At 41.4% G+C, this 72,089-nt stretch overlaps 1 protein-coding gene and 1 long non-coding RNA gene across 2 annotated transcripts; both read left to right on the plus strand.

The window, feature by feature from the left end:
• The first annotated feature begins 11,735 nt into the window (after positions 1–11,735).
• Positions 11,736–14,310, plus strand: LOC137097098 (uncharacterized). The gene is made up of 3 exons (XR_010909975.1): positions 11,736–11,793; positions 11,931–11,959; positions 14,176–14,310. It is a non-coding gene; the product is annotated as an uncharacterized lncRNA (long non-coding RNA).
• Positions 14,311–14,692: 382 nt separating this feature from the next.
• PVALB (parvalbumin) lies at positions 14,693–50,375 on the plus strand. Its single transcript, XM_060776984.2, has 5 exons — positions 14,693–14,800; positions 29,343–29,411; positions 40,412–40,544; positions 44,944–45,053; positions 50,158–50,375. The coding sequence occupies exons 2-5, from the start codon at positions 29,351–29,353 to the stop codon at positions 50,184–50,186; spliced, it is 333 nt and encodes a 110-aa protein (XP_060632967.2). The 5' UTR covers positions 14,693–14,800; positions 29,343–29,350; the 3' UTR covers positions 50,187–50,375.
• The last annotated feature ends 21,714 nt before the right edge of the window (positions 50,376–72,089 follow it).

The following is a 72,089-nucleotide window of genomic DNA, read 5'->3' on the forward strand; positions in this document are numbered from 1 at the left end:
TTTTCCTTAAATTCACTTTCCAACTCCTTTTTGAGATTTATGGGGAAATTATTTGTAATCAACACCGGTGTTAATGGGGATATCGATGGTATTAATTTTTCTTCATATTTAAACCATATTCCCAGTATGTTTTTTAGAAAAGGGTTGTCTATTTTGTTATACCATTTCTTGTCTAGATTCCTAGTCTTCCCTATAAAGAAAATATATTCTAGTTTCATATCTATATCTTCACTCTCTTCTTCTAACCATTCTAAATCCTTTTGACCCATAATCCCTTCAACAATATACCTTAACTGGTTTGCTATATAATATAGTTTTAAGTTTGGTATCCCCAGACCTCCCTTCTTTTGTAGTTTATACCATTTTGCTTTGTTAATTCTAACTCTTTTGTTCTCGTTGCAGAAGGTGTTTATCATATTCTGCCACTTTGTAATTTCTCCGGCTGAGATTTTAATAGGTAGCATCCTAAACAAAAAGTTTATTTTAGGTAAAATTTTCATCTTTATTAGAGCTATTCTACCAAACCATGACAATTTGAGCTTAGCAAATTTAGCCAGAGTATCCTTCACATTTTTCCTTAATTTGATTAGATTCTCCTCTTCTAATTTATCAATTTCTTTAGAAATATTAATTCCTAGATACTTTATTGAGTTCTTTATTTTTAACCTGCCCAATCTCCCTTCTCTTAATTTTACTTCCTCATCTTTAGTGTGGTTAAATAATAAGATTTCCGATTTATCCCAATTAACTTTAAGGCCTGTAATTTCTCCAAACTCTGTTAAATGTGCTTCTATTCTTTTTATCTGTTCTAATGGATTTCTAAAGGTTAGTAGTGTATCATCTGCAAATAAACATATCTTGTATCTTCCCTCCTTCCCTATCCCCTTTATATGTTTATCCTCTCGTATCATATTTGCTAACATTTCTATGACTATTGCGAACAGGGTAGGAGAGAGAGGGCATCCTTGCCTTGTTCCTCGAGTCAATCTTATTTTCCCAGTAAGGCCATCGTTTACTTGTATAGTTGCATAGTTGGTTGAATATAGTCTCTCAATCAGTCCTCTAAATCTCTCTCCTAAACCAAATTTTTCTAATATTTTTTTTAATGCCGGCCATGAGACACAATCAAATGCTTTAAATATGTCTAGGGCCAATATCCCTGCTTTAATATTCTTTTTCTTAATTGAATGAATCACATTTAGTACTCTTCCCACTGGGTTTGACATTTGTCTACCAGGAATAAATCCACATTGATCTTTATTAATATAATTATATATAAAGTTATTTAATCTCTTTGCCATTATTGCCGTCAATATTTTAGCATCCTGATTTATAAGGGCAATAGGCCTATATGAACCAGGATCTTTAGGATCCTTATTTGTTTTTAGAATTAATATGATCCTTGATTCCTGCCATGATGAAGGGATCTGTTCTCCTTCCATTATCCTATTATATAGTTCTTTTAATTTTGGTACTAAAATTGATTTAAATTTTTTATAATATTCCGGTCCTAGGCCATCCATTCCAGGAGTCTTCCCTCCTTTCAATTTATCTATAGCGTCTCCTATCTCTTTTTCTGATACTAATTGTTCCATACTCATTTTATCCATCTCCTGTAATTTTATTTTCCAGTATTTATCTATAACCCCTTCTATTTTGTTGTTAGGGCTATCCACTGCTGTATATAATTTTTGATAAAATTCTTGGAAGACAGCTAGCTTTTCTTTCATTGATATAATTTCCCTACCCCACTTATCTTTTATAGTTCCAATTGTGTTCTTATTCTTCTTCTCTTGTGCTGCTTTAGCTAGCATCCTAGAGTTCCGATTGCTATATTCAAAATATTCCCTTTTTGTGTACATTAAATCTCTCTGTACTTTTTCCAAGTCGTGTTTATCCAATTCTTTCCTTTTGGCCATTGCTTTAAGATAACTTTGTTTATCTTTTTCCTTTATGTATCTCTTTTCTAGTTCTTGGATTTCTAATTCTAAATTCTTTCTCTCTGCTTCTTGCTCTCTTCTTAGGTTGCATGCTTCTTTTATGCACAGGCCCCTTGATACTGCTTTCATCGCATCCCACACAGTTGCATAAGAGCATTGATTGTTATCATTAATTTCCCAAATATCTCCTAATTCTTTGGTTATTTTCCCCACTATCTTACTATTCTCTAATACTGCATTTCCTATCTTCCAGTACTTATATGTTTGATAATCCTTCTTTATTTGGAGATCCAAGCTTATTAATGCATGGTCTGAACATCTTATCACCCCTATTCTAGTATCTAGAACTTTAGTTAGTACCTGTTGTGAAACAAAAAAGTAATCAATTCTAGAAAACATTTGATGAGCTGTCGAATGGAATGTAAATCTTTTCTCATTCCCCCTTAACGTTCTCCAAATATCAACCATATTTTTGTTCCTTATTATTCTATTTAGAGTTGTTCTATTTTGCATTTTCCCTTTCTTTGTGTGGTGGGATTTATCCATTTCCTCATCCATTATTCCATTGAAATCCCCTCCTATGATCAAATACCCTTTTTGTATTCCCTCTATTTCTTTAAATATTTTTTCATAAAATTCCGCTTGGTTAGTGTTTGGAGCATATACATTAGCAAAAGTGAAATCCTCATTCCCCATCGTCCCTTGTATGATAATATATCTTCCTTGCTCATCTATCTTTGTTTCCTTTATATTGAAACCACATTGATTTTGGATTATAATTGCCACACCTCTCGATTTAGATGTTCCATATGATTTTATATACGTTACAGATCCCCGCATCTTAAGCTCGTTCACCTTTGGTTTGGATTGGTGTGTCTCTTGTAAGAATACAAGATGAGCTTTAGCTTTATAAATCAAATCTCCAATGGTTTTCCTTTTATAAATCGAGCCCAAACCTTTACAGTTCAAAGATACGATCCTCAGGTGTTCCCCCATTTCTTTACCATTCTACTTATCCTCTTACTTGGCTGGTCCCTAATTCGTGCTCCCCACTGCTTTCCCCCCCTCTTCCTCCCTTCCCTCCCTTCCTTTGTGAAGTGCTCTTCTCCCCCTATTCCTTTCACCCCACGATGTTCAAAGACTACTTGTCTTGAACCTGGTTTACTCCAAACCATTTTGTGGGGTGGGGGGAGAGGACCCATCCTCCATCTGAGTGCACCCATTCCGATATCTCCCAGGGTATTCTTATATTGCCTTAACTAGTAGGATTACATATTTCATACTAATGATTAGTCAGTCCTTCTCACAGTCTTTTTCATTCCTGTCTTGGTCCATATTAGTCTTCTTTTCCAGTCGCCAGATCCGGCTTCCCTTTCTCTTTCTCCCCTCCCTTCTTTTCTATCTATGTTGTATCTGTTGTCCCATTTGTCAAATTCAGTTCATTCAGCAATACTAGACCTTGATCTAGAGACGTAATTTTATAGTTATTATTTCTCCAGCGAAACCTCAAGAAAACCGGGTAACCCCAGTTATACTGAATTTTCTGGCTTTGTAAAATGGTGGTACATTGGCGAATGGATTTCCGCCACTCCAAAGTTTCAGGGCACAGATCTGGAAAAATCTGTATCGGTGTCTCTTGGTATTTTAGTGAGGATGCTTGTCTTCGTAGTGCTTTCATTATCTTGTCTTTGTAGTAATAATTCCCAAATCTGACCAAAATGTCGCGAGGAAAAGAGGTCGTTTTTTTAAATCCCACTCTATGGATTCTCTCAAACCAGGCTTCTTCACAGTCTTTTTCAGAATTCTGTTTAAGCCATGTCATTATTTCTCTTTTTAACATCCCAGGATTTTCTCCATTTATTTCTGGGAAATTCCTTATTCGAATGTTCATTCTTCTATCTCTGTCCATTAAATTTATTACCTTCAAGTCCATTCTTTGAAGGCTTTTTTGAGATTGTTTTATCTCTGCTGTGTTTGCTACCAATTGTACTTCCGCTGCTGTTACTCTTACATCCAAGTCTTGGTTTTTCTTTTCCAGTTTCTGTGAGGTTGCTTGTAAATTTTTTATTTGATTTTCTAGTCCGGTGATCTTAGTTGTAATTTCTTGAGTGCTGTTTAAGATCAAATCTTTGATCCCTTGAATCTGCTGTAGTAGTTCTTTATTTGTGATTTCCTCTGATTCGTCCTTTCCTCCATTTCGTGCTGTCGCCATTGTGGCTGATTTATAGCTCCTTCCCTGGGATGAGCAATCAGCAAGATACTCAGCCGATTCTGTCTCCTGTGCTCTTTCCCAGCTTCTATCGGAGGGGGAGGGTCGGTGTCGTAGGTAATAATTAATTTGTCTTTGCTCAGCCCTTCCTCTCTGTTTGGGCTGGGTTTTCTTCCCTCGTTTCATAAAGCTTTACTTTGCCACTCTTTGCTAAGTTGCTAGTTTGGTCTTTTCACCATTGAGAGACGCTCAGCCTTCCAGCCTTCCAGGAGCAAAACCGAAAGTGATTTATTTTACCTTGTTATCTTCTCTTTCCCGACAACAAAGAAATTTATGGGTGGCTTAACGACTCACCCAGGCAGAAAGTCTCTTTTTACTCACTGTGAGTCCATTCCTAATAGTTAATTTTCTTATTTTCTTTTCCCCTTCATGGGAGCTCCGGGTTTAGCGTCCACTCATCAGGCTGAGGCTCCACCCCTCCCACTGGACAGTTCCTTGTAGATGAAATAGTATCAAGAAAAATTCTCTGCTACCTCCATTGCTGCCAAGTAGGCTTTCAAAAATGCTCTAGCTTGTGCTTGGTCAGATTCATTTCGAGTTCTCCATCAACATACTCTAGTCTCCGTCTCACTTGCTTCATCATCTCCAACTGCTTGGAAAACTAAGGGGCTGGTTTGGCTCTGCTCCATTCAGGAGCAATTGTGTCCACCACCCTGGCCATTCCAGAGGTCAGCCAGAGCTTCAATAGAATTGCCTGCCAAGGTGACAGGAAAATCCCCAAGAGCCATCAGGAATCTATCTGGATCCATAAGCCTCTTAGGGTGGACCATCTTAATCAGTCTCCCACCCCTGCTGAGATTTGAAGTTCCAGCAAATTCTGTTCAGATTTCAAAGCCAGGACAATTGATGCTTTTTATGATGATCTCTTTGCTGCTGTTTTTAAAAAAGAGCTATGAGTGGTCCATGCCTATTCATGTGTATGTGCCTTCAAGTCATCTCTTGACATATGGCAATGCCATGAATTTCATAGGGTATTCTTAGACAAGGAATACTCAAGGTTGACCTTGCTTAGTTTCCAAAATTGGACAGGTTCTGGTACCTTTGCAATATTAGATGGAATGAATTGTCGAAGGCTTTCATGGCTGGAATCACTAGGTTCTTGTGGGTTTTTTCGGGCTTTAGAGCCATGTTCTAGAGGCATTTCTCCTGACGTTTCACCTGCATCTATGGCAAGCATCCTCAGAGGTAGAGGTCTGTTGGAATTAGGACAATGGGTTTATGTATATCTGTGGAATGGCTGGGGTGGGGCAAGGAGCTCTTCCCTGCTGCAGTTAGGTGTGAATGTTCAGCTGATCACCTTCATTAGCATTTGAAGGCCTGCCTGCACCTGGGAAAATCTGTTGCTGGGAGGTGTTAATCTGTGCCTGGTTTTTTCCTCTCTGTTGTTTAGCTGTTATAATTTTAGAGTTTTTTAATACTGGTAGCCAGATTTTGTTCATTTTCATGGTCTCTTCCTTTCTGTTGAAATTGTCCACATGCTTGTGGATTTCAATGGCTTCTCTGTGTAGTCTGACATGGTGGTTGTTGGTGTGGTCCAGCATTTCTGTGTTCTCAAATAATATGCTGTGTCCAGGCTGGTTCATCAGGTGCTCTGCTATGGCTGACTTCTCTGGTTGAAGGAGTCTGCAGTGCCTTTCATGTTCCTTGATGCGTGTCTGGGCGCTGCGTTTGGTGGTCCCTATGTAGACTTGTCCACAGCTGCATGGTATACGGTAGACTCCTGCAGAGGTGAGAGGATCCCTCTTGTCCTTTGCTGAATGTAGCATTTGTTGGATTTTCTTGGTGGGTTTGTAGATTGTTTGTATGTTATGTTTCCTCATCAGCTTCCCTATGCTTCCTCATCAGCTTCCCTATTAGATGGAATGATTAAGCCATGTGTTGGCTAAAATTTGGAATGATAAAGGAGTAGGGACAAGGAACTTTCTTTAGCTTTTATCTCATAATTTGAGCCCTGTCTTGTTTACAAAAATGCTTGCTTCTCACAAAAACATATATTCATTCACTTGTGTGCACCAATTGCTAAGAGAATAAAAAATACCTATATTTGCATTGTGATGCAGATTTGTATCAGTCACCTCAGAGCCAGTAGAGACTGGATGTGACCATAAAATGGGAATGGTGCATTTTGGTTTCAATCCAAAGTTTAATGGAACTATCCAAGGTGCTCATTCCTGTGTCCAAAATAGATTCAGTACCTTTATCATTTAAACTAAAATTCAGCACAGATTTCCCCTCTCTCTGACATGGGAACCACCTTAGTTTCCCAAGAGCTTCTTCACACACCAAAGTGAACAGAAGAGTGGCACCATCTTGACTTGACTTCACTCCTGCTTCCATATAGTTTAATACAGCGTATAAACTGGTTCATATTGAAGTAAAGATTTTGTCAGTATGAACCTGTTAGCTGCCCATTAAAATCTTTAGGAAAGGCTCTCCTCAATCTTCTAGTTCCACCAACATCTAAAGGATCAAGTGAATGAGGTAATTTTAAAACAAATGAACAAAATATGTCTTAAAATGAGACATATAGAGGTAACGGGAGACTTCAAGCACCCTGATATTTATTGGATGACAATCTATTCTGAGAACGTAAGGCCAACTAATTCCTCCCTTGGCTTGCAGATAATTTCATAACAATGAGATTAAATATTTTGGATATGTTAATAACCAACAGGGATGAACTAGTCAGTGGAATGGAAGCAATGGCATCCTTGGGGAGAAACAATAGAAACAGTAGTATCCCTGAAGAAAGCCAAATGTCATGGGATGCACACGATGGACTTTTAGAAAGCTGACTTCAGAAAGCTTTGAGAAATACTGGATGGGATTCCATGGACAGAAAGATTCAAAGTGAAGGGAGTTTTCAGACATTTCTTAAAGATGAGACATTGAAGGTTGCAGTGAATTGGACCTCTGCCACCAGGCAGATGGGTTTTAGAAGCTTTGTTAATGTTGTGGCTAAACATTGACATCTGTCCTGTGGTACAGGCAGAATAAATTTATACTTAATGGCTTTGTATGTTATCTTTCTGCATTATCCCAACCATTTGAGCCTGGAAAAAGATAAAGAAGCTGAGAATTTTCTTCAGTTAATAAACTGCTCGTATGAGACAAGAGGAAATATAGTCATGTTTGCACACTTTGTCTTTGTTTGCATCAGCACCCTTGGGAATCCATCCTCCATTTGCCTTGCTTGGGGGCAAGAGTGCCCCAGGACAAGTGTTTCTTGTTTAGCCAATGATGGAGAATTGAATCATCCAAGAATAGTCAGAGTGGAATCCATTTTTAGGTGAACAGTTATCGTTGTGTGGGGATGCTGTATTTCATCAGTGAGGAGGCTACAGGGCCTTGCTCCTGTGTACCATCTATTGCACCATTTGCCATCAAGTTTGAGATCCAGAAGAAGGCAACCACAATAGTAGATAGTAGGGAAGCCATCTAGTACAGGCCAGCACAACCTGTGGCCCTCCAGGTATTTGAGACAGACTCCAAGAAGTCCTGACCTGCTTGTCCAAAGGACAGGAATTCTGAGTGCTGAAGTCCAAAATACCTGAAGTGCATGTGCTGGTAATCTCATGACTGGGCTTCTGCAATCCACTATATATTGGGCTGCCTCTGTACCATGTTCAGAAACTCCAGTTAGTTCAAAACATGGCATCCAGATTAGTTACAGGAACATGAAGGAATTGGCATATTATCCCCACATTAAAGTCACTCCATTGATTGCCAATTAGTTTCTGGGCAAATTACAAAGTGTTCGTTTTGACCTTTTACTCCAGCCTGCCAGAACCAGACTGGCAACCATCACCCAGAAGACCCTTTCATCAGCTCCCCCGAGACTATGGAATAACATGGCAGAAGAGCTCTGACAGCTAAATGAATTGTCGGGATTTAAAATACAACTGAAGACCTATCTCTTCTGGCAGGCCTACCCAATCAGTTTTAAATATAAAATTTAAAATCACATTCTATTTTTATTGTGTCATGCATTTTAATATGTGTATGTTTTAATATGTGCATTTTTATAGATGCCTTTGACTTTGTTGTTCCCCACCTTGGGTCAAAAGGAGGGCCTGTTAATAAATAAAAATATTAATATCAATAATACTCATAATAATAGGCTTCCTGGTGGCGCAGTGGGTTAAACCGCTGAGCTGCTGAACTTGCTGACTGAAAGGTTGGCAATTCTAATCCAGTGAGAGGGGGTGAGCTCCCGCTGTTAGCCCCAGCTTCTGCCAACCTAGCAGTTCGAAAACATGCAAATGTGAATAGGTCAATAGGTACCGCTCTGGTGGGAAGGTAACAGCACTCCATGCAGTCATGCTGGCCACATGACCTTGCTCCTGTGTACCATCTATTGCACCATTTGCCATCTATGGACAATGCCAGCTCTTCGGCTTAGAAATGGAGATGAGCACCACCACCACCACCACCCAGAGTAGGACACGACTAGATTTAATGTCAGGGGAACCTTTGCCTTTTTAATAATAATAATAATAATAATAATAATAATAATATTTCCTGGTGTAGAACTCTTGTCAGCCCTAGCCATTATAGAAAGCAATAAAGAATATCAGGGAATGCTATTCAAGAACATCTTTAGGACCAAACACTTCTCAGCCTCAGGACTTGAAAAATAACTTTTGAGAACTACAGCCCTGAGAGTAGCCCAACCACTATGGCTACTGGAGGATTTTGAAAGTTACAGTACAAAAATTTGCTTTTTTAAGACCTATATAAGCCTTGATGGATCACTAGATTATCAAACTCTAAACTGATTATCAAACTCTAGTCTTCCTGTGTTTTAACATTAGTTCCCAAAAGCCTCGGGTGCTTTGGCCAAAGATCAGGGATTCTTGAAGTTGACGTCCAAAACATCTGGAAAGCCAGAGATGATCACTAGTTCCTGTGCAATGTTGTGATATGTCTTTAGTGGCCTAAGTAAAGCGAATTGTTAGTCTCAGCTAGGGCAGACCACTGATGGAATGTAAATTCGAACGAAATTTCCATTGATTCAGTGGTTCTATCCTATTAACGATTAAGAATTAGATTTAGGTCTATGAGTAACAGGGCAAGGCAAACAACAACTGCAGAGGCTACTTGCTGGCAGTAAATGGAAGTCATGCTGGCTTCCAGAACAATTGAGAAAACAAAAGTAAGAGAGGGCAGAACTGAATAAAAGTGTACATGACTCCACATCAAAATTTCAAATATTTTAATTATATATTTTTTGCAAACACAATGTTTTTCATCCTCTTCTTCTAAGTCAGATGCTGAATATTCACAAGATATTTTCTGGTGTTCCCTTTGTGTGCACCAAATCTCTTGTGTCAGCATTTGGACAGCTGACAATGCTTGATTTTAATATTTGACTTTGCCGTTTGATTGTATTATTTGATATCTGACAGCATGTGAAGGCCGGATGTGATTGATAATTCATGACAAATGAAGGTTAGATCTATATCAAAACATGGTTTATATACAGTAGTATTGCATGCAAGGTCACTGAAGTAAAATCAATGGTTGTTGATAGTGTTACTACAATCACTCAGCATGGCTGTAGAATATTAAAGTACACTGGATGTAGTTCAATCCTAGCCTTTCTCAGAATCAGGGCTATCTACCCATTTGATATGCAATATTTCCATGATTTAAGATATTCCGAGGAGGGTAAAGTTTACCTATATTTGAGTGCTGAAAGCCAGAGACCCTCCAGCACAGAGAAATGCACATCAGATGGTTTAAAACAATGGTTCTCAACCTGGGGTCCCCAGATGTTTTTGGCCTTCAACTCCCAGAAATCCTAACAGCTGGTAAACTGGCTGAGATTTCTGGAGTTGTAGGTCAAAAACATCTGGGAACCCCAGGTTAAGAACCACTGGTTTTAAAAAAACATTACCCTTTCCATTTGAACAAAAAGTATTTCAAATCCCTTTGCACAATGGGGATGATCAAGTACGGGGACACATTGGGACTGATCCAACTAGCCGCACCATCCCAATACTCTTGTGAGTTGATCTTATTGCTAGATAGCCATCTAACAGAGACTCACCAGCATGGTGCAGTGGTTTGAGCATTGGACTATACTTCTCGAGACCTGGGCTCAAATCTCCACTCAACTGCAGAAATCCACTGGGGGATCTTGGACATGCCCCATTCTCCCAGCCTCAGAGGAAAGTAGAGGCAATCCCACTCTGAACAAATCTTTCCAAGAAATCCCCATGATAGCATCACTTTAGGATTACTATGTCACAAATGACTCAAAGGCTCACACATGCAAATGTGAGTAACAATGTCAATGCATCCAACATGGATCATTACTGGTGGATGCATCAGCATTTTCGGACAGTGCTAGCAGGCACAATCCTCTCATTTATTCAGCCATATATGTTGGATGAGGCTACAAAGAAGGCAGAACACATTTGCACAAGCAAATTCTTTCCTAAACCATTTCAAGATATTGACTGAGGCTAAGCTTCTTGCTTGACCTGGTAACTCTATCAATTAAAACATACCTTGAATACCTTGAACACCACTGACTTTCTTGGTTACAGCCCTAGTTGCAGTCAGCATGGGTAACTTTTGCTTCTCTATGTGGATGCCTGGTGTTCCATGGTGGTCTTCCATACAAGCATAAACTAGACCAGAACATGATTTGCTGCTTAAATCAGAGGAGATCAGGTACATCCAGGTAAATATGGTGATAATAATTATGAACACCCCCCCCCCCCACCACCACCACCACCACCACCCACCACCGCCACTACAGGGCACTTGGGCCAAACGTTGGCCCTAGCATGCCCTGAGGGCCATTTCTGTGTCTGGACTTTGCTCATCTCTGCCCTAGACCAGCTACTTCTTTGGATCCTTAAGGTAAAATACAGTAAGGATTTCTCCCCTTCTTTTTCAATTAAAACATGACCACAAATTCAATACATAATGATAATAATACATTTAATGAGTAATGATCTCCTTGCATGTTCATGATACCCTCTGCCTGATTGCTCTTGGGGCTCCCGTTCACTTCAGGCAGACTTAAGAAAAGATAATACTTTTTGAGAGGACAACCAGCTGGAATTCTGCAGCCAGCATAGGCAATGGCAATATTTGGCTGTGGAATTATAAGAGGCATCATTTTTTTAAGAAACACTCATTTCCAAGATCAAAATAAAGGATCTACTGGGTTTAGGAATCTCAAGTTATTCATGGGGCTCATTGGAGGTGAATGGTTTTGAGACCACCAGGTTATCAATCACCATACAGTGAACCCTTTCCGGTCTTCCTCATGTCATCCACTAATTTCATTTTCCACAGTTGTCAATGGCAATTTCCAGTGGCTCCTAACTACAACTGAATTCATTAGGTTGACCTAGAGATGTCAAACTCTGCATTGCATTCTCAATACAACCAGGTAAAAAAAGTGCTTACTGGCTCATGAAATATTGCCATGTAAATTAGCATTTGATTGAACCCTTTTTCTTCTCTGCTGATGAGAGATTTATAGATTTTCTTTCTTTCACATATGGCTGCTTTCCCATTGAGCACTGCTGAATGACTGCTCTGAAAGTTCTAAAATCGTCAATGGTAAGAAACTATTTCAGTATTTTCCTGCTTCTTGGCAGAGGGTTGGACTGGATGGCCCATGGGGTCTCTTCCAACTGTATGATCCTATGATTTCTCTCCAACATCCATTAATTTTGCTCTGTTTTCCTTCTTTTCAGTATTTATGGCATGCTTCTTCAAACTACCAGTGAGTAACATTACATTGTGTTCAGGGCTGGGAATGCATCTATTTTTTGAACTACAACTCCCTGAACCCTCCAGTCAGAATGTCCAGTTGGGAATTCTGCCAATCAGAATGCAACAGTTTCAGCTTGGAATCTTCCAGATATGCCAGGACTTGGCCTTTTGGAACAGCAATAACTTGAAGCAATAAGAAATTGTACTCTAAATCTGTCCTTTAATACTGACGTATCCTGCATCCGTTTATAAAGACTGGGTATCCCTTATTCAGAATTCTGAAATCCAAACTACTCTCTAATCCAAAATTGTCCACTTGGGTAGAACAGATTGCCTTATTTTAATGAGAGCCTTCATCCAAATTGTGATTAGCTCTGATTGGATGGTTATATTTTAGCAGAGGACGGACAACCACTTCTGAGAGATGCTCTAGTTAGTGTCTTGCAAAGAGATCCAGCATTGAATTAGATGACCTTCCAAGGTTTCTTCAAACATTGTGTTTTAATAGTAGAGTCAAAATGAAGAGAACGAGAACTGGATAAAAAAGCATAACAACTCCACTAATTTTTAGAGGTCTGTATAATAATCCAGAAGACACCCCCCTCACCTGTGGCAAAGCAGGTTACACCACTGAGCTGCTGAACTTGCTGACCAATAGGTCAGTGGTTTGAATCCGGGGAGCGGGGTGAGTTCCCCGGCTTCTGCCAACCTAGCAGTTCAAAAACATGCAAATGTGAGTAGATCAATAGGTACTGCTCCGGCAGGAAGGTAACGGCACTCCATGCAGCCATGCTGACCACAGAGGTGTCTATGGACAATGCCGACTCTTCAGCTCAGAAATTGAGATGAGCACCACCCCTCAGAATCAGACATGGCATTGGCTAGACTTAATGTCAAGGGGAAACCTTTACCTTTACCTTTCTATAATAATCCAGAAACTGCCAGTTATTTGAAGGTATGTGTAGGTATTTTTCATGCTTTGCATTCACAATTTACTAGCAGCTGTAGTTTACATTCTGGGATCAATGATGTCTAAAGACACAGTATGGACATGAGCAGTAGTTTCCTGATCACACAATGCTGAACAGAAGTACATTTTCTGCCTGACAGGTTGACACGTTATTGCACTTATAATGTCACCCAGCAAATGCCAATGAACTGCAAGCCTTCAGCCTTTACCCAAGCCTGTAGAATATATTGAAGTCTGTTTATAGGAGGGTCTAAGACTGTCCAGAGGACACCAAAAACATAGTGCAAAACCCCCACACCCCATAGAAAGCACTTGGAATGAGTGGAGAGGAAATATATTTTCATTTATTCATAGGGGAAGTGCATGAAACCTCTTTACCTCCTAACCCATGTTTTAAGGATAACTTCTCTGAACTGGATTCAAGGCAGTGCTGGTTAGAATCCAAAGTGCTGGGACCATTGTCAGAGATGTGGAGCCAGAAGTTTGTTAAAACTTGGTGTCTTATTAAAGCCTTCGGATCATGCTGATTTTATGGTTAACATCAAAAGCAGACTCCACCACAGCCCAAGGCAGCACATTCCACCATCAAACTATGGAAGACTTGGGTTGTTGTAGGTTTTTTTTTGGGCTATATGGCCATGGTCTATAGAAGACTTCTTTATTATTTATTTGAAACATTTATATTCTGCCTTTCTCACCCCACAGGGGACTCAGGGCAGAGCACAACAGATATATGGCAACCATTCAGTTCCAGGACATAACACCATAAATATACACAAACATTAAAATAATGTTGACCCTGAAGGAGCTGGGGGAGGTGACGGCTGACAGGGAACTCTGGTGTGGGCTGGTCCATGAGGTTATGAAGAGTTGGAAGCGACTGAACGAATAAACAACAACAACAAAACCTATGTACAAGAATATTCACAGAATATTCCCTCCTTCAGAAGGATGGTGAAGACCTGGCTGTGGGACCAAGCCTTTGGGGCAGTGCAGTGTGTCAATAATAGAATGGTGTCCTGATATGATTTTTAAGCAACTGATTTTAAAGTGGATATAAGTGGTTTTAATGTATTATTATTATTATTATTATTATTTCTTTATTTTTAAAAAAAAAATACCTTTAACTCTGTCTCAATCAAAAATAGATGAAAGGAAGGGGCCTGAGGCTGTTATGAATTGTGGGAGTTGAAGTCCAAAACACCTGGAGGGCCCAAGTTTGTCCATGCCTGGTATAACACTTCTTTTCCCCAAAGGGCACGTGTTTTTCCTTTTCCTGACCATGGCTGTAGCCTTTGGAGTTCAGATGGTGCCCGCCGCCTTCCTGGAGTGCAACAAGAGGAGCCTGCGTGGGCCATCCTGCTACCCACCCATCCGCCAGGTGTGCCCCTGGGTCCAGGTGAGCCTGGCTGCTCCGTTCCCCCCGCCCTCCTTCTGCCTGGCCCAGGGTTTAAATAGACCCTCCTCCGCCTGGAGGGGATGTCATTTCGACGAAGGTGTGTGCGGGGGAGGGGTGACCCCAATCCTCGCCCGTGTCCCCTTCCTCCTCCTCCTCCTCCTCCTCCCCGCGTCCCGCCAGATTGCCGAGCTCACAGGTTTCGGGAGCGAGCGGGAAGGTGGGTGCCAGGATTATTAATAGTGCCGCTGGATTCGTTCGGGAAAGGTAAATGTGATACCGCCGCCCTCCCCGAGTATCTGACACCGGCGAGGAGGGGTGGGGGGGGGGGTGGGGGAGGCGGCCAGCCTCGCCTTCCCGAAATAGAAAAGGCGAGGAACCTATATAAGTGGGGTGCCCACCCGACGGGGCACTTTCTGGCGCGAGCACTTGCCCAAACCCGCCGCCCGCCTTCTCCCCGGCCCGCCTTTGGAACACTTGGACAGGTAAGCTCTGGAGGCGGGAGGAGAAGCCCGCTCTCAGGCCCAGCCGACTTTGGATTTGGGGCTGCCGCTCTCCCATGCAGAAGTCGGGTGCCCAACACGCTGGGAAAGGGACTCGACTCCAGAGATAGATAGAGATACCCTCAAGAGCAGGGCTTCCCAATCTTGGCTCTTCCAGGACTTTTGGACTTTACCTTCCAGAATCCTCCATCATTGGTCAAGGCAGCTGAAACTTCTGGGAGCTGAAGTCCAAAACTCCTGGAAGAGAAGGGTTTAGGAATCACTGCCCCAGGACCTTCCAATCCCAGGACTCTGGGACTCCCTGGGCATCCTTTCTCCACCAACACCAGGCATGGGCAAACATGGACCATCCCTCCAGGTGTTTTGGACTTCAACTCCCACAATTCCTAACAGCCTCAGGCCCTTTCCTTTTCAATTTTCCTTTCAAGGTTTAGTTGGCCACCTTGATTAGCATTGAATGGCCTTGCAGCTTCAAGCTCTGGCTGCTTACTGCCTAGGGAGATCCTTTGTTGGGAGGTGATTATTTATTTATTTATTTGTTATTTGAGACATTTCTACCCCACCTTTCTCCAACTGGAAGGGAACTCAAGACAGCTTTAGAGCTAGGCAGCCATTCGCTTCCTTCAGAACAAAGTGTTACTAAAACAAACATTTAAAATAGAAATATAAAATGCATACATTAAAACATTTGAAACACATAAAAACAATACCATCACTGTTAGCCTTAATTAATAATAAATTAATTAATGATAATGTTCTTACAAAGCTGATTTTTTGGGGGAGTGCAGGGAATATTTTTCTGCGTAAGAAGGGGCCTGGGCTATTAGGAATTGTGGGAGTTGAAGTCCAAAGAACCTGGAGGGTCCAACTTTGCCCATGCCTGGCCTAGACAGGGCAACACATCTAATCAAGATGAGGAAAGCTATTTAAGGTAATGAGAGTACAAGGCCCATCATTCCCCAGTTAGCATGGCCAGGAGCTGTGAGTTACATTTGTCCATCCCTGCCTCCCCCCCCCCCCCAAACCAGGAACTTTAATCTATGCTGCCCTCTACTTTCCCCCCTCCTAAAATAAACCCAAATTGTACCATCAAAAAGCTAAGAGCTCTCCCAGTCCTCTTTGGGAAGGGGGTCTCAAAGAAGGGCGTTGATAGAGGGATGGACCGTCCCAAATGAAGAAAAATGGGACTGGTGGACTGCTGGGAAGTGAGAAAGAAAAGTGATATGAATCATAGAGGTGCATTCAAAGAAAACTTTCCTAAACCAAAAGGGGAAAGGGATGGAGATTGGGCAGGAAGGCAAGGCCATGCCTGATGAAGCTGAGAGCAAAGGGTGTTCCGGTGCTGAAAAATCAAAGGAAGGTGATGGACAATCCCTTGCAAGGTGGACCTTCTTCCCCTCTTACTCCAGCCATCATCCTCTGTGAGATCCATATAAAAGTTGATTTTTTGGACTATGCTCCCCAATGTGCCCCAGTCAGCATGTCAGCTGGAGGATTTGGAGAGACATAGTCTAAGGGCCCTTCCACACAGCCCTATTCTCAGAATATGAAGGTAGGAAATCCCACATTATCTGAGTGTGAACTCAGATAACCCAGTTCAAAGCAGATATTGTGGGATTTTCTGCCTTGATCCTCTGAGATATAGGGCTGTGTGAAAAGGCCCTCAACCTGCTCTAGCAGTACTTGTTCTTTAAGTGATTGGCTTTGCCAGTCCCAGGACTACTTGTGCTTCTGAGGCCACTTCCACATAGCTGAATGAAATCCCACATTACCAGCTTTGAAGTGGAAGTGTGGACTCAGATAACCCAATTCAAAACAGATCTTGTGGGATTTTCTGCCTTGACACTGATATTCTATAGAAGGGCCCTAAGACCTTTATAATATCAGTCATAGGAGATATGAATCTATGCGCTTGCATTGTTGACTTGTTTAATCTGATAGTGAAGTGGGAAGGGAAGGGGCATCCAATGTAGTCTGCAATGTGCCGTTTATTTCACAAACACAGGTAGGGAATATTATTAGCTCTCAAGACCCTTCCACACAGCCCTAAATCCCAGAGTAGCAAGGCTGAAAATCCCACAATATCTGCTTTGAACTGGGATATCTGAGTTCACACTCAGATAATGTGGGATTTCCTGCCTTGATATTCTGGGATATAGGGCTGTGTGGAAGGGCCCTTAGAGTTAATGAAGTTTAACACCACTTTAGCTGCCATGACTCAATACTATGGAATACTAGGAGCTGTAGTTTCTGCCAAGAGGAAAGACACCTCATCAAACTGCACATCCCAGGTTTCCATAGTATTGACCCATGGCAGTTAAAGTTCTGTCAAACCGCATTAATTCTAATGTGTCGATGCACCTTAATACTGAACAAGAGAAAAAGGAATATGAAGTCCAGCTAAGTTTAACAATACTTAACATTTTACTAGTAGAAAGAGGCCTGTCTTTTTTCAAGTAATAATTAGGGGGAAGAAAGGGGGACGATCATGTCAAATCAAAATAGTTTTGGCATTATAAGTAAAGGTAAAGGTTTCCCCAGACATTAAGTCTAGTTGTGTCCAATTCTGAAGGGTGGTGCTCATCTCCATTTCTAAGCTGAAGAGCCGGCATTAACCGTAGACACCTCTAAGGTCACGTGGCCGGCATGACTGCATGGAGCATTGTTACCTTCCCGCTGGAACGGTACCTATTGATCTACTCACATTTGCATGTTTTCTAAGTGCTAGGTTGACAGAAGCTGGGGCTAACAGCGGGAGCTCACCCCAAGGCTCTAAATTTTACTGTTCTAATCTGACTAAAAAGGGTGGTTCATTCAATCAGCTACAGTATTGGAGATTTCTTCAAAAAAGATTATCTCAGCATTCTTATAGCTTTTTTTCCTTCCCCATTACTGTTTCTCTTTCTAATCTCCAACCGCAGTTTTTATTCTGGCTCCTTCATAATCCAAGGATGGAAATGGGATTGTGTGGGAGAACCAGGCATCTATCCCTCTTGATCATCTCTCCTCCTCATATTTTTTGTTAGGTAGAACTTGTGAATTATGAACAGGTTGTCTAGGTAGTTCATAGTAGTGGCACACTAAAGCCCTTTTGAAATCTGCATAAAATGATCTCATGGGATCCTTCCAAACTCAATGCTTTTTACGGGAAGCCTCCTTTAAAATACCAATGTGGATTCCTTCTCTTTAAAAGGTGCACACACATTGCTTCATATGCTAATTTCAAAACAGGGCATCTTTGCTTCAGTGGGGACATCTCCCCATCTTTCTACTGGCCTTCTGCCCCAAAGCTTACCTTGTGGAAGCTGTGGTGAGTTTGGGAGGGAAGGCATTGGCCTTTTCACTCCAGGATAGATGAAGGAAGCATAATCCAAGTTGCATCTTCAGCAAAGTGGGGAGCCAACAAGAGCCAACAAGAGTTGGGATGTCAGCAGCAGCAGGAACCGGAGCATCTTTACTTCTGGCGGCCAGTCAAGGAAAGATTTGATGCACTGTGACCTGAGAGGTCTCAAGTCCAGGGGGTTGCTGAGTAAGGCCTGAGCAAGGAGGGGTAGCAAGTATCGGGTGTGTGGAAGAGGAGAACAGGTGCTACTGCAGAGACAGGCTGATTTCTCTCCTGGTGGTCTCTCTTACATAAATTTTCTAAGTGGAGGTGCACAGTTTTAGATAATGAACATAGGCAGATCTCCACACTTGAGGTGCTTTTGAGAAGATCTTGGGAAAGTCACTCTTCTTGGCAATATCTCCCAGGATCTCCAAGTCAGTATCTAACCAAAGGAAGTAACTTGCTCAACCTCTGAGGGAGATACTGCAATCCCAAATCCATGTGTATGAGCTGTGATCCCAAATCCATGTGTATGAGCTGTGATCGCATCAGTAGAGTAGAAATACCACTACAGTACACAGTACACATTTCAGCATTGAAAAAGATGTATGGATTCCAGCATGGATTGTAGCCCATGGGCCACATCTGGCTCCAGGACTCATGAGTGTAAATTCCCCAAGACCCAAGTGTAGAATCTACAGAGTTAACGCAGTATTGATACAAAAAAAAACGTTTTCTTGTCAACACTAAACCTCAAATCTGTACTGCATTTCGGGCACGAGAGACTTTTTTATGGGCAGGAAAAGTCTGCTACTCCTTTTCCTGCCCATATAAGCTTAAATCTTATTGCTAGTGTCAACAACAGCAGACTTAAGGGAGACATGATAGTTGCTCAAGGGTGCAGAAGCTGTTCTTTCATGAGAACAGCTTCTTATGAATGCATTTATTGAGGCCACAGAGTTGGAAACCCAACAGACCTATTGTGATGTTCACTTGGTGTTCCTCAACCACCAGTAAGACTCATTCATCATCACTATTTATTTATTTTTATTTATTTATTTACTATATTTATATCCTGCCTGAAGGGGACTCAAGGTGGCTTACACTACTCTTTTCCAAGTAGACCAAGGTGATGTGCAACATCTGCATGAAGATGTAAAGGCGGTAAAACATTTGTGAACCACAGTGTGACATAATCCAATGCTCAAACCCTGTTGTTTCTCCCTCAGATTTTCAGTAGAACTTATTGTGAGATAGATAGATAGATAGATAGATATCTGTTAGAATAGAATTAGACAAGTATAGTAAAGTCTTGCTTATCCAACCTTCGCTCATCCAACATTCTGTATTACCCAACACAGTATGCCTCCCGCCCGGATCCACAGCTGTTTCAATACATTATGATGTTTTGGTGCTAAATTAGTAAATACAGTAATCGCTACATAACGTTACTGTGTATTGAACTCCTTTTTCTGTTGATTTGTTGATGTTTTGCTGCTTAAATTGTAAAAATCATAACGTAAATTGATGTTTAATAGGTTTTTCCTTAATCCCTCCTTATTATCCAATATTTTTGCTTATCCAATGTTCTGCCAGCCCATTTATGTTGGATAAGCAAGACTATACTGGATATGCCTGTCCCTTCTGCTGAGAGGACCCACTTCCCCACATTTAATCACTAGCTCATTATACTGCCTTACTTCTAGGATGGCGTCCAAGGTGACTCAGGCCCCTTCCACACAGTTGAATAAAATCCTACATTTTCTGATTTGAACTGGAATATATGGCAGTGTGGACTCAGATAACCCAGTTCAAAGCAGATATTGTGGGATTTTCTGCCTTGATATTCTGGGTTATATGGCTTTGTGGAGGGGCCCTTACATCAAGTTAAGACCAAAGTAGTCTAAAAAACCATAATACAAAGCATTAAATAAACAAACAAATTAGCTAATGAGCAGCCAAATCATAACTGGGCAATACTTCTGACATCTATCTATCTATCTATATAAATTTTTAGAACTGGGAATGTGTTAAAATTATTTACCAGTTGCTTTTGATTACATTTAGGATATCTTTAGCCTATCCCGCTGACTCAAAGCTGTGAGGACTGTGAGTATTAAGAGAACACAGCAGGCAGCTATAGAAATGCACAGGTGGCTGGATGTGCCCCACAGGCTTTGGTTTTCCCAAACCTGTATTAGAGCACACCATTTTGAATTATTTTTATTGATCTTCTCAAACTTTACATCTTTTAGTACCTCTACATGTATTAATTCCATGTTACATGTGCATAATATGTACTATGTCTGGTTTTAAAGCAACTGCTCTCAGGATCTCATCAGAATTTGAAAACCAAGTAGGGGCAGCCCTGGATAGTACTTGGATAAGAATTGTCAATAAATGCCAGGTGCTGTGGCCTCGAGCCACAGGGAGAGGCTATTATTATTATTATTATTATTATTATTATTATTATTCAGAAGATGAAACTAACAAAACCTTCTCCTCGCCTATGAAATTCATTGGGTCACCATAAGTCAACAGGCAAGTTGCAATTACACATATAAACACACACAGTGTAAAAACAGCTTGATCCAACCGGGTCAAGCACTAATTGTAGAGATGCCTCCATCTTCAGATAACTGATTGAAGGCAGAAATTAAACTGGAGCATTTGGCCTTGAGTGACCCGACTCCCTTGGTGTAAGGCTAAATTAGCACAAATCAGTACAAGGAGTTCTGCTTCCATTTAGGATGCAAACAGGGCTGTCATTGCAGACTGCAGCTGAGTAAGACTGTTTAAGGAGGAACTGTAAAATAAGTGCAGTAGAGGGGATTTCACCCTTTCTTCAGGAATGAGTATCTGGTGGTTAATATGTCAGCATAGTAACAGACCCATGTTTTCATACAAATTGCAAAAGGAACTCTCCAAGGAGCTGAAAACTATTCCTGAAATAATTCTTCTCCCTTGGATAATTCCTTTAAAGTTCAGACTAAACCATAGAGAAGATTAGCCATTCTGCTGAAATGGGAGCCACTCCCTGCCACTGTCTATAATATGTCTCCTTCTTTTGGCACATATTCTTTTTCTTGTATTCCTCCTTTCCCCATTATTACTTTTGGAATGCTTGTCCAGCTGATAATTGGTAAGAAACAACAAATAGTAATGCAGACTACTGGCAAATCCATATGCAGACTGCTTCTTAAGACTCACTGCCATCCTACGTCACCCAAGCTTTCTCTGAGGCCCCTTCTACACTGCCCTTATATCCTAGGATCTGATCCTAAATTATCTGTGTATCCCAGATTATATGGCAGTGGAAACTCATATAATCCAGTTCAAAGCAGATAACCTGGAATCAGATCTTGGGATATAGGGCAGTGTGGAAGCGGCCTGAGAGGTCTTCATAATAATCAGGCCTCTTATTATTACTTAACATTCATTTTAAGATTTCAAAGAAGTAGCCATATCAATATATTGCAACATAAAAAGAAGGAAAGGAATCGGGGGGGGGGGGGGATTGAAATATGTCAGCAGCTTTAAAACTAACTGGTTTTTAATTTAGCAGGAACTTCCATACATTTATATTTATTTATTGACTTGCTTATTTTGTTTTTATCCCACCTTTCTCCCGATAGGGACTCAAGGTAGCTAACTTTTTTTTTGTCATGTCAGGAGCAACTTGAGAAACCGCAAGTTGCTCCTGGTGTTAGAGAATTGGTCATCTGCAAGGACATTGCCCAGGGGATGCTCGGATGTTTTATCATCCTGTGAGAGGCTTCTCTCATGTTCCCACATGGGGAACTGAAGCTGATAGAGGGAGCTCAACCCACTCTCCCTGTCGGTCAGCAGTCCTGCTGGCACAAAGGTTTAACACGGGGGTCCTCAAACTAAGGCTCGAGGGCCGGATATAGCCCTCCAAGGTGATTTATCCGGTCCTCGCTCAGGGTCAACCTAAGTCTGAAACGACTTGAAAGCACACAACAACAACAACAACAACAACAACAACAACAATCTTATCTCATCAGTCAAAAGCAGGCCTACATTTCCCATTGAAACACTAATAAGTTTATATTTGTTTAAATTGTTCTTCATTTTAATTATTGTATTGTTTTAAAGTGTTTTTTTGCATTACAAATAAGATATGTGCAGTGTGCATAGGAATTCATTCATGGTTTTGGGGGTTTTTTTTTTTCAAATAATAATCTGGCCCTCCAACAGTTTGAGGGACTGTGACCTGGCCCTCTTTTTAAAAAGTGGAGGGTGCTTGGTTTAACCCATTGCGCCACTGGGGGCTCCTTGTAACTATGATACAAACCCATTTCTTTAGATGCAGTACAGCATGATATTAAAGCCTTGGGTTATAAACCATATTTATATATAGAATGTAATAGGATACAGAAAGATGCAAATATGTCTCTTGGCCTAAATTTTCAAAGAACTGGTTGAGATGATATAGATCTTTCAGATTTTTATAGTGGTCAAAAGGAAGCAAGGTGGGGGCCGGAGGGGAGGAACATGGTTGCACTAACTGGTTTTTGATTTTAGCATGAGTGCTTGTGGATATAAACCCACTTCTTCAGATGCAGTGCTGCAAGAGACTAACACAACTGCTTCTTTTAAAACTCTTACAGTGATCAGTGCTGATGCGTGAAGGCAATTAATCTGCTTCCTAAAAGTTTGAACCCTGAGTTCAAAACTATCTGAGAACATGATTTTTATTATATGTGCAATAGTGAGGATACAGAATCATAAAGTTGGAAGAGACCTCGTGGGCCATCCAGTCCAATCCCCTGCCAAGAAGCAGGAAAATTGCATTCAAAGCACTCCCGACAGATGGCCATTTAGCCTCTGTTTAAAAGCCTCCAAAGAAGGAGCCTTCACGACTCCATTTATTGACTTCTATATCAATAAATGTATTGTGCCGTGCAGCACATTTATTCTTTGTTCATACCTCTGCAAATGGATTGGCATTTTTCAATATAATTCAATCGAGCCATTTCTCTTTTTAGTCTTCTTTTGCAATTTCCTTGTTCAAGGACTATGACCTATAAATCCCTTACTGTGTGTCTAGCAAGATTGAAATGTTCTTGGGTTTTGGGGAATGGCTGTTTCAAATGTCAGATTTGTGTCTATTTAGAGACTATTCTGTTTTAAGCTTTCTAACTCTCTATCTCATCTTTTTCCATGTACATCGGCATAAGCATGTCTTTGAATAGCCCTTTGTATTTTCTCTCCAATTTCATCATGCTTAGCAGGCCTGCTGCTGATAAGCATCAAAAGAGAAAGCTTCATTATAATGAACTGACCAACTACCCTCACATTAACTATTTGTAAAAGACATGTTTGTAAAAGACATGGAATATTTAGCTCTAGTAAGCCTGGCTTTAGCCTGGTTTTTGCCTCCTCTGAGGGACTGGAATGAAATAATCGCAAGGACCATTTGCGTGACTAGAGATAAACTGCATCCACTCCTGTTGCCCTTTTAGCTATTTTAAGAGCCGGTCTTGCATATTTTAACATTTAAAAGCGTTTTCCAGGCCCACAGTGTTTTTTTATTTACTAAATTGTGTTTTCTATCACAGTTGGGTTTTTTTTTCTGGTTTGAGGGCATTTCTCGGGAGTAGGGGACATGTAAAAGATAAAGATAAATGTTTCCCTGACATTAAGTCTAATGGAGACCAACTCTGTGGGGTGATAATCATCTCCCTTTCTAAACCAAAGAGCTGGCATTGTCCATAGGCACCTCCAAGGTCATGTGGCCAGTATGACTCATGGAGCACCGCTACCTTCCCTCCAAAGCAGTACCTATTGATCTAAGTACCTATTGGGCTAACAAAGGGAGCTCACCTCATCCCACGGATTCGAACTATTGACCTTCCGGTCAGCAAGTTGTGCAGCTTAGCATTTTAACCCGCTGCTGCACCACCGCAGCCCCCTTGGGGACACATATATCCTTACAAATAACTGAGTAAGAGGACATATCCTATTATAGATTATTAGTCGATGCTCGGTGGTGCAACGGGTTAAACCTTTGTGCTGGCAGGACTAAAGACAGACAGGTCGGAGGTTCGAATTTGGGGAGAGTACGGATGAGCTCCCTCTGACAGCTCTGGCTCCCCATGCAGGGACATGAGAGAAGCCTCCCACAGGATGGTAAAACATCAAAACATCTGGCGTCCCCTGGGCAATGTCCTTGCAGACGGCCAATTCTCTCACACCAGAAGCAACTTGGAGTTTCTCAAGTTGCTCCTGACATGAAAAAAAGTCAATTAAATGGCAGAAAACAAAGGATAAATGTACATATGCTGTTCTTAACAGGAGGAGAAAAGCATCCCTCAAGATTTTAAGAGAGACCAGTGCTTTTCAATCTATACACAGAATTTATAACTTAGATGAGCAGTAAAAGTGCTATTTATGGGATGCTAGAAACAGTTCAAAAAGAACTGAAGAAAGATCTCAAACAGGATGAATGGGAGAAAAGAAAATGTGAAGACGTGTCAACTGGGCAATTCCCTCACCTCCTTCTAAACCTTAAACCAGTGGTTCCCAACGTGTGGTCCATGGTCCACAAGAACTAAAATATGGTCTGCAGCTTCATCATTACTACACTGCTGCAACAAGAGTGACTGGTCTCACAAAACCCTCATATAGTGCTGAAGCTTATTAAATATAGTTTTCTGTGGGCCAGCAGATGGCAACTACTGGATGGCATATGTTCTGTATCAGAAACTAGAGCTGATGTGGTATATCCAATGCCATTTTCTGAATCAGCACCCCAAATAACTGAATCTAAAGTTGACCAGAAATGGATTCGTAACTCTTTTGATACTAATGTTGGAGAGTGATCCCTGGTTAAAGTGATCCCTAGTCAAAAAAAAAGATCGGGAACCACTGCCTTAAACACATATGAACGCAGATGGACTCTGAAGCGGCTGTCATTGATCAGGGAAGTGATCTTGGGGTTTGCAATGGATACGTGGGTGGAAGTATCAGCCCAGTGTAGAACAGCTATAAATAAAATATTAGAAAGGGGTTGAAAAATCAAATAAATAGTATCATAGAGCATCTTTCTAAAAATACATTTTGCAGACAGGGTGTTTTATGGGATGTTGGGCAAGAAATATCAAAGAGAAGTTCAGAGCAATGGGAAAAAACCTGATGCACTTCAGCTGTTTTACACTACAACCTCCATCAGCTTCAGTCAGCAGTGGCCAGGGCTTATGGGAATTCATTTTCCTAAATATCTAGAATCCTTCAAGTTGGCCTTCCACACTTGCCTTGAAACCATGGAAAAGGTAGACCATATTCCAAATCTATTCCCATTAAGAAAAGTCAAAGTAATTGGAGTTTTTCATTTGGGGGGAATGTTCAAAAACTGTGCATTTAAGACTGAGGGAAGAAAGCAGACAGAGGGACAGCTTTCTTTAGTGAACTCAGTAAAATTGCATGGTGATGATGTGCATTGAAGTGAGGTATCTGATTATATTGTCAATACAGTTAACACTGGTTGTACATTACACAACTATTGAAAGTTGATACTTTGTCAGCTGCCATGGGTCCATCTTGGGGAATACTAGGAACTGTAATATAGGGAGAAATTTGGAATTATTCAATACAGGGCTCTGATTCAGGGGAATAGACTGGAGCAGTTCGGGTCTCAGACTCCATAGGATGTAGCAATGACAGTTAAAATGGTATCAGATTGGTATAACTATCTGGTATAAATCCACCCTGGGATGTATAAATTAGAGAAGGAGTGGAGAAGTTCTGACTCTTTAGATATTGCTATACTACAGGTCCCATCATACCCGATGATTGGCCATAATGGATAAACTGGTCACAACTAATAGTTCAGCAGCAACTGGAAGAAGACTCCTGGTTTGTTGTTGAAGGCTTTCATGGCCAAAATCACTTGGTTGCTGTGAGCTTTCTGGGCATTATGGCCATGTTCCAGAAAAAATCTCTCCTAACATTTCACCCACATCTATGGCAGGCGTCCCATCCTGGACCTTCCACAGATATATAAACCTCCCTTGCCTAGATTCCAATATACCTCACAGCCTCTGAGGATGCCTGCCATATATGTGGGTGAAATGGCAGGAGGGAATGCTTCTGGAACATGGCTATACGGCCCGGAAAACTCACAGCAACCCAGACTCTTGGTTCTTCTCCCTTGCAATAAGGTGTGCCCACAAAGCAGCAGTTACACTGGGTACAAAGGCTATTTCCATAGCCAAAAGGGTCTTAGGTTTCAATCTTACCTAAGTAGATTCGTTAACATAAAAGGACTGTCACTTTGATCATAATGTTTGTAGGGATTGCCTTGCTTTCCTTCTCTTTCTCTTCCTTTGTTTTTAAAACTATGGTTGGTTTAACAGCCACTAATCAGAACATTAATCAGTGGGGTGGAGGTGGGCTAGGGACATACCAATATGGGCAATCAAATGATTGCAAAGAAATAGTTCAAATAATTGCACAGAAATAAAGTGTGGGAGGCGGAAATTAGCAGAGACAAAAAAGCTCTACCTGCAGAAATAAGTCTCATCCAGTTCAGTCCAGTAGGAGGTCTGATTTCCTCTCTGGGTGATTTCTAGCCATTTGCTAGATCCAGGAGCAACCTTGCTCACAGCATGGCTATGGGGATCAAACTTTGGCTTTAGTTCCCCAGAACTCTTGGGATGAAGGACAGAAGGGGTACAAGTATATTAAATAAATAAATAAATAAATAAATAAATAAATAAACCTATGCATTTTATTGGAAACATGCTCAGTCAGAAGACAGGAGCAGAATTCAAAATCATCTTAACAGATTAGAGAGATGGGCCAAAACTAACAAAATGAAGTTCCACAGTGACAATTGCAAGATACTCCACTTTGGCCAAAAAAATGAAATGCAAAGATAAAGAATGAAGGATGTCTAGCTCGGCAGAAGTCTGTGTGGAAAAGATCTTGGAGTCCTCATAGACAGGAAGATAAACATGAGCCAACAATGTCATTTGGCAGCTTAAAAAGCCAATGGGATTTTGGTCTGCATAAATAGGAGTATAGTGTCTAGATTCAGGGAAGTCATACTACCCCTCTGTTGTGCCTTGGTCAGACCACACCTGGAATCACACTCTGTCAAATTCTGGGTACCACAATTGAAGGGAGATGTTGACAAGCTGGAATGTATCTAGAGGAGGGTGAATAAAATTATCAAGGGTCTGGAGAACAAGCCCTGTGAGGAGCAGCTTAAATTGCTGGGCATGTTTAGCTTGCAGAAGAGAAGGTTGAGAGGAGACATGGTGGCCAAGTCATAGGAAGACAGAGCAAGCTTGTTTTCTGCTGCCCTGGAGACTAGGATGCGGAATAATGGCTTCAAACTACAGGAAAGGAGATTCCACCTGAACATTAGGAAGAACTTCCTAACTGTGAGAGCTATTCAGTAGTGGAACTCTCTGCCCCGGAGTGTGGTGGAGGCTTCTTCCTTGGAGGCTTTTAAACAGAGGCTGGATGGCCATCTGTCAGGGGTGCTTTGAATCCGATTTTCCTGCTTCTTGGCAGGGGGTTGGACTGAATGGCATACAAGGCCTCTTCCAACTGTATGATTCTATGATTCAGTGTTGCAGAAGAACCCACCTTGTCCTACCCATTATAATTTGTCCTTTGAAACGCATCCCTCCAGAATCTGTTGTGTTTTATTGTAATTTTTGGGCTAGTCCCTTGTAAGCCGCCCCAAGTTCCCTTGGGGAGATGGTTGGCAGGATATAAAAATAAAGTTATTCTTATTCTTCTTATTATTATTTCATTCCCACCAGACTACTAGCTTGACCTTGGCATGACCCCATTCTCTGCTATTCCCCCTGACTTTGCAAGATCCCCTGCCTATGCATCAGGCACTTTACATATGCACTCCAATACTATTAATTCCTACCTTTCCTCCAATGCATTCATGGCAGTGTCAGGCCCTTAGCCAGAATTTTGAGTTATTTGGGGGGGGGGGGAGGCTGAGGATCTACCCTAGCAAACCTTTTGTATCGTTATCCCAATAGCCCCATGCATATGGGATATATTGAGCATGGTGATCAGATCATGATATGAATAAACATAACAGTTTAAATAGTGTATTGTCGAAGGCTTTCATGGCTGGAATCATTGGGTTGTTGTAGGTTTTTTCGGGGTGTATGGCCATGGTCTAGAGGCATTCTCTCCTGACGTTTCTTCTGCATCTATGGCAAGCATCCTCAGAGGTAGTGAGGTCTGTTGGAACTAGGAAAAAGAGTTTATATATCTGTGGAATGACCAGGAGCTGGAGCTAGGTGTGAATGTTTCAACTGACCACCTCTCAACAAAAGTTTGCTCCAGGCACAGTCAGCCCATTGTATGCTAATCAAGGTGGTCAGTTGAAACATTCACACCTAGCTCCAGCAAACAAGAGTCCTTTGTCTCACCCTGGTCATTCCATAGATATATAAACCCTTTTTCCTAGTTCCAACAGACCTCACTACCTCTGAGGATGCTTGTCATAGATGCAGAAGGAACGTCAGGAGAGAATGCCTCTAAACCATGGCCATATAGCCTGACAAAACCTACAACAACCCAGTTTAAATAATGTACTAGTAAGGCCTTCTTGCGGACCACCCTGAGAATTTCGGGGAGGGGGGGGCTGAAGCCCCCCAAGCCCCCCCCCCCCACATGCCTGGGCAGTGTACAACCCACTGAAATTATTTTCACAACAACTCTGTGATGTAGATCAGCCAGAGAGTGGGAAAAGAGTGGGAGAAAGGGGGAGGGAGAGAAAGAGTGAGAAGGGGATTGGCTCAAGGTCACTCAGTGAGTTTCGCGCCTCCATGAGGACTGGAACTTGGCTCTCCCAAGTCCCAGGGCTGTATATATAGATGGCCCCTAGCCCTGCCTGCCCCTCTCTCCAGCTCTCTCCTTCCTGCGGGGCCCTTGTGCGGCTGCTGGGCTGGCAGGGCTCCAGCCGCCCTCCCTCCCTCCTTCCTTCCCCCAGTGTGCCATCCCGTCCCCGCCCGGCACTGCAGTTTGGGTCATATGAGCAGAAATGAGGAGAAGGGCACACTTGTCCCCCTCCTTCCCTCCCTCTCTGCCTCCTTCTCTCCGCCGGCACCTCCTCCTCTTCCTCCTCCTTCAGCACCTTCCCTCTTTGGGCCACTTTTCCTCCCGTTCCATTTCTTTCCTTTCCTTCCCTCCCCACAGTTGCAAGGATGTCGATGACCGATGTGCTCAGCGCGGACGACATCAAGAAGGCGGTGGGAGCCTTTGCAGGTGAGACCCTTGGGCACTGGGGTGGGTGGAGGGGATGAGGGGTCTGGATGAAGCCCAGCTCAGGATGGAGCGGGTGAAGTGTGCGTGCGTGGGAAAGTCTCAGGGTGTGTCCCCCCACCGTCTTTTGGAGCTGCTGAGTTTTCCGACCCCGAACCACTGCAGGCGGATTATGCTCTCCAGGAAGAAACAGCGCTAGAAGGGTTCCCAAAAGCCATCTAGTCGAGCCTCCTGCCCCGAAAAGAAGTTCTCCCATTAGGCATCATCCTTCGAGTCTTTCTGACTCATCACACTAAAGAATGAATACACTTTAAATCCTTTTTTTCTGCCTTCTGCAGAATTCTGGCGTTTGTAGTTTAGTGAGGTTGTTGAAGGCTCCTCCGGAAACTACAAACCCCCAAATTTTGCAGGAGGCAGAGACTAGATTTAAAGTTGATTCATTCTCTAGTGTAAGGAAATAGTTTAGAAACATTTCCACCCCCTACAAGGACCTTCCTTCCCATCTTACCCATCCCAGCAATAGCCTTCCCTCTTTTCTCCAGCTTTCCAAGAACTCTGCTCTCCTTGGTTCTCTCTTCCTGAGCCCTTTAGCTGTTCCTCGCCCTTTCTCCTCATTGCAGATGCAAAAGTAGGTGTGGGTCCAAAGTGCATCAGTGCTTCTCTGCCTTCCTAATGGCGTGACCCCTTAATACAGTTCCTCATGTTGTGTTGACCCCAACCATAAAATTATTTCTGTTGCTACTTCATAACTAATTTTGCTACCCTTATGAATTGTAATGTAAATATCCGATATGCAGGATGTGTTTACATTCACAGAACCAAAATTGGCACAAATACCCGATAACACCCAAATTTGAATACTGGTGGAGTTGGGGGGGGGGGGTGATTTTGTCATTTGAGAGTTGTAGTTGCTTGTTCACCTACAATCAAGGAGCAGTCTGAATTCCACCAATGATGGATTTGAACCAATCTTGGCACACAAAACTCCCAACAGAAAATACTGGAAGGGTTTGGTGGGCATTGACCTTGAGTTTTGGAGTTGTAGTTCACTTATATCTAGGAAGCACTGTGTGGACTCAAACAATGATGGATCTGGACCAAACTTGGCACAAATACTCAATATGCCCAAATGTGAACACTGGTGGAGTTTGGGGGGAAATAGACCTTGAAATTTGGAATTTATAGCTCACCTACAATCAAAGAGCATTCTGAACCCCACCAACGATAGAATTGGACCAATCTTCCCACACAGAACCCCCATGACCAACAGAAAATACTGCTTTGGCAACCCCTCTGACACCCACTTGCAACCCCCAGGAGTTGAGAAACACTGATATAGGCATATTTTTTTTTCTTTTGCAATCTCCACAATGACATTCTTCTGCAATCTCCAAGTTATCTAGCATTACAGAGAGTGAGACCTCCAAAAACCTTCACCCTTAGACCTCTTCTGTGAGGATTTTTGCAACAGATTTGGTACATTGGGAGGAGGGATTCATGACTATCTGGATGGCGCATACAACCTCATACTTTTGGGTAGGCTAGGCACCCAAGGTAGCAGGGTTGGGGATCAAGAGCTGGGCTTCTGACCCCTTTCATAGCTGCCAGGGATGTGACTATATTGTTGTTGTTGTTGTTGTTGTTATTGGGTTGCTGTGAATTTTCCAGGCTATATGACCATGTTCCAGAAGCATTCTCTCTTGACATTTCACCCACATCTATGGCAGGCATCCTCAGAGGTTGTGAGGCTTATTAGAAACTAAGTAAGTGATGTTTTTATATCTGTGGAATGTCCAAGGTAGGAGAAAGAACTCCTGTGTAAGTGTAAATGTTGCAATTAATCACTTTGATTACAATTGAAAAGCCTTGCAGCTTTAAAGTCTGGGTGATTCCTGCCTGAGGGAATCCTTTGTTGGGAGGTGTTAACTGGCCCTGTTTCAACAGAAAGGAAGAAACAATGAAAATGAATAAAATCTGGCTAGCAGTATTTTAAAAAAACTCTAAAATCAGGACAGTAAATAAAGAACAACACTCTGAAAACAAGGGAATTCCAGACATGAAACAATCAGGGCCAGCGAACACCTCTCAACAAAGGATTCCCTCAGGTAGAAATCAGCCAGACTTTAAGCTGCAAGGTTTTTCAATGCTAATCAAGGTGATTAGTTGCAACATTCACACTTCCAGCAGACAAGAGTTCTTTCTCCCACCCTCTACCTTCCAGAGATATATAAACCTCACTTGCTTAGTTTCCAACAAACCTCACATCCTCCAAGGATGCCTGCCATAGATATGGGTGAACTACCAGAAGAGAATGCTTCTGGAATATGGCCATACAGCCCACAAAACTCACAGCAACCCAATGATTCTAGCCCTGAAAGACTTCAACAACACATTATTATCATTATTATTATCATTATTATCATTATTTGTATCTCACTTTTATCTCTGTGATTGAGTCACAAAGCAGCTTTGTCACCTTGAAGAAGCCAGGAGTGTCCCTGGGAAGGGACCCATGAGGATTCCGCCCCACAATGACATTCTTCTGCAATCTCCAAGTTATCTAGCATTGCAGAGAGTGAGACCTCCGAAAACCTTCACCCCTAGACCTCTTCTATTTGCAGTGCTATCATCCTCTTGGGAAACTTTGCCTGCCCCCTTTCTTTGAGTGCCCGTCACGTATTCCAAGTGAAGTTTGAGTTACTGCAACACTAGATATTTGGGGATTGCAGCAATACGTCAATTTGCCCCCTGTAGAGGCACATCCCTCAAATTATCTGATTTCAGAAGCTAAGCCATGTCAGGCCTGGTTAGTACTTGGAGGAGTGACCAGCAGCAAAAGACAGGATCTCAATGACCTAACTGGGAAAGACTGTGTTAACTGAAACCTTGGGGAAATGCTGCCAGTCAGAGTGACAATAGTGGACCAGTTCAGTATTATAATGGCTTGGTTCATTATAATAAGGCAGCTTCCTGTGCTCGTCAGTGTAACCTGAAATTTTTAATACTCTGCTAAGCAATTAGCAAACAGCAGGACAATGGGTTTTCAATGGGGTTTTTAATGGGGAAATGGCAGGCGTTGCCTCTGCCGTGGCCTCCAATGCAATGCTGTGATGGATTACAACACCCATCACCTCACAAAGGTTATAAGGATAGGAGCCTGAAACTCAGGCATGAGCCAACTTGGACCCTCCAGGTGTTTTGGACTTAAGCGGCTGAGGGGAAAAGGAAAGGGTCCGAGGCTGTTAGGAATGGTGGGAGTTGAAGTCCAAAACACCTGGAGGGTCCCTGTTAGCCCATGCCTGCTGTAACCTAACATATCTTAAGGAACACCGAGTTGGGGAAGATTACAGAGACAGCTTCTTTCTTCCTCTCTGTGAAGAACCTACTTTTCCTGCACCTATTTTCTGGGGGCATAATACTTTATTTCTTTAGCATGTCAAGGTTGCGGTGGGACCTCTTTGGATTGAACTGACAGCTCAAATTCTCTAGCCTCCAAAGTACCCCACCATCCACTGCTTTCTACAATAATCTAATCTTAGAGTTATAAGGAACCACAAAGGCCATTTAATTCATTCCCTCTGGCATGCAAGAGCAGAAAACCAAAGTACTCACAACAAGAAATGCTTCTTAAAGGCCTTTGGATAGGTCTGCAACTCTCCAAGACAGTCCATTCCACTGTGCAACTCATTAAACTTTTTGCCTTGTCTTGAATCCAGTGCTTCATGTTCTGGTCTTTGGAACAAGACAATCCAAGCCCGTCTCATCTTCTTGAATGGCATCCCAGTGGCGCAATGGGTTAAATCCTTGTGCTGGCAGGGCTGAAGACCGACCTGTCGGAGGTTCAAATCCGGGAAGAGCGCGGATGAGCTCCCTCTGTCAGTTCCAGCTTCCCATGTGAGGACATGAGAAAAGCCTTCCACAAGGATGGTAAAACATCAAAACATCCGGGCATCCCCTGAACAACGTCCTTGCAGATGGCCTATTTTCTCACACCAGAAGCCATTTGCAGTTGCTCCTGACATGGAAAAAAAAAACCCTTCGGGTAGTTAAAAATAACTGTATATAAGATTTAATTTCCAGACCTTTGGTCATCTTGGTCGCCCTTCTCTAGACATGTTTCAGCTTGTCACTTGTCCATATGCCTCTTGAATTTAGGTGCCCAGAACTGGACAGTAAGCCAGCATAGTGTAATAGTTTGAGAGCTGGACTGTGCAACTCTGGAGAGGGGAGCTTGAATCCCTAACCAGCCAGGAAAACCACTGTGTAACTCTGGAGAGAGGAGTTTGACTCCCGAATCAGCCCGGAAAGCCACTGGGTGACTCTGGAGAGGGGAGTTTGAATCCCTACTCAACCAGGAAAGCCACTGGCTGACCTTGAGCAAGGCATTGGAGGGAGGAAACGTCTTCTGAACAAATCTCCACATTAGGGGCCCATAGGTTAAAAATGACTTGAAGACACACAACAATGACAAAGTCCTGGTGAGGTTTAGCCAAAGCGAAACAGAGTGGCACTGCTACTCTCCTCCGTTTGGACATTATACTCCTCTTGAGGCAGCCCATGATTGCATCTATTCAGAACTGCAGCTTGTTATTTGTTGTCTGTGAGATGGATGTTTTAGTAAGACTTAGGTATCCTCTCCCTTGAGAACACGAATTCAACTTCCCACCTTAACTCCCAAACCAGCCAGCTCTCCTTTCCTTGAAAACTTCAAGGAACAACAAAAGACAATTCCTTGATCTATCTATATTTCTGAAACATATATGTATATGATGTATCTTTGGAGCCCGCCTGGTGTAGTGAGCTTTGAACTATAATGTGATAGACCTGGGTCGAACCATGGGAAGCTGCTGAGTTGACCTTGGCCAAGTCTTACTTTCTCAGCCTCAGAGGAAGGCACAGGCAAACGCCTTCAGGATAAATCTCTGCAAGAAAACCGCATGACAGGGTCACCTAGGGTTGCCATCAGTCTGAAACTACTTAAAGGTACAGAGGAACCACCACAACTCATGGTCAAAGCAACCTCTAGTGATGTCCACCTTCCTTCCTTTGGATGCTCCAGCAAATACGTTAAACTGGGCTCACCCCTCCACCCTCTAAAATCCACTGCACTCCCTCCTATCTTCCCTGTGGTGACCTTGCCATGCAGCTTGGAAGGAAACTTTGCTCCAGAGCCGCAGCCCAAAAATATCAGAGGCGAGACCAACCTGGCTGAAATAACTTTATTTATGGAAGCAACTCTCTCAGGTTGCTGTAAGTTTTCCAGGCTGTATGGCCATGTACCAGTAGCATTCTCTCCTGACATTTCACCCACATCTATGGCAGGCATTCTCAGAGGTTGTGAGGTTTGTTGGAAACAAGGCACGTATATATCTGTGGAATGTCCAGGGTGGGAGAAAGAACTCTTGCCTGTTTGAGGGAAGTGTGGATGTTGCAGTTGGCCAGCTTGATTAGCATTGAATAGCTTTGCAGCATCAAGGCTTGGCTGCTTCCTGCCTGAGGGAATCTTCTCTTTTTCTCAGTCCATATCTCGCTAGCTGCCCTTGTTGGTTCTACTGCTACTCTAGCAACGAAGATGGGGGGAAGTGAAGGAAGGAAGGAAGGAAAGGGAGAGTAGATTTTCTAGGAATGGGTTGCTTCCCCATCACCTCCTCCTCCTCCTTTTCTCCTTTCCTCCCTCCTCCATTCATTGATTCCTTCTTGCTCTGCCTGCGGTGCCAACTGGGGCGGTGCAGCTGAATCAGGACACTTCTTAGAGGTCACTCACTGCCTCCAATTTCCCTTGTGCCTCCCCCCAGATTATTAATAAGGAAAAATAGTAATTGACGAAAATGATTTCTATAGTCATTTATTGGAAACAAGGGGAATGGGGAAGCCTGGGTTTTGAAAGAGGAGGCTTTAGTTTTTATGGCTGTAAACCGGGCTGAGTCCCTCAACGAGGTTGAGAAGCTCGGTATACAAAACTGTGAAATAAATAAATAAATAAATAAATAATAGTCTGCAGTATAGCCATCTCTGAGCAATTGTCCCAAATAGTGATGCAAGCTTCTCATCAAACACATAGGGAAGAAAAACACCCTCCAACTCAGGCATGGGCAAACTTTGGTTCTCCAGGTGTTTTGGACTTCAACTCCCACCATTCCTAACAGCCTCAGCCCCCTTCCATTTCCCCCTCAGCCACAGATGGGGGGGGAAGGAAGGGGCCTGAGGCTGATAGGAATGGTGGGAGTTGAAGTCCAAAACACCTGGAGAACCAAAGTTTGCCCATGCCCCCTCCAGCTGCTAGGTAAGTTTGCCATGTGCCCCTCTCAGTAAGGGATGGTCTTTCTTTGAGGGCTGGAAAGATTGGCAAAACTGATAAAAGAGCCTTATTATATGAGATGTCATCAATCTGAGGGAAGATGGGAAAAGATGCCAACAAATCCTGTATTTTTGGGTGTCTGTCCTTCACGAAGACAGAAATGCCTGCATTGTGGAATTTATGGATGGGTATAATAGGCTCATTTTATGGAGAAATGACTCAGTGAAATAAAATCAGAACTTTCAATTGCTATATGTATAATGCAAACTTGTTAATAGTTACCTCCTGGTTTCTTTTTCAAATCAGAAGCAACTTGAGAAACTGCAAGTTGCTTCTGGTGTGAGAGAATTGGCTGTCTGCAAGGACATAACACAGGGGACTCCTGGATGATTGATGTTTTACCATCCTGTGGGAGGCTTCTCTCATGTCCCACATGGGGAGCTGGAGCTGACAAAGGGAGCTCATCTGTGCTCTCCCTGGATTCAAACCTCTGACCTGTCGGTCTTCAGTCCTGCCATCACAAGAGTTTAACCCATTGTGCCATCCTTTATTGTTATTTTCAAAACCTGATGACAATAAATGCTTTTGCCCTTACATCCTGGGGCAGTGTAGTATCCTTATTTTATCCTACTCTGTTCTGTTTTCAGTAGCCCTCCAAGCAGTTGACAGTTGTGGCTCTCCAGATGTTTTTAGACTGCAGATCCCATGATCCCTTAGCATCAGCCATGCAAACCTCTAAGTCAAATGGAAGTTGCATCAAATATATCTGTAGGGCCACGATTGCCCATTCTGAGATAGAGGACGTGTCCGCAATCTAGTACTCTCCAGATGTGTTGCACTGCAACTCCCATCATCTCAAACAGCCACACCTTGGTGAGCATGTTGATGGGAGTTGTTGTCTGGCATACCTTGCAGAAGCCTTTAAGAATACAGCATACACCATTTTGAAACAGGAATATTAAGACAACTCGCATAACAAGAGCTGTACCTCTTCTTCTTTCCACCATGTCATTACCTTGCTTTATGTCTAAATTATCCTCGTCTCATGCAGACTCCCAATTTTAGCTGGTCCGAACCTTTGGGAAAGGCAGCCCAGAAAACTTCTAATCATAAATCATTTAATTTCATTGTGTCACATCGAGTTTGGCCATCAGTCAACCAAAATGAAATAGCTCACAACTACTTATTTCCCAACTCTGGTTTACAGAAACCAACATTAAGCACCTGAAGTACATGAACAATCTGAAAGGAAAGGGGAAGAAGACATTATTACATTCTAGCTCCTTGGTTGGCAATTTAGGCACTGTACCAGGACTGTGATTAAAGATGGAAAAGATTTTTTTTGTAATTATTTATTCCCTGGTTGAGAAACAGATTTGCTAACAATTGGTAAGACAGATATGAGAGAATTTTGTACCATTTTCTCCTGGTATTCTAAGCGCAGTAGAGGAATTATTTTGTGGAGAAAATATATATATGAGTTCTTGGAGAGGTGTGATTTACTGAGCAGAAAATAGAATTATTGCACACACTAAAATGGAATTTCCTGGTCTGGGCATTTATTTATTTTTTTTGGTTGTGTCAGGAGCGACTTGAGAGACTGCAAGTCGCTTCTGGTGTGAGAGAATTGGCTGTCTGCAAGGGGATGCCCGGGGATGCCCGGATGATTTGATGTTTTTATCATCCTTGTGGAAGGCTTCTCTCATGTTCCCGCATGAGGAGCTGGAGCTGATAGAGGGAGCTCATCCGCCTCTCCCCGGATTCGAACCTGCGACCTGTCGGTCTTCAGTCCTGCTGGCACACGGGTTTAACCCACTGCGCCACCGGGCTCTGGGCATAAAATGATGGCCATGTTCCTGCATCAAACCCATAGCCACCATGTTGTATTTATGCTGTATCTTCCCACCGGACAACTGAAACCCATCTTAAAAGCCAGTGAGCTGCCCAAAGCAATGGGGATCTATCCGTTGGTGAACAGGGCACTGCAAATGATGTGACCAGGTCTACTTCTGCCAGCAAGTGACACTGCAATGAAGAGCTGTGATAGGACCTCACTGGGGGCCCTGCTTTTGCTTCTCGCAGTTTTGTTCCCTGGTGGGAGGGGACTGGTTGCATCATCCTGCAGCGTTCTGCTTGCCAGCAGCACAAACCTCTGTCACGTCAGATGAATGACTGGCTTTTAAGGTGTGTTTCAGGGTCATTTGTGGTTGTGGCAATGCTGCTACGATCCCAAATGCCAAGATGAAACAGTTCTGAAGTTTTAAATGTAATGGATCATTAATAATTGGATGCCAGCCACAGTAAACTTTGTTGTTGTGTGTGCAGAAAACACAACACCCCCTTCCTATTGCATGCTTTTCTCTGCAGAATATTTCCTCTTCAACATTTTGGGACACTGGGCTATGAGGAGAGTACAGTGGTGCAAAATTCATTTTTGTTCACTTTTTCCTGAAGCCAAGACAAAACAATAGTAATGATTTGTCTTTGCATGTGGGGATAAAATAATCAAGGATTTGCATTCCTTCTCCATTGGTTGCTGAACCATAGCTCCCATTATACCTCACGATTTCCTATGTCGGCTAGGTTTGATGGAATCTGTAGTTCACCATCTTCTAAAGCAGTGTTTCTCAAACTTCCTAATGCCACGACCCCTTAATGCAGTTCCTCATGGTGTAGTGACCCCCAATCATAATATTATTTTTACTGCTACTTTGTAACTGTAATTTTGCTACTGTTGTGAATCGTAATGTAAATATCTGACATGCAGGATGTGTTTTCATTCACTGGACCACATTTGGTACAAATACCCAGCTTGCCTAAATAGGAATACTGGTGGGATTGGCGGGGTGGGGTTGATTTTGCCATTTGGGAGTTGTAGTTGCTGAGATTTATAGTTTGCTTAAAATCAAAGAGCATTCTGAACTCCACCAACAATAGAATTGGGCCAAACTTCCCACACAGAACCCCTATGACCAACAGAAAATATTGTGTTTTCTGATGGTCTTTGGTGATCCCTCTGACACCCCTCACAACCCCCCAGGGATCCCAACCCCCAGGTTGAGAAACATTGTTCTGAAGGGTCACATGTTTCCCAAAGCTGATCTACAGTATAATGCAACCTGCAGCACACACTATAGCAGCTTCAGCAAAAGTAGATTTGGGCAACTTCTGGACCTTCAGCTCCTAGCATCCTTTACCATTACCTATACAAACCAGGGGTTTTAAGATTTGCAGTACATATGATGCCTACCCTGGCCTAAACTAAGCAGCTCTATCTATCTGCTTGTATGAGGAACCAACTGAGATTTCTAAATCTACGGGCTTGAAGTCTATAAATGAGAACAGGTCAGGGGTTGGTTCTAAATCATTTTGAATAGGAACTTTATTTTGTAAAATGTCATGCTTAGTCATTGAACATATAAATCAGAATGTTAATAAATAAGTTCTTGGTCAGTTCTGATCACATCAAAGCAGACAAATGCTCATAATTTGCATCTCAGTTTCCAAGTTTATTAGTTCTTCCTTACTATGTATTAGGTTTTGTCCCTTTGTGAATTAAACAAAACATCCATATTCCCTTGCATTCCTATGATCCCCAGTCTCTCCTTCTTGCTACCTCTGACACACTGAATGTTTTGGTTATATACACTTTGCAAAAATATAGTTTTACCAATACCAACACAAAAGAAATGAATATATTGTTTGTTCCAGAATTACAGGTAAATTGATACATTTTTCTGGATTTGATTACTAACAGCTCCCAGACTCCACATACAGCACGATCAGTGACTGAAACCTGAACTGGTGAGATGGATCCATTTAAAGCATAGAATCGGAGAGGATTTGTCATGCTACATCCACTGCAGAGCTTGGGGAATTTTGTTTTTGGACTACAGTTCCTAGCCAGGGCTAAGATGGGTATTCAGGAGCTGTTGTCCAAAGGTATTTTTTCCAAGCACTGATGGCCCATTTACACACAAGCAACTCATCCTATAATGTTACTGTGATATCTATTGGACAGGCAGGACTAGCCTTAGCAATACCATAAGACAGAGTGAGGTACAGATTCAAAAAGCAGAAACTGGGTAGTGAGGAAGTAGCAGCCAAAACTGGGATATTGAAGCTGTTTGTTCCACTGACTTGATCTTGTGAGTTCTTTCCTGAGATGTAGTAGAAGATATGCACCATTGCCAATGCTCAAGTAAGATCTTACTCAGTTCATTTTTTAAAGAAAATTTGAAAGAATTGTCTAAATGGCCTTCTGCAGCATTGGGAAAGAATCTTAAATGAGAATCTTCACAGTTCAGGACTTCTGTTCTATAAAAAAATGAACTTTGTTTTTCACCCAGAAAACCATGTTTTCTGATCAAAAGTGTAGTTTTGTCCCAACTATGAATAGATTTTTCAAAACAATGTAATTGTCAATGGATTTCTTGTAACAAGAAAAAGAATAGTAAAATTATTTGTTCTTTCCATCATAATTTAAATATTATAGCCTGATCAGTTTTGGGGAGAGATGCAGAAGCATGATGGCCTTCATCTCAGGCTGTCAAATGTCTTGGCTCAATCTTGTGATCAGAGACATATATGTCAGTCCTTGTGTCATGAAGGCCAATGGATCCGGTGCCATTCACAAGGGCAGAGAGTTACCAGTGTGTCAAAGCCAATAGATCAATAACCTGCTAAACCCTTCATCTTCCTACAGCTGCTGATTCTTTTAACCACAAGAAGTTCTTTGAAATGGTGGGGTTGAAAAAGAAGAGCCATGACGAGGTGAAGAAAGTTTTCCACATTCTGGACAAAGATCAAAGTGGCTACATTGAGGAGGATGAACTGAAGTAAGCAATAAGATAAAATAAAATACCTTATGAAATAAAGACTTCATTAGAAATAATTATTTTTTTTAAAAAAATATCATCAGAAATTATGTCTCTCAGTTGCCAGGAATCTCTAATGATGAGTCTCTTGGTCTGACAACAATTTTCGTAGTTCAATACTTACTCTACACAAAATTCACATTTTCTTTGCACAGAAAATGCTGTTTTCTTCAGGGAGGGGGGGGATCTATATGTGAACTAAAATACATTATGAGCAACCCACACTCCAAAAGATATTTCCCCCAGAAGTGTTTGTGGGCCTCTTTAGTTCACCCAGTACTCTATAGTATGCCCAAAGTATAGTCAAAATATAATGTTTGTTATTATCCATGGTTTCAAGAGTTGGGTCTGGGATTGTATCCCTGCAGATATGGGGATTGTACTGTAATCTTCAAAAACTCTTCAAAATAGAAAGAAAACTGCTGAAATTACTGTTTCCTTCAGGAATTATACTACTCAAGAATTACATCCTGAGGCAATAGTAATGTGACAACAAAACTTGGTAATGTTGCATTTTGGAATTCAGTCACTAGGATCACACAGTTTTGGTGGCTTTTGGGCACTCTAGTCTAATAATTCTATAATACTTATGGATTAATATGGCTCATGGACTGGAGAAAGCCTTAGAGTCATTTATGCAGATCCAGGCCCCTTCCACACAGCTGAATAAAAACCCATATTATCTACTTTGAACTGGAATATATGGTAGTGTGGACACAGATAACCAAGTTCAAAGCAGATATTGTGGGATTTTCTGCTTTGATATTCTGGGATAAAGGGCTGTGTGGAAGGGCCTTAGAATAAGAATTGTTGTGCTAGATTGCCTGTCATTCTGTCCTAGAACAATGTGTGGCCTCTCTTATGTAAGAAGAAAATCCATTCCTTAGAACCAGAAGTATTTTTCCCACTGAATCCTTCTGTCACTATTGGGATTTTGTGAAGTGATTAGTGTCTAAAGAAGCTTTACTAATTGATGGGTAAAAAGAAAGTCTGGAGGTAGGAGTGGGGAAAAACCAGAGTGGAAAAGATGCCAGATCTCAGGATATATCAGGCTAAAAATAGAATGACACATTGGCAGAGTGGGCAGTTTAATGCTATGCAGCCATAGTAAATTTTCATCCATCTCTGCCAAATGTTCCTGGTACTTCACAAAACTGCATCTCCCATTGTAGTTAGCCATGGCAGTTGGTGGTATAAAACTGTGTTAATTCTACAATGTACACCCGGTGCTGTAGCCAGAGGGGGGAGGGGTTAAGGGTTCAACAACCCCCCCCCCCCCCAAATATGTCAGGTTAAAAAAACCTGGTTTACTCATAAATTTTAACTGGTTAACCAATGTATGAGTAAATCAAGTTTTTTTAACCTGACATATAGTGGGGAGGGGGGTTGAACTTTTACCCCCCCCCCCCCCCCCCCCGCAAGCCATGGCCTTGGATGCAACCCCTTGAATCAGGAGAACAGAATTTGAATCCTCACCCAATCATGGAAACTTGGGTGAATCACACACTCTCAGGGCGGTTCCACATATACATTAAACCCACTTCAGAGCAGGTTTAAGAAACCTGTTCCAAAAGGGGTCTAAATCCACACAGGCTAGGGGAAAATGGACTTTCCCCTCTGGCTGTCCACATGTTATCCTGAATACAGGATAGCAGGTTGTCTGGGTGCACCCTTAGTCTCCGAGAATGGAAAACACAAATTCTCTTTGAACAAATCTTGCTAAGAAAACTCTGTGGTGGTGTCTCCTTTGGGCCATCAAGGGTCAGAAATGGTTTGGAGACAGACAGCAGCAGCAACAGTAACAGCCCTTGAAGCACTGAAGGCAGCTTGGCTTTTGAACAAGCAATGATCCATCTATGGACCAGTATCTCAGTGTAGAGAAAGGTCTAAATTTCCTATAATCCCTGAAGTACTCCCCCAGACATCATAGGATTGCAGCCTGAATCATCTGAGAAAAAAATCAATTCTAATTTCAGGTGGATATGCAAATAACCACAGTGTTCCTCTTATTGAGTCACTGGGTTGGATAGTGCCAGCATATTAGTTTTAACTTGGGGGGAAAAAACAAGGAAAGGGTCCGGACTTAAGGAACATGATCCCTAGCTCTTCCTTTGTGCCTTCCCTCCCTATTTCCATGAGTTGAGCACAGAACAAAACATTTTAAAAGGAGAAGAATTCTCATAAGGGAGAAATGGATAGAAGGAATCCGTAACATGTCTTGAAATAACTGCTGAAGCATCTGAAACTGAGCATTCCCCAGTGAGCCTCTCTCCTACCTGAAGCAGCTTCATGTGACAATTTTCACTCTTTCAGTGACATTAGAAGGTCACCCTTACCAGAAAGAACAGGAACCAAATCTTTCTTTCCATGATAGCCTGTGCTCTGCATTGGGCTAGATGAGAGTCAATAAAAAGAACTTCAGTGAAAGCACGATGGAGCTCCAAATGAAATAATCAGATCACCAAGATTCCTGTGTGGTCGAACGGATTATGTCATATATAATCCCTCTGCTATCTCAAATAGACAATCTCCAAGGGCCCTTCCACACAGCCCTATAACCCAGAATATCAAGGCAGAAAATCCCAGAATATTTGTTTTGAACTGGGTTATCTGAGTCCACACTCAGATAATGTGGAATTTTCTGCCTTGATATTCTGGGATATAGGGTTGTGTGGAAGGGCCCTGAGCTCCCTGAGAAACTATCAGCGATAAGTGTCCTCATTTATGGCCATCTTCTGTTACTGTTGTTGTGTGACTTCAAGCCATTCCACCTTATTTCAGCCCAAAGGCAGCACTCTCATATTGTTTTCTTAACAGGATTTTTTCAGAGGTGAGCTTGCCACTGCCTTCTCTTTTGACTGAGAAAGGATGGCTTGCCCAAAGTCATCCATTGGATTTCCAATGGGGATTCAAGCCATGCTCTCCCAGTTCTAGACCAATACTCAGATCACTGGACCTTTGAGTCCTCTGCTGTTTAATTGGTTTGATGTTAGATTTGTTAGAAGGGTTAGAGTCATATGCAAATTGGGCCTGAACACCTTAAGAACTACATTGTCCCAGAGGTAAACTACTCCAAGGTTTTGAAATGCTTCTTTTGATAATTATAACCTCCAGAATCCCAAAGCCAGTACAGTCAATGGCTATATTGTTTGGAAGATTCTGGGAATGATGCTTCCAAGCTATGCTTCCCTCTCTTTACAAAAACTGAATCATAGAATCAAAGAGTTGGAAGAGACCTCATGGGCCATCCAGTCCATCCCTCTGCCAAGAAGCAGGAATATTGCATTCAAATCACAACTGAGGGCCCTTCAACACAGCCCTATATTCCAGAATATCAAGGCAGAAAATTCCATATTATCTGAGTGTGGACTCAGATAACCCAGTTCAAAGCAGATATAGTAGGATTTTCTGCCTTGATATTCTGGGTTATAGGGCCCTTCCACACAGCCCTATATCCCAGAATATCAAGGCAGAAAATCCCACATTATCTGAGTGTGGAAAATTCCATATTATCTGAGTGTGGACTCAGATAACCCAGTTCAAAGCAGATATAGTAGGATTTTCTGCCTTGATATTCTGGGATACAGGGCTGTGTGGAAGGACCCTGAGAACTGCAATATAGGTGTTGCAGTTCTCTTGCCAGCACTTGCCAGCACCATCAAAAGTGAAGCTATCTGCCATCAGAAATGTGATTATGTCTTATATATAATCCCTCTGCTATCTCAAATAGACAATCTCCAAGGGCCCTTCCACACAGCCCTATATCCCAGAATATCAAGGCAGAAAATCCCACATTATCTGAGTGTGGACCCAGATAACCTAGTTCAGAGCAGACATTGTGGGATTTTCTGCCTTGATATTCTGGGTTATAGGGGTGTGTGAAAGGCCCCCTAGATACACTGTTCCAAGCCTTCGGAGTGTGTTGTAAATGTGTTTTTGCCCCAGCAGACACTAATCCAAGACTTGAAAAAGCAACACTAAAAACTCGAAAGAGCAACACATTTTTAAAACAAAGAGCATTTTAACCAACATAAACATGCCAGTATTTCAATGCGAAGTGTGGACCTGCTTTTGGCTGATGAGATAGTTAATTAGAATTGTTGTTGTGTGCCGTCAAGACATTTCAGTCCTGGGGTGACCCTAAGTCTAACATTAAGATCAGGGGGCAGGTAAATGACTTTAGAGGGCTGTATCTGGCATGTGGACCTTACTTTGGGGATACCTGCTCTAACCACTCTACCGGTACCATAGCAAATGCTTTTGATGCAATTCTTTATTTATTTATTTTTCATTTTTAAAGCTGAATAGCATTATGGTTTGTAGTGTTTTAAGTGCAGTTTACCTATCTCTCTCTTCACAGGTTCGTATTGAAGGGTTTTACCGCTGAAGGCAGGGACCTCTCTGATAAAGAAACTAAGGCATTCTTGAATGCTGCAGATAAAGATGGAGATGGCAAAATTGGTGTTGATGGTGAGTGCTCTGTCTTGAAGGGTTCAAACATGGTTCAAAGAACAGTATACCATAGAAAGTATGACTATGCGTTTAAATGTGATGTTCCCCTGAAATGTACTGGCACATATTAGGAACTATAGAGTGAGCCGTGGTGGTATAATGAGTGAAATCCTTGTGCCAGCCAAACTGCTGACCTGAAGGTTGGCAGTCTGAATCCGTGAGATGGGGTGAGCTCCGTCTGTCAGCTCCAGCTTCCCATGTCCCGTGTGGGGACATGGGAGAAGCCTCCCATGGGATGGTAACACATGGAATGGTAACACATTTGGGTGTTCCCCTGTCCCCTGGGCAACATCTCTGCAGACGGCCAATTCTCTCACATCAGAAACAGCTTGCAGTTTCTCAAGTTGCTTCTGACATGATAAAAAAATGTACTATAGAAGAAGAGTGTGTGCTTATGTGAGGGCATTCAAAGGATCAATGGAGTATTTTAAAAATATTCAGAAAAAGCAGTTGAAATTATTGATAAGAATATTGGATTGATCAGCAGCTTCACAGCTCAAAACTTATTCTGCACAACATTTTATGGGGCTGCTTTTCAGAGGAAGCAATCTTTTCTGCACATAGAACAACATTTTCTGCACATAAAAATAATAAATTTTACACATAAATATTATTTCATGCACTGAAAAAAGCTGTATCCTGCACCAAAATTGTAATAGGGACCTTTTCTGCACAAAATCTAAACATCATTGATTAGCACAGAAAACAGCATTTTCTTTGCAGACAAAGTCTTTTCTGCACAGAAAATAATATTTCTTTGTTGACTTACTGGCCAGAATCAGTCATAAGACACTTTATTAAATACACTTATTATAGCTAGTGTAGGATTCTGGGCACCATCTACTTTGCAGATAATGCAAAGCAAACATGAGTGAATTTTTCATGGAATAAGACTCAATTTGTGAACAGACATCAAAATCAGTATCATTTCCAAAAAATTCTTGAAGTTGAAGGGAAATTGCTAAAAATACTTTTGACTCTTTCAAAATGAAATATCATGAAGAAATTATATCCCTGGGGACTTGTGGTGGCCCCATCCACTTCATAGTGTTTTCTTAGGCAAGGAGTACTCCAGATGGTTGGCCATTGCTTTCCTCTGAATTTTTAATCTACAATACTTGATATTCTTTGGTGGTTTCCCTTCCAAATACAAACAAGATCTGATCCTGCTTAGCTTCCATAATTAGATGGGATCTTATTTTTAGACACAGGATAGAATATACATATTTAATAAGTCATTAAACAAACAAACAAACATGCACAGGCTTTAGTAAGACCAAGGCATTCAGTCCCAGAGTAGGCTGCTTGTTGTATATCTCAGCATCAGCTTCCAGGGGGCCTTTGACAAGAGGAAAGTCATTCTGGCTGTCACTGGATGTGACTAAAAGTCAGGTGTTCTCCCTGCAAAGAATGGCCCGTCTTCAAAAGAAGCTATATTTCTGCAACAGACTTTGAGCCAGCATCAATTTCAGTCAGATGTTTTATTCTTTCTCTGGAAAGATGTCCCCCTTTCATGATTCATGCATGCAGGCCACCATGCCATACTAGAAATAGGAGTTACTGGCATATGCTTTTGCTCATGGGGACCAGGAGATGCTTGCCATGAATTGATTGGGGAACTTTTGAAGACACAAAGAGACTGAAACTAGTCAAAGAAGAGGTCTAGCATCCACCAAAGTGTCTCTTCAAAAGAAATATGAATTAAGTCCATAGAAGTCTAGATGGCTTGTAGATTTACAGTGTAAGCTGCATTCTGTTTACTTACATAGTGCCACCAAATAAAACAATAAATAAAACAATAAAGCAGACAACCTTGTCATAGTGTACTAAAAATTAACAGTAAGAGCTTTTATTAAATACATCTGTTGGCAATCAACATTTTTTTTACCTATTTATACCCCAGCTTTCTTTACCCCAAAGGGGACTCAAGGCGGCTTACATATGGCAATTATTCAGTGCCATAAACACATACAACATTAAGCTTAAAATTCATTGAATTAAAATTAATACATATTTTAAAAATTTAAATTACATTCAATATTAAAATCACACCATCCAAAAATTGTAGTCTGAGGCCATTCCATAGTCATTGCACATATTCCAATTATATTATATTACATTATTGCACTGCTTCTCCAAAGGCCTGGTCCTAGAGCCAGGTTTTTACTCTCCTTCTGAAGACTAGGAGGGAGGAGACTGATCTAAGGTCACTAAGGAGGGAGTTCCACAGCCAAGAGGCCACCACTGAGAAGCCCCTGTCTCCAGGCATGTAGCGAAATTCTCAAGGTGGTTCACGAAAAGGCCTTACTGGTCCATTATTTAAACTGTTATGTTTATTCATATAATGATCTGATCACTATACTCAATATATCCCATATGCATGGGGGTATTGGGGTAATGATACAAAAGGTTTGCCAGGGTAGACCCTCTTCCACTCAGACTCAGTCCCCCCCCAAAACTCAGCCCCCCCGAACCCCCCCTGAAAAAAACTCAGCCCCCCCCCCCCCCGAATCGAAATCCTGGCTACGGGCCTGCCTGTCTCTCATCCCAACCAGTCGCATTTGTGAAGAAGGTGGGACCAAGAGCAGGGCCTCCCCAGAAGATCCTAATCTCCAAAGGGGTTCATGGAGGAGATATGTTTGGACAGATAAACTAGGCCGGAACCATTTAGGGCTTTATAGGTTAAAGCTATCACTTTGCATTGTGCTTGGTAGCAGACTGGCAGCTAGTGGAGCTGACTTAATAGATGGTTTGTATGCTCCCTGTACGTTGCTGTAACCGTTCTCAAATTACTTAGACACTGAGATACCAAAGATCTATGTAAGTGGGAAAAAAGCTAAAGTCCCATGCACTACTTTCTTGTGAAAATTGCTCTAGCAACTAAATCCAATAAACTTCAAACAGATGTTTCTTGAACAAGAAACAAATGTCACTTTTAACAATATAGTCTCATGTTTCTACTGGATTTCTATTAACACATGCAATATTATATGAGGCTAATTCTTTCAAGTGTTTCTTTCTAAGCAGATTATGTGACTTTTCTAAAAATCCCATTTGCGTTCAAAACCTTTCTGGTGTTTTACACGTTCCTTTAAAAAGTCTTGTGGTCAGATCATCTTGCTTCACATATAACAAAATCCAAAACTGACAACAGGGTGATACCTTTATTAACCAATTAAAATGCAAGCATGTAAGCTTTTGAAGCTTCACTGGCTTCCTCATCAGGCAAAGAAATTGAAAATCATACAGGAGACGAAATGTGACGATATTAGAGTCACAGGTCTACATTTTATCTCAGGCATTTCTTTGGTTGTCAGTTAAGATGGTCTCGAGAGATATCAATGTAGGCAGAGGTTTCATATTTATGTCACTGAGTGTTATATCAAAGTGGACAAAGTGCATCCCATGGGTCAGACCTTCATAACCCCACTCACCCATCCCACTTCCAGTCCTTCCATACACCAAAACCAATACCTGGCCCCAAAAAAGTGATTTTCTATTCCTTTAAGCTTCCAGGAGTACCAATTTTCTAGTAAAACAAGGCATGACATAAAATCTTTGACTGCAGACTGGAGTATATGAGATTTGTAGACCCAAACTTGGGGTGGGGGGAAGAGAGAGATGGCTTACTCTTGTGCAGATTGGGTGATCTCAGGATACCAACTCTTCCTTTACTCATTTTTAAAAACAGCTTCTGTGGTGTCAGCCATAAAGTATCAACTAGTGCAGGGTAGGAAACTGACCACATTAATGTTTTGTATTGCAACTCCTATATCAGTTGATTGAAGTTTATAGATATTATAGAACCATTTTTTAAAAATCTGCATGTTCTCAGCTGTCCACTTCTAGTGTTCTGCTGACTCCAGTGAATCAATGAGCTGAGACTGGATTTCATGAAACATAAGTAGTGAGGATAATACCGGAAAAGCTACACAACGCACGGCTCTATCTTTCAGCCTTTGATTCACACGCTTTCTCCCTTAGCAACTGCTGCAGAACTTGGAAAGCTTCCCCCCGCTTTGGATTACAACTCCCAGTGGCCATGCTGGCTGGAGGATTCTGGAAATTATTGTCCAGTAAATAACATTTCTCCTGTCTGATATGTCACCCAACAGTTTGGCCTGCTCTGCACACAGTGCACATGGTTTCTTCACTGATCTTTACTCTCATTATATTTCTCATTATATTCACAAATTCCAATTTATTGACAAAGAAATAAACAAAGACATGACTTTGCAGTGGATTGTTGTTGTTGTTCATTCGTTCAGTCGTCTCCGACTCTTCGTGACCTCATGGACCAGCCCACGCCAGAGCTCCCTGTCGGCCATCACCACCCCCAGCTCTTATTAATAAAAGAGTTCTTGCTCCTGCAGTCATATGCAGTCTCCTCAGTGAGTTTTGAAATTAGGGAAATTGACTTTTGTTAAGGAGATGTATTGCTTTCACATATCAACAGTAACTGACCATTGTAAAGATTTGAAAGAAAAATATCACCATGGTCAGCCCTTTGAAAATTGAGGTCAAGGGACACAATTTCCATCTTTTTGGATCCTATTACAGTTGTCCCTCCACATTTCTGGATGAAGCATTTGCAGATTTAATAATTCATTGATTGCTGCATTTACTGTAATCTCCAGTGCCGCCCTACACATTACTGAAAAAAATATGTTCTCTGTAGACATTTGTAAGTCCTTCAGTGTGATTCTATCATGAGCTTCTGCAGAAGTGGACCATGGGATCACACTGGAAGATTTACAAATGCCTAAAGAAGTGTTCTTAAAGTTTGTGATTTTTATGTTTGTTTGTTTTTCACTTTCATGGGACCCTGTGGCCCTGACCTCCATAGATGTGGAAATACCACTGTACACTCTATCCCACTTCACCAAATGTAGAAATATGATTTGTACATGAAGCTGTAATAACAGTCAGTACTGCTTCTGAAGGAGGGTTGTTTTCAACCAACTCTCATGCTAAAATAAAAACCAGTTAGCGTTGCCTTGTTCCTATTTTTCTCCCTTATCTCTTCCTGCTTTTTATTCCCATCTTTCTACTTCTTCTCCAGAATTCACAACCTTGGTGGCTGAATCATAAAGGCGTCGACCAATCCAAACCCTTCGTTCACCCTTCACCGCCTGATTCCAACTGTTCTCTGCTGACCTCCTTGGTTTCTCTTCTATTTATTTATGTTGTTTTATACTCCAACTCTGTTCTCTGCAGCTCTGCAACTCTGTAATTGCGCTGAAAGATGCTGTTAAAATAATAAAGGTCACATCAATCTGGGCTCCACTCTTTCTGGCTTCCATGTATGGCTCATTTGATTTGGAAAGGAAGGGAAAGCCAGGGTGGGGCTGGGGGTCTATTCCTTTGGCCTGTTTGGTTCCCTCTCCGGCTGCAGCACAGGTCATTTTAAGGACAGAAGCATTTAACAAAATGACTTCAACAGGAATATGTGAATGGTAAATAATTTAATCTCATCTTGCTGCTTTGTGGCAAGACTGATTTCGTTGTCCTAAAAGTCTTCTGGATTAATGGAAACGTATGCGCAAACACTCACACACAGAGACATGCAATACATCTCTCGGTTGCACAACTTCATTTAGCAGTCCTTTGACGTAACTGTTATATGGAGCTTCATAGCATCTTAACATCTAACCCCACATTTGTTTTCTGCTGAAATATTTTTGGAAAATCTTTCTCTCTATAAATTACTGAGTTACATTTTCCAAATGCAGGGAGTTATTTGATCAAATGCTTGTATAACAACATTACTCCCATGTTAAAGATTCGTTTAGAACTAGCTGTAATGCAGTCAGATCTCAGGTGGACAATATCTCATGCCCAGTGCTTGCCAGTAGTTTAGGAGAGGCAATGAACTGACGTGCATTAGCTTGAAGAAATGATTAGAAAAGAAATAGCTTCATAGACTCTGGTGCAATTTTTATGCCCCTGCCTTGTGGAAAGCATCACAATTTTCTTTTAATATTTGACAACAGGCTGAGTTTGTATTTTTGATCTGAACCAATAGAGGGGTTATATTCCAAATTTCAAAGTCACCTCATAGATTCCTGGTGGAAGTTTGATACTATTCTGCAGTGCAAAAGATGTCAAAACAAATAAAAGTTCAAATTGCACAAATGCTCTATCAAACATGACACTATCGAAGTGAAACACAAAGCATACTTTGCTCATGGCTTATGTCCTATATCAATGGCAATTTCTTCATAGGAGAGACAAGTTTTTACTGATTATACAATTCATTTATTACACATTATTTTACTAACTATGGGATTTATCTGCATTCCTATTGTTTCATCAGACTTACTGTGGTGATTGAAGAAGAAGAAGAACTTTATTTTTCTAGGCAACATACAATTAAACACAGAACAATAACATATTAAAATAGCATAAAACAGCATAAACAATAATAAACAAGCACCATAAGCAACCACAGATTCATTGGGGGGGGGGGGGGCAATATGCGAAACTAGTTAAAGGATAGGCTGGTCAATAAGGTGGATAGATTGGTGGCTTCCTGATCTAACATATGTATAAATCCACTCCAAATTTTTATCTAAACCCTAATGGAGCAATACGTGGTATTAAGCCATAGAGCTTCAGTACCTTGGATAGTTCATCTAAAATCTGGACAAAAACTCAGAGAATATTCTCCACCCTTGGGATGTGAACACCACTAGTTGTAAATATAGAGCTATGCAATTGGTACATTTCAGACAATGAATGATTTGTAAATATAGATAATCCCTGGATGCTTTAAAATTTTCAACATGGATTCCTGCTGCTTCGAAAACCAAATATTGGGGTGGGAGACCCCAGGCTCCATGCTGTTTGGGCATTTTAGCCCCCCCCCCCCCAAAAAAGGAACCTTTGAAGGTTTTTAATGAGATAGGACATACAAAGTAGGAGAGGCTGCAGCAATTTGCTTTTGCCTGAATCTATAGCAAAGAATAGGATTTTGCCCCTGCTGACCTATTTCCCATAGAGTTATGAGAGTGCAAACTATTTTTTTGCACTTTAAACCCATTTTGCATCCATGGTAATACTGAAAATATGCTGGTCCCTTTTTATCATAAGATGACATTGCAATAAAAGGCTTTCAAGGTAGTTCGTGATGCTGGCAGTCTGGCCAGTGCAAAAAGCAGGTCATTGTATATATTCTGCAGAAGATTTCAAGGACAAAACAGGACGGAGTTGCCTCCTGTGCAGAAGGCTGCATTTGTATCTATCAGTCTTGGAATATACACGTGCATCCAAGAACAGGCAGCACCCATGCCCAGTTGTATGTTGTTGTTTTTTAATCTCCATGGACCATGGTTTTCTTTCCTAATAATTCCTAATAATTTCTTTCCATCCATCCTCAATTTTTGGATTTGGGTGCATCAACACTTGTTTTAGCAAAATTTAATCTCTCAATGGTTTAAAGAGTTACAGTTGACTACCCCAAAAGGCTCTCTCAATTCACACTTGTTTGGCAGCAGGAGACTGCTATGAGATACCAGATAAGCTTCTATGGAGAAAGCCTCCCACCCATTTTTGAGACTCCCCGGCAGGGTCCCAGGAAGATCTGGTTTCTCACAGATGAACAGGAGCACAATGTTGTGTAACAAGAACTGAATCCATAATCCCATCTACACTAATCACTGAATGCAGTTCAAAGCTAGGTTCAAACTGCAGCAGACAAACAACAAACTCCCACAAAAGCATGCAAAAGAAAGCCCTGAATACACATCAGTATCCTGTGGTTGGGATCCAAACTTCAAATTGGTTCCAGGATTTGCCGTGCAATCATCTGCACAGCAAAACCCACTTTCTTCAATGCTGGTTTTAAACTGCATCAAATGGTCTGTGTAGATGGGCCCCATGTCCCAGAATTTTTAAAAGAGATTATGGGTATATCCATGATGTTCAGTTATAGCTATGTGATATCACTCCAAATGTTGAGGATCATTTCCTATGGATCATGGGATTTGTAGTTTGGGTGAGACAGTTAAAATCCTCTGTCAGAGAGCTTTTGTGTACTCCTTTGGACCTTTAGAACTCAATCTCAGATAATTCTAAGTATACTATCCTCAACTGCAAAAAAGGAGAAAGGGAAAGGCATGGGGGGGGGGGGGAACCAAATAAATGTGGCAACACCTTTAAGATCAACTGGTTTTTACTTCTTTAGATGCAGTGGGGTAATATCCATCAAAGCTCATGAGAAAGTAAAAACCAGTTAATCTTAAAGGGTATTGCCACATTACTTTTTCTTTCCTCCCCTTCTCTTTTTATGCTGCAACAGATTAATAGGATTTTTTTGAAAATTACCCTAAACTACAAGTCCCAGGACTCCATAAAATGGAGTCATCACAGCTAAAGTGGATCAAGTGTTATAACTATGTAGTTACAGCACTTGATATGTAGTTATAGCACTTGATATTCACCTACTGTGACATCATCTATCATCCTCATTTCAAGTCTTGTGCCTTCTGGGTTTAACTGTGTTAACAGAAGGAGTAATGGATTTGCCAGAAATAATATATTGTTATGAGCTATGGATTTTGCCATCAATAATGTATTATGAGCTATTGCTCTTGTGATTGGAAGTATATGAAGATGGCTTGGCCTTGACCTATTAGTTTCATAAAAGACCGGCTCCTGGTACATTTTTGGACTCACATTGAGAAGGTTGCTGTGTTGCATTAGAAATTACCATTATAAGGGCCGACATCTTAAATTTTACTTCTACACATTGGACAGATGGGAGTCTCACAGGAAGACCTCCAAAGATGATATCATCCTGTTTCAACAAAAACCCTTGTATGTTATCATGTTCTTATTTTAGAGAAAGAATATGTCATCTTACGACTAACCCAAGGCACATTACTCCTGATTCTGATGCAAACACAAGCAGAATGCCTTTGTAATGCTGATTACACATTTCCAAGAGGAAATGACTCTCAGACTTCTGCTATTGCAGATTCATCCTGAGCAAGTATCTGGATGGGCTGCCTCACTATTACTTTATGGGCAAATTGTTTTTGAAATAATCTCAGCATACAAAGTGATCTTGTGATAAATTTGAAAGTGCAGCTACTTCTTTTGGCAATCTTTATCCGCCAATCCACAAGGAAATGGGGATAGAGAACCTTTAGTTTTTTCACCTCCACATTCAAGAAGAACTAATTTGGCAGATTGTTATAAGCATTGTTGAAATTTTAAAAAATTAGTTGTTTCACACCTACAACAGTCTTCCTGTCATGTGAGTGAGGTTGACAACACTGGCTCTACAAGACCGGTCCTTCATTTGGGAAAGTGAGGCAACTGCTTCAGGCAGTAGATCCCCTGGAACAATTATTTTTCTCCCTGAGACTCTCAATCATCTGCATTTCAGTCTTCTCATGACCTGTTCTGACCTCCAAAACTGGTCTACTGTCTTCAGTTGTGGAGAGTGATGTGATATCATTGTCTGAATTAAAACAAAATACAACTTGAAGTCCAGTCAGTCTGAGTGAGGGAAGCTGTTCCAACTTGATTTTTGCTTCAGACAGCCCCATAGCCTTGGGCACACAACAAAGGGTCCTAGCACATGGTGATTACCCCATCCTGTCGATAATCCATCAAAATCCGTCTGCAAAACGTCACAGAGTGTATTTCTAGACGATATCCTAATCATAGTATTTTAAATGCTACATGGTTTTCTATTACTGAAACACTGTTTTTGCATGTGGTCCGGAAATTAATACGCATCCCAGCAGCAATGATATGACTTGTCAACAGGGAGCATGTCTGGTGGGCGAAGTCTTGTAACCCTGGACTGTTCATGACAGAAACATGTGTCATGAAGAATGTCAAAGAAGAATAATCTCAGAGAATAAGGAAATCGGGAATTGCTACTTTACCTCATTATATATTTTAAAAATTTTAACCAAAATATATGGGAATCTTCAGGAATAAGGAAATTGGGAATTGCCACTTTGCCTCATTTTTTTTTCTGAAACGCACAGAATTTCTTCCTCTGTTGTATCTTTATTGAAGCAATCGATTTTTACTTTTAACTATTATGCCTCCTCAAAAGGAGCAGCAGCATTGTCAGACGCTGTTGCTGCCTCTGTATTACCTCAAGTTCAGCCTCATAGATCCAAAGTAGTAACCACAGCAGCATCAGTAGATGAAGCAAAGAAACCATATCTAATGAATCAATCATCTATTGTTGAGAAATCTGATAAGATTAGATTCCTCAGAACTCCATATTATAGATCTCCCTGTTTCACACCAAAAGGAAGTGATCAGCAAATGCATTTACTGTGCAGACGTGAATACGTGTTCAAATCTCACAAGGCTGCGTCACTGCGCAGATTTAGAAAAGAAAAAAAAAAGGTAATGGAGTAACGTAGGATGTCTTGCAAATTGAGTCTTGCAAATCACACCATGGAAGCCAGCTGATTATGTACTGGTGTATGACACCCCCGGTGGCGCAATGGGGGGACTGCTGACCGAAAGGTTGGTGGTTCAAATCCAAGGAGCAGGGTGAGCTCCTATCTGTCAGTTCCAGCCTTCCATGCGAGGACATGAGAGAAGCCTGCCACAGTATGGTAAAACATCCAGGCATCCCCTGGGCAATGTCCTTGCAGACGGTCAATCCTCTCACACCAGAAGCTACTTCAAGTTTCTCAAGTTGCTTCTGACACAGAAAAAAATACTAATGTGATGAGGCCCTCAAGCAGTACAAGCAGAAGATAAATGTGCATCAATCCCACCCACTGATATTTGGTTATTGCTTTCATCGTGTGCTTTCAAGTCATTTCTACCTTATGGCAATCTTAAGGTGAAATTGTTATGATCGTAATTGAGAATTACGGAGTTGATCTAAAATTCAAAAAGAAGGGGCCGTACTTATTAGGTGAGTTCAGAAAGAGAAGGGGCCTTCTTATAGCAACACCAGAGGCACTCAGTTAAGAACAATACTTGCCAGCAATAACAATTAGGCCCTTTTCACTTTGAATAAGATAGCAAGATTTTTAACTGGGTATTTAGGAGGTGACAAAAAGTTAAGTCTTTTACAGTGGAATTTCTGTTTTGCATTTGCACCTTTGCTGCATGGTTTATTGAGGGTTTTAAGATTGTACCCAAATATTGCAAAACTGCTGTGCAGCACAGGCAGAAAAGTCTCGCAATCAAGTCTTGCAATGACACCTCATTGAATGCATGCAGCTTTGGGGACAGTACACACACACACTTAGTTGTTACTCTTGTGAACTTCAAATCATGCCCAACCTTTGGCAAATCTATCACAGTATCATTTGGGGATGAGAGAGTGTGGCTTGCCAAATAGATTTTCATAGCTGAATAGGGATTCAAACCCTGGTCTCCAGAGTTGTAGTCCAACACCTAAACCACTACAATATGTTTTGATTTAAATTGTGACTGAGTTTGCAATATCCAATTATAGTTGGCTTTCTGAAACCAATATGTATTTATTGTATCAGGAGCGGACCAAACAATTGTATTGTATTTTAAACAAACAAGGTTTGCAAACTTGGCATTTTATTAAATGTCCTTTGACCAGTAGCTGGCCACTTGGAGTGCCCCTGGTGTTGCTATAAGAAGGTCCTCCATTGTGCATGTCAGGGCTCAGGTTGCATTGTAGTAAGTGGTCTGTTGTTTGCTCTTCTCCACACTCACATGTCGTGGACTCCACTTGTAGCCCCATTTCCTAAGGTTGGTTCTGCATCTCGTCATGCCAGAGCACAGTCTGTACAGCGCCTTCCAAGTTGCCCAGTTTTCTGTGTGCCCAGGAGGGAATCTCTGATTTGATATTAACCACTGATTGAGGTTCTGGGTTTTAGTCTGCCACTTTTGGACTCTCAATTGCTGGGGTGTTCCAATAAAGAGGCACACTGTTACAGAGTTTTCTTGGCATGATTTGTTCAGAGTAAGCTTGTCTTTTCCTTTTTCTAAATGTGACTTGCCTAAAATCACCCAGGGGATTTCCATTGATGAGCAGGTATTGAACCATAGTTCATGCACTAGTAACTGTCAAAGAAGAAATATGGTGGTATTGAATCGCACCTATACCTGTATGGAAACAAGTCCCATGAAACTTGATGGACCTCACTCCTCTTGATTGTGAATAGGAGCATAGTCTCAAATAGTATTTCCTAGCAACACTTTTTCCTCAGCAGCCACTGACCTCCTGTGGCAACAAGGCATAATTACACTTTTTATAACCAGACCTATAGGAAGACAGGCAACTTCTTTCTTTTTAGATAAGGTGTTGCTGCTGTTTCTTTTTTATTTAACCAGCTTCCCACAGTTCTGTACACAACCATCCTCGCTCTCTTCTTCACAGAAATAAAGAGCTTCTTTCTGAGCGAAGCCCAGCTGAGCAGCCTGCCTCCAGCTCCACAACAGCACACAGCTTACCTTTGTCTTTCCTCTTCTGCCCTGAAGGTATTGAAAAGAGCTGACTTCTACTGAGTCATCATATCAATGTTTGTTCTAAGTCCAGCTTCATCAATCAGAACAAGCAGTGAGTTTTGAGCAGGGGCGGAAAGGAGGAGGATGCTTTCCCTGTTTTGCTACCTGTGACTAAAATGCAATAGTGTTGTTGTTATTGTGTGCCTTCAGGCTGTTTGTGGCTTACGGCAACCCTAAGGCAAACCAATCCTGGTGATTTCTTGGCAAAATTTGTTCAGAGTGTTTGCCTTTGCCTTTCTCTGAGGCTGAAAGTCCAAGATCACCCAGTGGGTTTCCATAACCAAGCAGGGATTTGAACCCAGGATTCTGGAGTTGTAGTCTAATGATAAAGCTATTACACCATGATAGCTATGTGCAACAAATGGGGCACTGATGGAAATTGTGCTCCCCTCCACATAGTGTTAGGCTGCAACTCCCATCAGCCCTATCCAGAATAGGCAATCATGAAGGATGCTGAGATCTGTCATCCAACACCATCTGCACAGTTCTCAACCCTGCCCCCAAACACACAAACACACACTTTTAAAAAAGAAAACAAAACATCAAAACAAATATTTAATTTTGGTGTAGCTCATTATTTAGATTGACATTGATTCTTTCTCTTACCTCTCATAAAATCATAGGATTGAAAGATACCCCATGGGCCATCCAGTCCAACCTCCTGCCATGTAGGAACAGCACAATCAAAGTAGCCCAACAGATGGCCACCATGCCTCTGTTTCAAAGCCTCCAAAGAAGGAGCTTCCACCAGACTCTGAGGCAGTGAGTTCCATCGTTGAACTGCTCTTACAGTTAGGTTCCAGGTTCATTAGAACAGCAGGATGGTCCAGAGACATTGGCTGCGGGGAATTTTTTCATGATCCCTGCATGCTGTCTTTTAATCTTTATTATTTTCTGTCAATGATTTTACACTTTCTAAAATGAATGACATCATAATATAATAATTTGATTGTATTTTACCTTTTTATCATCTGGTTCTTAGCTTCTTTTTGTTTTCATTTTGTTGTAAGCTGCCTTGGATCCTACATCTCAGGGAAAATGTGGCAAATAAACAAAAGTATTGTTATAAAGCAGAGGTTCTTAAAGTGTTCTCTGCGGAGCCTTTGGGGCTCAGCGAAGCATACTGAAGGGCTCCGCATTTTCCTCCTCCTCCCACTTCCAAGCTTTCCTTCATCTTTCCTGCCCCTCCCCACCCCATCCCACCCACCAGCCTCCCTTGTCATCAATAGCATTTTCCTTGCCATCCAGATCCTTTCCTCCTCGCTTGCTTGCTTCCAAAACCCTATTTCCCTCCCACCACTCAGGGGATGCTTTGATTGTCCTTTTCCTGCATGATAGAAAGGAGTTGACTAGGTGGTTCCTGGGGTTTCTGTTGTTGTTGTTATTGTTGTTATTGTTGTTATTGTTGTTGTTGTTGTAACAAAGGCTGGGTGGCCATCTGTTAGGGGTGCTTTGATCATGCTTTTCCTGCATGGCAGAAGAGGGTTGGGCTGGATGGCCCCTGGGGGTTTCCACTGAAGTACTGTTAACTTTATGTTGGTTAAAATTGTTTTTCATTGAAAATATTTTATTGTTCTTTCTTTCTTTTTTTCACTACAGACAAGATATGTGTAGTGTACATAGGCATTTGTCCATATGTTTTCTATTCGTTCACACAGATATTCTCCATCTATCTGCAACTGGCCCAGCCCGTCTGTCAAATTTTAAAACACTATGAGTCAAAACGTTTGCCTATGCCTAATATATATACATTATCTATAATACTAGCCATCCCCTTCCACACGTTGTATATGTGTTTTGTATGTGTATATGTGGAGCCCCCAGTGGCACAGTGGGTTAAAGCCCTGTGCCGGCAGGACTGAAGACCGACAGGTCGCAGGTTCAAATCCGGGGAGAGGCGGATGAGCTCCCTCTATCAGCTCCAGCTCCTCATGCGGGGACATGAGAGAAGGCTCCCACAAGGATGATAAAACATCAAATCATCCTGGCGTCCCCTGGGCAATGTCCTTGCAGACGGTCAATTCTCTCACAACAGGAGCGGTCGCTCCTGACACGACAATAAAAAATGTGTATATGTGTGTGTATGTGTGTGTGTGTATATATATGTGGTTTTGCACATGGGTTGTAATGTTGTTTTTTTAATTTTCTGGCTTTTTAAGTATCTTCTGTGGTGTTTTTCATTGTTTTTATGAGTGTTGGTCACTTGTTGGCATAATAGGTGGATTGTGTCCAAATTTGGTGTCAATTCATCCAGTGGTTTTTGAGTTATGTTAATGCCACAAACGAACATTACATTTTTATTTATATAGATAATATATAACAATTTCTTGGAGTTCCACAATAAACTCTTTCTTCAAAAAGGGCTCAGCAACTGAAAAGGTTTGAGAACCCCTGTTATAAGGAATTAGAGCAGTGCTTCTCAACCTGTGGGTCCCCAGGTGTTTTGACCTACAACTCCCAAAAATCCCAGCCAGTTTACCAGCTGTAAGGATTTATTGGAGTTGAAGGCCAAAACATCTGAGGATCCACGGGCTGTGAACCACTGAATTAAAGGGTAATAGCAGCAGACTCTTGGTTGAACTGTCAATCCTGTGTCTTGGAGCTCTACTTGTTGGAAAACCTGCCCTGAGTCCCTGAAACTGGACCTTTTGTCTTTGATGTGGAAGAAGACATGACTTTGATTCCATCACCAGAAGGAAATGGTGCTCCTCAAGATCTCCTAATCTGGACATGGAGACTGTAATAAAATCTGCTCCATCCTTATGGTTACTCAAATCGATGCTAAGAATGTCCTATCTCTTTTGTTATTGGAACAGTTCCTGTTGCAAAAGAAAAATCAATAAATGTAAATGAGCAATTCTGCCCATCAGCTGTTTGAAAGGGAGTAAAGAGGACCTTCAATCTATACCTCATGCCCAGATGTTGCCCTTTGTTTCAAACAACCTTCAGAGGTGGGCTAGGAAGTGAATTGTGCATATAGCACCATTTAATCCATACAACTCATTGATCTAAGCATATACTGTCTTCATGTGATGGGGTTACTATGAAGTAATGATGAGAAATGATGGACCTCCACATTTTAGATCATATATTTCCAAGCTGTGGACCATGACACATTAGTGTTTCGGCTGCAATGTGCAAGTGTGTTGCATGAATTTAACAAGAAATGAGTAAAATACCTTTTTCAAGTTTTGAAGTGGCCTTTGGATAGTATCGTTTTATACAAATGATGCTCAGTTGCTGTCAACAGAGGCCAAGGTCAACCTGTCATGCCCATATACTAAAGCACCTGCCTAGCACTGATAAATTTAATCCAGCATACTGAAAAGTAAGAGCAACAGGGGGAAGAAGTCAGGCAATGATCACACTTATCTTTGGCTAAAAAGAAAACAGAGGAGCATATTAACAAGGTGTCTTTATGATGGAGAAGAAAGGTTTAACACTGAAAGTTCATAGTATAATAAAGAGGGAAAGGAAAGAAGGAAAGAAGGAAAGAAGGAAGGAAGGAAGGAAGGAAGGAAGGAAGGAAGGAAGGAAGGAAGGAAGGAAGGGAAAAAAGATTCTGATAAAGATGAGACAATGCATCATCAATTCAACAAAAGCAAGAGGAAAAAAGGCTTCATTCCAGATGACGAATAGAAGCTTACATTTTTCTTTAGTAACAATGTGAATAAACATATGTGCATAAAAACAAAGCACAAACAGTGACAGATTCCAGGACTGTATATGAAATATAAGTAACAGATTGCCCAAACGCACTGCCAACTGCAACATAGCCTGCATCATAAACATATATCGAAGTTCTGCCCATACTTTTCAAGATATTAATATATTTTCCTCTACATCTGGCAAAGAAATTGGCTGGCTCTTGATATTGTATCCGTGTCCTGAATTTTCCATAAAACATCAGCAGCATAGGAAAAATTGCATTTGAGGAGACTGTAAAATCATATTTCTGATTAAATAATAGAAGGTGATGTCAGACCTCCATCATTTGGCAGTATGTTTAATTCATTACAATTCCCCAATTTGCAAAATGCATCTAAGGCGATAGCAGAATCCCTAATCATCTGTCTTGGAGAATGCAGGAAGTTTCCTGGAGAATTTAGGTCAATCTTGCAGTCACTTACTCGGGACCTTAATTATGTGACGATGGTTATACACATAAATTAGGCACAGGATTTGATGTTGTGTGATTATTTATTGAAAGAACCTACCGCTGTGTGCTTATGCAAAGAGCATGAGTTAAGCTTGGCTTGAGAACCTTAGTGAAATTGCAAATTGCTGGGTGTGTAGAATCTGGAGCTTCTCCCTGAATACTGTTTTCAATAGTCTTCCAGCTGTGACAAACAGAATTTAATACACCAGAACCAAAGAGGGAGAAGATTCAGAAAATACATACTGCCCAGTCAACCAAATACTTTTATAAGCTCGCTCCAAGAGCTGGCTGCCGCAACCACATTTGCTTCTGGTAACACAGATGCACACCCATTACAAAACATAGCAGTTTGTTTTGCTTCTCCCTTGGTTTTCCTGATGCCAATAATTAAAGACTGGAAAAGCCCCAAGTGTGCACTAAACACTTTTCAAGAGCTTTTAAGCATGGAGAATTTGTATAGGGAGGCACGTAGGTTCATTTTCAAGGCTGAAAAAAATCCTTTTCTTCAAAGCACATTTTTACAACATAATATGTGAATAGAGTTAAGTCTTTCTATCCCAGGTGCCATCACATCACACTGGAGCCCTGGTTCACAATCAATACTGTAGGTTTCCATTCTTTTAAGCATGTGTCCAATGATGTATCCCTCAACAAAATTGCTAACTTGTCAATCTCTATAAGATCCCACATCTTCCCTGTTGAATTCTATGCAGTATGCTTATTGATGTGTATGTATTGTTGTTTTCTTTATTAGTGTTTTTTATGTCATAAATTGGAAATAAAAATGGGGAAAAAAGAATTAATGTTGTAGTCATGGGTGTTTCTACAATCAAGTTGAGTGGAAAGGCTGCCTCCATGGTAGAGCATGAGGAGTGTGAGCCATTCGCACAAATACGCACACACCTGAATCTCTTCCTGCTCCAGAGAACATTGCTGGCTGTTCTCTGAAACGACTGGCACAACTCTTCAAAGCTGGCCAAAGCACAGAGTGATACAGTGGGAAAACAGCAGCAAGAACAGGGGCAGAGATATGGAGTGACATGCTCTCTCAGATGGCAAGAGAATCCGGTACAGTTCTGACCAGTATCAAGGACAGCCTGATGTATTTTGTTAAGATGAAGAACAAGATTGTGCCTGTTCACTTTATGAACAAAATACCCAGATGAACTATTGGATTCTACATTTATACTGAAAAAGGGAACCACACCTGATGTCACCAGATGAGTTTAAGGAGAACAGGGAAAACCCTTTGGCACAAACAGCCACGTCATTCTGTTTATAGCTTTCTGGGCTCCCACATCCAATGGGTGAAGCAGCCTCTTCACATTACCTAATTGCAGAGTTAGCCCAGGATGCATCACTCTAAGTCCTAAAATTGCACTCTATACCAGACATAGACAAACTTGTGCCCTCTGGGCGTTTTGGACTTCAACTCCCACAATTCCTAATATCCGGCAGGCAGTTTGGAATTGTGGGAGTTGAAATCCAAAACACCTGGAGGTTCAAAGTTTGTCCATGCCTGCTCTATACAGACAGGTGTTTGGACAAATACCTTCCTAAGGGCTCTTCCAGAGAGGCCCTATATCTCTGATCCCATGTTTTCTGTTTACACCAAATTATCTGGAAGTGCGAAGTCATATAATCCACTTTAAAGCAGAAAACCTGGTATTGGATCCTGGGATAAAGGGCCTGTCTGGAAGAGCCCTAACTTCAAGGAAGCGTTTCAAGGTCCCCCATAGATACTGAAACCATGAACAATAGCAAACCCTACATCCTGACCATAGACTACCATAACATCCCACCTGAAGATCTCAAGAAGCTCACAAGCACTTTCAGGTGAAGGGGAGATATTTTTTGGAGCATGGGTAGGTGGAAGTATACATATTAACTCTGTCAATAATGAGGCTGGACTGTATTTTTCTTTTTTTTTTTAAACCCAATAGAACTGGAGTACTGCATCCGGTAAACAGTGAGACAACTTGATACAATGGTTCATGCTCTTCTGTTAATCTCCTAATTAGACTATTGTAATGCACAGCATGTGGAGCTGCACTTGAAGACAACATGGAAAAAAAGTAGAATGTGTTGGCCAGAAAAATAACTGAAATATACAGAGACCCAAGACATTTTGCGGTCTGAAGCATGGGGTAGATGTAGAATTAATGCAGTCTGGCATCACTTTAACTAATATGACTCAATGCTAGAAATCGTGGGATTTGTAATTTGGTGAGGCACTGGCACTCTTTGACAGAGAAGGCTAAAGACCTTGTAAAACTACAACTCCCAGGATTCCATAGCATTGAACCATGACAGTTAAAGCGGTGTCAAACTGCACTAATTCTGCAGTGTAGATGCATCCATGGTAGCAAATGATATGTTGCAGTCCACACACACCCTAATTAAGATGCATTGAACTCAAAGCCAGCCAAGTTATTTTGGCAAAGGAAACAGAAAATCTCTCAAAGTGACTCTCTTCATGTCTAGCAGTAATACATATGATAAATCAAATGACAAATCCTTTGCTGTCGTCTTGTGATCTTCAAAGTCTGCTGGGTGAAGCAACAGCCTAATGATAGAGCTGGCCCTGACTGTAGCAGTATAATAACACTTATCTGGATGCCCATTTGGATTTCTGCTCCACTGGAGAAATTTCTCCGACAGTTGAGAAAAACAATCCATATCCCAAGCAATATATGTTGACTTCTCACCTTTAAATTAACCCTCAATTCTGCAGGATACGGCATGACTACTTGTACAGCTGCCAAGGTGTGTTTCAACTGACCTGTCTCCTTGCCCCTGTTCTAAGTTGCAGAACATGAATCAGAGATGAAGGGAAAGAAAGATTTTGTGTCATTGTTATCCAAGCCTCTTTCTGCTTTGCTGCTTTTTACACTTGGTTGCGTTCCATAGCATTCACCATTTACTAAAGCCCTGAACACTCACTAACTTCAGAGTTCACGTTGGACAGCTTTCTTATTAGGGGAAAGCATTTCTGGGCAGAAATGTGACCAGAATTTACACAGGGTTTCCATTCCTTTGCCCCTCAAAGCCAACAGGTATCAAAAATTCTGATCATGAAGCAGTCTAGAGGAACATTCAATATTCTTTGCAGTATCAGAATTGTCCTTTTGACCTTACCCACAAATGGTCAACGATAATCAAAAAGAAATACTGGTAATTAGCAAAACACAGTCCGCCCTCCACATTCACTGGAGTTAGGGACACAGAAAAGTAACCCTAACTGGTGGGGTTTGGGTGGGGGGGGGGGGTCATATTAAAAATGCTATTGTTTAAAGAACATATCTTCTATATAATCCTGCATGACTCTATGCTGGATAGTCACAGAATCACACAATAGGACCTAGATATTGCTAGAGAAAACATTTTAATCCAATCCACAAATAATCAAGTCCACAAAAGACAAACCCAGAAACATGGACGGCCAACAGTACTACCATTTTTCCATGCAGTTTCCATTTTATTAAAAATTTCCCAACCTAAGTATGGTTTTAGACCAGTGGTTCTCAACCTTCCTAATGCAGTGACCCCTTGATACAGTTCCTCGTGTTGTGATGACCCCCAACCATAAATTATTTTTGTTGCCATTTCATAACTGTAATTTTGTTACTGTTATGAATCGTAATGTAAATATCTGATATGCAGGATGTATTTTCATTCACTGGACCAAATTTGGTACAAATACCCTATACGCCCAAATTTGAATACTGGTGGGGCTGCGGGGGAAGGGGTTCATTTTGTCATTTGGGAGTTTTAGTCGCTGGGATTTATAGTTAATATATACTCAAAGAACATTCTGAGCTCCACCAACGATGGAATTGAACCAGACTTGGCACACAGAACTCCCATGACCAACAGAAACATCGGGAAGGGTTTGATGGGCATTGGCCTTGAATTTTGGAGTTGTAGTTCACCTATATCCAAAGAGCACTGTGGGCTCAAATAATGATGGATCTGGACCAAACTTGGCATGAATACTCAATATGCCCGAATATTAACACTGGTGGAGTTTGGGGAAAATAGACCTTGACATTTGGGAGTTGTAGTTGCTAGGATTTATAGCACACCTACAATCAAAGAGCATTCTGAACCCCACCAATGATAGAATTGGACCAAACTTCCCACACAGAAGTCCTATCACCAACCGAGAATACTGTGTTTTCTAGTGGTCTCTGACACCCCCTCATGACCCCCAAGTTAAGAAATGCTGTTTAGACACACAAAACATTACAAAGTACTACAAAGAATAGACATTTCAGGCCTCTCACAATTGCCCTCATTCTCATTTCAAATATCCCAAGCTACTGTTAGCTTGCAGGTTTTAAACAAGCACAACCAAAGCTAAGCTGTTTTTTCTGCAATCACAACAGATGAATATGAAATGAATGTAGAAAGGGACAACTGAGCACAATATTCATGGTATGAGGAATCCCAGCTTTTGATTTTAAAATGGCAAAAGTTTCTAGTCCTCAAATCAGTGGAAGCAAGTTTAAAAGTGTGTAAATTATGATGAGGCAAAGTCAAATCTCAGACTGAAGACTGAGCAGATTTCCGAGCAACTCTGAAGCAAGGTTTTCCCCTCCTTTAATTACTGGTACTCCTCTTAACTTTCCATTCCCCTCTTCCCAATTTCTTCTCCATCAGCTCTTCTGCTCAATAAACCGATTTGCCTCATATGTGGAGCCCATTATTACCTGTCCACCTGAGTCACAAATTGGCTCAATTGTTTTCTATGTCTTCCATAATGGGCACTGATAAGGCAATTCCTTTATTAAGTAGGAGTCCAGCTCAATTGACAAGAGTTAATGGTTAAGAAGTAGTTGGGAGGTAGGGTGTGTTTTTTTTTTCTCAAGGAGGAGAAGGCACCCACTTACTTTCTCTAGGGGATTAGGGACAAGCTTGTGTTTTTTGCCTCTGGCCATATTATTGTTCTGAGTGTATACAGCTAATATTACAAAAGTGCCATATTCTCCGGGGCTCTCTCATTTTCAGGAAACAAATCTGCCCCCTTTCTCACTTTGTAGGGCTAGAAATACTGTGTTAATGGAAAAATCACATATTTCCCCCTTTTCTAAAAAGGAATTTTAAAAGTTTGATATGTTAATGTACTCAGAATTCAGTGGGCCTTTAATCATCTGCATCTACATATAAATTTTTATAATACAATAATAAATGAAATCTGAGTAAATATGTGTTGTGTAAGCCTTCAACCCATTCTGTAATAAATGTCCCTTAAAGTCCGTTTCTGTGAGCCAACAAGGAGATCCCCTTACTTTACCTTAGTATTCTTCCATTTAGAAGTAGTTTGCAATGTTTTCCTGAACCACATAACCTCTACATCAGTAGTTCCCAACCTGTGGTCCGCAAGAACGAAAATATAGTCCACAGCCTCACCATTACTACACCGTTGCAACAAGAGCAATTGATCTCACAAAACCCTCTTATTGTGCCAAGGCTTATTAAATATGGTTTTCTGTGGGCGAGAAGATGGCGACTACTGGATGGCATATGTTCTGTATCAGAAACTAGAGCTGATGTGGTCTATCCAATGCAATTTTCTGAATCAGCACCCCGAATAACCAAACCGAATCTAAAGTTGACCAAAAACTAATTTGTAACCCTTTTGGTACTAATGTTGGAGAATGGTCTCTGGTCAAGTGGTCTCTAGTCAAGTGGTTCCTGGTTTTCTAAAAATGGTTGGGAACTTTCACTTTTTGCTCTCTGACAACTTTGCTTTCACCTTTCGCTTTCTAACCATATACAGCTGTTGTTCCTATTGTTATATGGCAGTCTGCAAGTGACTTGGAAACTATCAGAATGTCTCTTCTGATTTTGTATTCTGTAAGTCAACCATACCAGTTTGTTTATGTTTCTCTTGTGTGTCGTGCATTTCAAACTCATTGAGCAGACATTTCAGAAGCATAATGTTGTAGGTAGGATTCCAACAACCAATTAACTAGAAAATTCTATGACATCAGAAAGATGTCTTTGGTATTTGGTGTTGTGTGATTAGTCACTGAATGTTTCTTCATCAGATCCAGTTTCTTCCTTTAATTTTACGTTTCCAGAATTTGAGTTTCTTCTTGTCCCTGCTTTTATTTTGCATCTCTGCCCATGATTTGGTATAGGATGAATCAGTTCAGTTTATGCCAGTGGTTCTCATCATGTGGGTCCCCAGATGTTTTGGCCTTCAACTCCCAGAAATCCTAACAAGTGGTAAACTGGATTTCAGGGAGATATAGGCCAAAACACCTGGGGAACCACAGGTTGAGAACCACTGCTCTATGAGAACCCTGATTTACAATATGTCCGGATCAGACAAAGTTATTTTTGTATGAGATTTTCAAGATGCCCACCCCCTTCCAGAAAGTCCTGTGACACCTGCCAACAACAGATCTGGACCAAACTTGGCACAGGGACCACCATCACCATCGACCCATGATGGTGAGAATTGCAGTTCACCTCACATCAAGTGAGAACTTCCAGAGAATAATGTGAACCCCCTCAACAATGGATCTAGACTAAACTTGGCACACAGGCCCCTCATGACCAACTTTAAAATACTGGTGGAGTTTGGGTGGGATGGACCTGGGATCATGGAAGTTGCAGTTCACCCCGCATCCAGAGAGCACTGTGAATGCCATCAAAGACAGATCTGGATCAAACCTGGCACACACACTCAACATGACCAGCTTTCAATACTGGTGGGCTTTGAGGGGCAATGACAGAGGATGATGGGAGTGGTAGTTTACCCATTTTCTTGTGCATTTTCTAAGCGGACCATTCATAAATCCAAAACTATTTGGATTTAACCCAGGCATTGCTGAGTATCTAAGCTTGTGTGTGTGTGTGTGCGTGCACATGTAAGCATATGTGTGTGAGAGGGATAACCTTTGCAGAGAGAAAGCTCAAGCATAGTGCGAATTGAATCTTAAGAAAAGGAATACAACAGGGAACTGAACCGACAACATGTAAGTCTCGAGTGAATATCCTAAGCAACCTTTTTCACACTTATGTCAAGAGCAAACCCCTTGCCTTCTCTGCTATCTTATTTAAAAATTGTTATCCTGGGTCCCTCAGGTAGCCATAAAGGACAGATGTATTTTTTTAAGTTTTCCCTTGTGCAGTACTGTTTACAGCACTGTCTACAAAGGAGAGTTTCGTGTGCTCAGGTGCAAGCGTTAGAATTTGTAGTCTTCACCAGTTTTGCAGTTTATTTGTTTTATTTGTTGGAGAATCAACGTTTATCAGTTGGAGTTCCTCCCCTGTTTTTTTTTTACTTGTGTTGTATTGTTTTTTATTTGCCACCTTGATGTTATAGTTTGTCAGAGAACCATAGTTCTTGATTTCATGTAATGACCAGGAAACAGCTCCATGTGAGGTCACTGGGCTCGGTTCTCCCACTGTCACAGAAATGGGGTATTGACTGTAGAAATGGGTGGGAAGTCATCCTACATAAATGTGCCAAGAATTTGGAGGAACCAGAGTAACCAGATAGCATGGCAACCCGGCATGGTGTAATGATTTCAGCATTCAATACAACTCTGGAGACCACAGTTCAGATCCTCACTCAGGCAGGATCTAAACTGCCATATAATCCAGAATCTGATCCCAGATTATCCACTTTGAACTAGATTATATGAGGCCCCTTCCACACAGCTGAATACAGTTGCACATTTTCTGCTTTGAACTGGAGTATATGGCAGTGTGGACTCAGATAACCCAACTCAAAGCAGATATTGTGGGATTTCCTGCCTTGATATTCTAGGTTATACGGCTGTATGAGAGGGCCCTGAGTCTACACTGCTATATAACCCAGTTCAAAGCAGATAATCTAGGATCAGATACTGAATTATATAGTAGTATAGAAGAGGCCTCAGCCATGGAGACCCATAGAGTGGCCTTTATCAAGTCACATCCTCTCAGTCTCAGAGGACCTACTGAAATCTTGCCAAGAAAACCCAGTGATAGAAACACCATAACTCAGAAATGACATGAAGGTACATAGCAACATCTGGCAACCCAGTGCCAGGTTAGAACAAAAAAACATTTTTCAATGGATAGAGAGGTTGGAAGATATACCCACTTGTTTCCATTCCAATCAGGTAGGAATTAATGCAGTTTGACCCTGCCCCCCCCCCCTCACACACACAGCCCTATATACCAGGATATCAAAGCAGGAAATTCCATACCTGCTTTGAACTGGGTTATCTAGATCCACACTCAGATAATGTGGGATTTTCTGCCTTGATATTCTGGGTTATAGGGCTGTGTGGAAGGACCTCTTAATGGCTGAGTGCTATGAAACCATGTTGTCTTCTCTGCTAAAGGATGCTAGGGCCTCAGCAAAGGACAATTCCCAAAGCACTGAGCCATGTCAGCCAAAGTGGTGTCAAGCTGCATTCATTCTACAGTGTAGATGCACGTCTGGTCGTTGAAAGGTTTCTATTGTGTTCTGTTTTATCAAACATGCTAGTTTATTCATTCCTGATATTTTCAACATTTTTATAATCTAGGTTTCACTGGATTCTTCCATTTTTGAGCGTATCCTGGCTGCTTGACTCATTGAACATTTGAAAATTCATATTTTCAGTTTGTTCATTTGATTTTTGGTTTCCAATATTCATTGTATCTCATATTCCAATAATTATTAGCATTTCCCCTACTGCCTTCTATCTTATTAAGCAATATATTTTCTGGTGAGTCATGTATTGCAGTATGTTCAAAGTATGATGGTCTCAGTTTAGTCATCTTGGCTTCTAAGAAGGGATCAGGCTTAATTTGCTTTATGTCCCATGTATTTGTCTTGTTAACAGTTAACGGTAGTTACAAATGGCTACATTGTAATATTCAGTATGCAACCAGGTTTTATTCAGTATGCAACCAGGAGAAAGGCAGGAAGTTTTTAAAAAATCATTTTTGTTTTATTGACTATTCTAAAGCCTTTCATTGTGTGGATCATAATAAATTGTGGTAAGTTCTTGGTGGTATGAGGATACCAAGTCACCATGTTTGTCTCCTGAGGAATCTGTACAAGGACCAAGTAGCAACAGTAAGAACTGACCACGGAACAACAGACTGGTTAAAGATTGGGAAAGGTGTACGGCAGAGTTGTATACTGTCACCCAACATTCAGCTTATATGCAGAACACATCATGTGATGTGCGGGGCTTGACAAACCCAAGGATGGAGTTAAAATTGCTGGAAGAAACATTAACACATTAACAACCTTAGATATGCAGATGATACCACTTTGATGGCCAAAAGCGAGGAGGAGCTGAGGAGCCTTCTGATCAAGGTGAAAGAAGAAAGTGCAAAAGCTGGGTTGTAGTTAAACATCAAAAAACCAAGATTCTGGCAACCGGACAGACTGATAACTGGCAAATAGAGGGAGAAAACGTGGAGGCCGTGACAGACTTTGTATTTCTAGGTGCAAAGATTACTGCAGACACAGACTGCAGCCAGGAAATCAGGAGACGCTTACTTCTTGGGAAGAGAGCAATGTCCAATCTCGATAAAATAGTGAAGGGTAGAGACATCACAAGAATGATTGACAACTGGGAAATAGAGGGAGAAAACATGGAGGCCGTGACAGACTTTGTATTTCTAGGTGCAAAAATTACTGCAGATGCAGACTGCAGCCAGGAAATCAGGAGACGCTTACTTCTTGGGAGGAGAGCAATGACCAATCTCGATAAAATAGTGAAGAGTAGAGACATCACACTGGCAATGAAGATCCATATAGTTAAAGCAATGGTATTCCCCATAATCACCTACGGATGTGAGAGCTGGACCATAGGGAAGGCTGAGCGAAGGAAGATCGATGCTTTTGAGCTGTGGTGTTGGAGGAAAGTTCTGAGAGTGCCTTGGACCGCAAGGAGATCCAACCAGTCCATACTTCAGGAAATAAAGCCCAACTGCTCATTGGAGGGAAGGATAGTAGAGGCAAAGTTGAAGTACTTTGGCCACAGCATGAGAAGAAAGGAAAGCTTAGAGAAGACAATGATGCTGGGGAAAATGGAAGGCAAAAGGAAGAGGGGCCGACCAAGGGCAAGATGGATGGATGGCATCCTTGAAATGACTGGATTGACCTTGAAGGAGCTGGGGGTGGTGACGGCCAACAGGGAGCTCTGGCATGAGCTGGTCCATGAGGTCATGAAGAGTCAGAAGCAACTGAACGAATGAACAACCAGGTTTTAATGTGTTTTATTTATTTTTATTTATTCATTTTAGAAAAACTCTAGATTTAATTATTTTATTGTTTAGTCTTTAAATAGAATATTATATTGCTTTTAGCACTGTTTGTCACTTTAGCTTCTTTAGAAAAACAAAAGCAAATA

The sequence above is a fragment of the Anolis sagrei genome, chromosome 5 (genome assembly GCF_037176765.1).
Source record: "Anolis sagrei isolate rAnoSag1 chromosome 5, rAnoSag1.mat, whole genome shotgun sequence".
Lineage (NCBI taxonomy): Eukaryota > Metazoa > Chordata > Lepidosauria > Squamata > Dactyloidae > Anolis > Anolis sagrei.

Excerpts from the sequence above, each read along its gene's own strand:
- PVALB (XM_060776984.2), top strand. The coding sequence starts at position 29,351 with ATGTCGATGACCGATGTGCTCAGCGCGGACGACATCAAGAAGGCGGTG. Across the intron at positions 29,412-40,411 it reads GGCGGTGGGAGCCTTTGCAG|CTGCTGATTCTTTTAACCAC; the intron begins GTGAGACCCTTG and ends ATCTTCCTACAG. Across the intron at positions 45,054-50,157 it reads TGGCAAAATTGGTGTTGATG|AATTCACAACCTTGGTGGCT; the intron begins GTGAGTGCTCTG and ends CTTCTTCTCCAG.